This window comes from Hirsutella rhossiliensis (genome assembly GCF_020360975.1).
Source record: "Hirsutella rhossiliensis strain HR02 chromosome Unknown scaffold00002, whole genome shotgun sequence".
NCBI classification, from domain to species: Eukaryota; Fungi; Ascomycota; class Sordariomycetes; order Hypocreales; family Ophiocordycipitaceae; genus Hirsutella; species Hirsutella rhossiliensis.
In genome coordinates, this window is record NW_025408668.1 from 2,741,018 (window position 1) to 2,803,074 (window position 62,057).

The 62,057-nt window shown below is 49.1% G+C and overlaps 8 protein-coding genes across 8 annotated transcripts; 3 read left to right on the forward strand and 5 right to left on the reverse strand.

Annotated features, from left to right (window-relative positions):
- Positions 1 to 26,702: 26,702 nt before the first annotated feature.
- On the reverse strand, positions 26,703 to 27,912 carry HRG_01873 (cysteine-rich secretory protein family domain-containing protein; the record flags this gene model as incomplete). Its single annotated transcript, XM_044860344.1, has 3 exons — positions 26,703 to 26,752; positions 26,808 to 26,952; positions 27,034 to 27,912. 3 exons carry the CDS (start codon positions 27,910 to 27,912, stop codon positions 26,703 to 26,705), a joined length of 1,074 nt encoding a protein of 357 aa, XP_044723977.1.
- Positions 27,913 to 36,644: 8,732 nt separating this feature from the next.
- On the forward strand, positions 36,645 to 37,929 carry HRG_01874 (apc15p protein; the record flags this gene model as incomplete). Its single annotated transcript, XM_044860345.1, has 2 exons — positions 36,645 to 36,680; positions 36,739 to 37,929. 2 exons carry the CDS (start codon positions 36,645 to 36,647, stop codon positions 37,927 to 37,929), a joined length of 1,227 nt encoding a protein of 408 aa, XP_044723978.1.
- A 421-nt stretch (positions 37,930 to 38,350) lies between these two features.
- On the reverse strand, positions 38,351 to 39,167 carry HRG_01875 (SNARE domain-containing protein; the record flags this gene model as incomplete). Its single annotated transcript, XM_044860346.1, has 3 exons — positions 38,351 to 38,557; positions 38,722 to 39,097; positions 39,157 to 39,167. The coding sequence occupies 3 exons, from the start codon at positions 39,165 to 39,167 to the stop codon at positions 38,351 to 38,353; spliced, it is 594 nt and encodes a 197-aa protein (XP_044723979.1).
- A 749-nt stretch (positions 39,168 to 39,916) lies between these two features.
- HRG_01876 (histone chaperone domain-containing protein) lies at positions 39,917 to 40,343 on the reverse strand (the record flags this gene model as incomplete). Its single annotated transcript, XM_044860347.1, has 2 exons — positions 39,917 to 40,098; positions 40,163 to 40,343. The coding sequence occupies 2 exons, from the start codon at positions 40,341 to 40,343 to the stop codon at positions 39,917 to 39,919; spliced, it is 363 nt and encodes a 120-aa protein (XP_044723980.1).
- Positions 40,344 to 42,258: 1,915 nt separating this feature from the next.
- HRG_01877 (cyclin domain-containing protein) lies at positions 42,259 to 43,380 on the reverse strand (the record flags this gene model as incomplete). Its single annotated transcript, XM_044860348.1, has 4 exons — positions 42,259 to 42,700; positions 42,758 to 42,988; positions 43,049 to 43,180; positions 43,226 to 43,380. The coding sequence occupies 4 exons, from the start codon at positions 43,378 to 43,380 to the stop codon at positions 42,259 to 42,261; spliced, it is 960 nt and encodes a 319-aa protein (XP_044723981.1).
- Positions 43,381 to 47,011: 3,631 nt separating this feature from the next.
- On the reverse strand, positions 47,012 to 47,911 carry HRG_01878 (uncharacterized protein; the record flags this gene model as incomplete). The annotated part of the gene is made up of 1 exon (XM_044860349.1): positions 47,012 to 47,911. One exon carries the CDS (start codon positions 47,909 to 47,911, stop codon positions 47,012 to 47,014), a length of 900 nt encoding a protein of 299 aa, XP_044723982.1.
- Positions 47,912 to 50,324: 2,413 nt separating this feature from the next.
- Positions 50,325 to 51,876, forward strand: HRG_01879 (reverse transcriptase (RNA-dependent DNA polymerase) domain-containing protein; the record flags this gene model as incomplete). Its single annotated transcript, XM_044860350.1, has 4 exons — positions 50,325 to 50,341; positions 50,402 to 50,429; positions 50,496 to 50,902; positions 51,000 to 51,876. The coding sequence occupies 4 exons, from the start codon at positions 50,325 to 50,327 to the stop codon at positions 51,874 to 51,876; spliced, it is 1,329 nt and encodes a 442-aa protein (XP_044723983.1).
- Positions 51,877 to 55,280: 3,404 nt separating this feature from the next.
- HRG_01880 (armadillo repeat protein) lies at positions 55,281 to 58,433 on the forward strand (the record flags this gene model as incomplete). The annotated part of the gene is made up of 5 exons (XM_044860351.1): positions 55,281 to 55,575; positions 55,637 to 56,398; positions 56,477 to 57,068; positions 57,120 to 57,369; positions 57,435 to 58,433. The coding sequence occupies 5 exons, from the start codon at positions 55,281 to 55,283 to the stop codon at positions 58,431 to 58,433; spliced, it is 2,898 nt and encodes a 965-aa protein (XP_044723984.1).
- Positions 58,434 to 62,057: the final 3,624 nt, after the last annotated feature.

Below are 62,057 nucleotides of genomic sequence, written 5' to 3' on the forward strand. Positions count from 1 at the left end.
AATCAGCTAAACGTGAGGTGGAAGGATTCGTTCATCGCAATAACACAACAATTCTCGACGAGATTTAATCGGTTTTTCGTTCCCTTCTTCTGCTTTACCGTCGTTCTTTTATTCCATTCACATTAACGAGGAGATCCTCGTGTCCATATTCAACGTGGGACCGATGGAATCAGCTAGCGCATCCGGCGCTCGAAATGCGGCCCATGATGGCGTGTGGCAGAACACACCCAGTGTGGGGAGGAGAGTTACAGTCAGAGCACACTATCCAACATAGTGATGCATCGTGGTAGGAGTTTGTTGGTGTTCTTGTTCGTGTTTTTCCTATCTCATCTTAATTCGCTGTGTTTGGTGTGTTTTGGTGGATTGATTAGTGCGCGATCATCGATTTAGAAAGAGGTTCCAGTGTTGGATCCACCTGTGCACTAGGCACCGATCGCGCACGTATAACTAATCGACCGCGCTAGTCACGTGCGAGTAAGAGGTGAGACACAGGGAGGAAGGTCTTTGCACACAGTTTGTATGGGACACGTTTCCCTAGTTACACAAGATATAACCAATTGAACCAGTTCGAATAACCTCACTGCAGTGAAGAGCCTGTCCACACTCCCCATGTAATACATCATGTGACCTCTAGTGCCCTGCCCTCTACGCCGTTCCGACAACACGTAACAATTTCCTGTCCCTCCGGAGTTAAGTTAATGCACCTATAACCTAACTGTGGAAAAGAGCTCAAAGATGCTATATAGAAAGGAAGCTATGTGCGTATGGGCCGCTCTTGGCCAAGTGGTCTGGTCTAATAGCCTGTGTGGCTGACCCCTGTAAATAAGGGCTAGGGCTGCGCCCAGGGTTTGCGCAGTGAATTAGCTGCGCACCCCTAGCGTGGGTCTGTTGGCACTACCTCCCGAGTATTGCTAATTATATATATACGTATTGCTATCCGTATATTTGCCTTATTTTTAAGATACTATTACTAGTTATTAGGTCTTTATATTAAAGAAAGAGGGTATAGATTAAGTTAGCTTATATACTTAGGGGCATACCTACTTAAGGGCACGTCTTATATAACTAAGATAGTATATTCTAATAGTAATTAAAGCCGCGTTTTGATACTTAATTATAGTGTTTTCCTATTATTCTAGCTGCTAGCTTCTATATAGAGGTTTAAAATCCGCCTTCTAATTAGCTATTACGATAGTAGATAGCTTAAGGGCGCGTTTAAGCTATTTCCTTATCTTAATAACTTATTTAATCCGTATAAACCGGCTATTTAGATCTTAGGCGATTTTTCGATGCTTTTAAGGCTATAGATAATATAATTAATACTTAAGCTATTATATATATAGCTATGCCGTTATAAGCTATATGTTCTAACGATTAAGGCTATAGCTAACTTTACTAAAAAGCACACGGATTATACGGTTAACTTAACCGCGATTTTTAAGCCCCCTAATAAGCCTACGGACTTCCTACGATCGTCTCGGTATTTTAAGGGCATCGCTATTATCTATTAAGCTTAAATTCTTCTTCTTCTTTAGTAATAACGGCGTTAACGGCGTAGGTAAGATAAAGTAGCTTATTAATAGCTTTGCTATATTAACTAGCTAAAGTCCCGTCCCTCGCTACCCCCCTTTAATATTTTTCTTAGTTAGGCCGGCCTACTAGGCCTAATAATAGTAGTAAAGGAAAAGTGCCTTACTAATTAGTACTATATCGTTAAGAGAAGCGATTTTTTAGAGTTAACGACGGTAGGTAGCTTTAATCGGCGAAAAATTTAAGATATCGAGAGGTTAAAGAATATATAAAGCGTATAGAGGTAGGAAAAGGAGATATATACTATATAGGAAGTATTCGTATATAAAACTATTAGTCTAATAGCTTCTATAGCTATCTATAATTAAGAGGACGTTGCTTTATAGCTAGCTTCTTATTTATAGGATAAAGACCTACTTAAGCTATTAAATCGCGATAGAGTCGCTCGTCTAGCCCTTTAGAGAGGCTATAAAGTCCTAATCCTTTAGAAAATCGAGTTCTTTAAGGAACTATTAGTATTAAAGGTCCTAACTTTTAAAGATTATAAAAGGAGTTAAGGCCCGGCTAGTAGTAAAGACGTATTTTACTATTATAGTCTAATAACGCGACCTAAGCCGCTTCTTAAGCGTCTCCTTCTTCTCTAAGCTCCCTAGTATAAGGCCGTTATAGCTAAGGCCTTCGAGGATGCCTATCTCGTCTATATTAAAGCGTGATTCTAAGGGAATAGGCTATAAAGCCGGGAGCTTAAGTAACTAGAACTACTCCTTAATCCGGGCTATAGAAGCGCCGTTAATATAAGTAAAATCGAGAGCTTTACCTTTAATCGTGCTAACCTTTAGATTTTATAAGGAAAGGTATTTTCCTACTATAAATAAAGCAGCTATAATATTCTCTCCCGATTATATAAGCTAATAGTAGTATATTAATTATAGAAAAATTACTATCTAATAGAGCAGGGAAAGCTCGTTACTTTTTATATTATTATATATTAAACGGGTTACTAGTTATCGTTTAATAGGGAATCGAAGAAATAATACTTAGCGTAGAATAAGCTTAAAATATACTAAGATCCCCGATACGATAAGCCTCCTTTAAATATAAATAATATAAGAACTAAGATACCTACGGTTATATAAAAATCATTACTAAATCCGTCGGATAGAGGACTTCCCGGAAGCTAAAGTCTGGTCCTAATAGGTACCCTCGTTTAGCTGCAATTGTCTATAAAAGACTAGACGTCCGCCGATAAATAGATAGAGAATTATTAACTTTAATACCTCTTCTATATACTAATATACTACTAATAAATTCTACTAAAAATCCTACCTTATACTCCTTCTTCCTCTTTATTACGTAGTATTACGTAATTCCTTAATTTTCTAAAATTCCGCTATTGCTTATATACCTTTATAGGTTATAAGCCCGGCTTACTCCTTTTAAGCTAGGAAATTAACTATATACGGGAACCTTTACTCGACGAAAAACCTAACTAAAATTCCTATCGAATTTCCCCCCGATTTCTTTTACCTTCCTACGCTCTTATACTCCCGACTAAATTACTCGATCCCTATAAACGTAATAATACCGAATTTATATAAAATAGGAGGATAAAAAGAATACGAATTCTCTAGACTTAAGGGAAATTTAAATTATACTCTTTAGACTACGAGGATAAGAGCTATCCTTATAAAGGAAAAGCTTATTACTACCTTAGAGTAAGAAAATTATATAAAGACTATAAAAGCTTTATCCTAGATTTTTCTTCGAGTCGAAGATAGCCCTTTAATGCAAATTAAGTATCTAATAAATACTAAAGCTACTTAGGATAAGCTTATAAAGCTATATAATCCGTCGAACTTTTCGTCGAATTATCTACTTATAAAGCAACTCTTTAACCTAAGTTCCTTAGACTCTAAGTTAGAGAAATACCTATATAAGGTAAAGGAAATTTATAAGGATTTAAAATCCTGTAATATAGAAATTCCGGAAGTTATTCTTATAGTATAGATCCTTAATTGCCTTAACGGGGAATTTCGGAGCTATATTATAAATATTACGTAGAGCCTTCGGTATAATTCTATAGCGTTTACCCTCGAATCCCTTATAGCTAGTCTTTTAGACGAAGCTAGAAGAATAAAGGATATAGACGAGACTTTTAAAAATGTTTTCTTTTTAAGAAGGAAGACCTAGAAATCCTATAGAAATTCTATAGATACTCCTTATTATAAGGAATATAAAAAGCTAGGGCATTTTATAGTAAATTGCTTTAAATTATATCCTAATAAAGCTCCTTCTTACTAGGTCTTAAATAAAGGAAAAAAGGATAAAAGAAACCGAATTTCTAAGAAGAGAAAATCTTCTTTTTCTTCTTCTTCTCCTAAGAAGAAATCCTCTTCTTTTAGTAGTAACTCTACTACTAATAAAAGAAAGAATAATTATACTTCCGAATAGGATTTAGAGGAAGAAACCGATAAGGTCTTAAATATAGCTTTATAAGAAGAAAATATAGACCTTAACATCGACCTTATAGACCTATCTAGGGCTCCGACCCCTATATATACGTCTAAGGATTTAGAGGTAATTTTAACCTCTATAATTACCCTTATAGTAGAAGCTAATAAAGACTCTCTTTTAAGACCTTTAGAGGCCTCGATTCCTAGAATAAAAGAACTAGTACTAAAGGTAAGAGAAGGAGGATTTCCTAGTTATAAGAATAAAAGGATCTTTAATTTTATATACGATACTAGAGCTACTAGGTATATAGTATTAAATAAGAATTTCCTTATTAACTATAAAGAGATTAAGTCTAAATTATACTAGGGAAATGCTTCCTTTATATTAGTAAAAGGAAAGGGGGACTTAGTATTTAAGTTCCTATATAGTAGAAAAAGGTATATCCTTAGAGACTGCTTTTATCTCCCTAAATTAAGGGTAAATATACTATCTTAATCTTATTTTAATAATACCTATGCCTTAATAAAAGGAAATAAAGTCCTTTTATTAGATAATAAGGCTAAGGTCCTTACTAAAGGATTTCTTAGAAATAAGTTATATTATATTTCTATAGAACCTTTATTAGAAAGATAATCGATCCTTATTACGTCTTTAAAGGCAAAGGATATAGATTTATATACCTAGCACTTACGCTTAGGGCATATAAATAGTAAGGCTATTTTAGAAATACTAAAAAGATATAATAAGAATATAAAAATGCCTCTAGAAGAGGAAAATAAGATACGGTAGTGTAAAATATATATTAGAGCAAAAGCAACGAATAAGGTAAATAAACAACCTTACTATAAGTCTTATTCTTATCTAGAAAAAATAGTATTAGATATTTAGGGGCCTATTAAAATACCTACCTATAATAAATATTACTATTATATTTCCTTCCTAGACGTAGGAACCTATTATCTAGAAATTTACCTCCTTCGAAGTAAGGGGGAGGCTTTAGATAAGTTCCTAGAATTTAAAAATAGGGTGGAAAATAACCCTAAGAATACTAAAATATGAGAAGCATTTTTAGATAATACTAAAGAATTTATATATAAAATAAAGCTCTATTACGAAAAAGAAGGTATAACCTTTAATTTTAGTCCCCTAAGAACACCGGAATCTAATAGTAGAATAAAAAGAATAAATCGTACTATATTAAAAAAAAGTACGAGCTCTTTTATATACTACTAGGCTTCTTAAATACCTATAAGGAGAAGCTATTTTAACTACTACCTATTTATATAATAGGTTACCGCATTTAGCGATAGGATTTAAAAGTCCTATAAAAAAGAGGGATAATATAATACTACCCTTCGAGACCTTAAATAAAATTAAGACCTTTAGAAGCCTTATATATTATAAAAATAAAGACCTTAAAGATAAGCTAGATAATAGAGCTTTTAAGGGAATAATAGTAAGCTATTTAGAAAACGTATATAAAATCTAGGATTTTTCTAAAAGAAAGATAACTATCTCTAGAGATATTACTATACTCGAAAATAAGTTTATAGAAAATATAGAAAATTCTAGTAGTAATAATAACTTTAATTTTAACTTTATTCTAAATAAAGATAAGCTAGAAAGCTATATCTCTTACGTAGAGAGATATAAGAAGTATATATAAAATGCACGAAGGTGAAATTAAAAGTAAGGGGTCGGATAGGTAGGGCAGAGATGTTTAATTCTTACGGGGGCAGCAATTACGGTAGGGGAGTAATTATTATATTACCTTAATTCTCCTTCTTTCCTCTATCTAAAGCCCCTCTTTATACCCGTCTAGCATCTTAATTAATAAAGAAGATCCTGCTTAAAGAAGCTATTAATATCCTCTTAACTACCGAGCTTTTTACCGGTTTTTCCCCTCCTTTCTAGCCGTTACCGGCATATCCGTCTTATCTCTCGCTACCTCTATAGGAAGCTATCGCTACTTTTGCTTCCCCTCTTACCCCTACCCTCCTCTCTATACCTCCTTTTAGCTCCTTCCTTAAAACCTGTTTTTAGCTTCCTTGGTCCCTCTTACTAAGGGATATCTCTAAGAACTACGAAATTAGCTAGCTACCACACACCTTAGCTATAGCCTGCCCCTTAAGGGCATAGCTAATACGGCTTTAGGCTAGTAAGCGTATAGAGGAGGTTCTTAGCTCTGCACTTATCCCTTTACTCGAGGAAAGTAGGGGCCCTTTCGGGTCCCTAGGCTCTTTTAGACCTACTTAAGGAATAGGGGCCTAAAGAGGGGAAAGTCCTATAAGAAAGGGGGCCTTCTTAGAAGGGAGAAACCTAATTAAAATAGGGGGCCCTCTAAAGGGAAAACCTCTTCCTCTTCTTCGGCTATAAACGTTACCTTCTTATATAGGCTATTAGCTCCTCTCGTAGACTCTTAAGGCGGGCCTCTAAGGACAGCTTCTCTCGAACGTCTTCTAGCCTAACTTACTATAAAAAGACAGCTAGCTTCTACTTCGGCAGGGGCTTCGTAAGACCGTCGGCTTTTATTAATACTGTTAGAACCTAATAGACGGAAATAAGTCCCCTTTAGACCTCTTAGCGTAACTAATGCTAGTAGATATCGATATATAGTAGCCGGGTTAATAGCTTACTATTTTCCTCTATAAGAATTCGTATAGTCTACGTGTTATCGCATTCTATAGCTAATGGGGTCGGAATTTATAGTCGTAAAGATATTAGTAGCCGGCTAAGGAAAATCGCTTCTTTTAACGCTTCTAAAAGAGCTAGTAGCTCTGCCTCCGTACTAGAAGTCGTAATAGTAGCTTGCTTCGAAGCTCTCTAAGTAATAGTTCCTCTAAAAAGGGATATAATATACCCTTATAAGCTCTTTCTATCTAAGGAATTATCTATAAAGGACGAATCGCTCGAATAGAGGAAGATTTCGGCAGCTAATTTCTTCCTTCCCTGCCCTCTTAGGCGCAGACTATATAATCTCGTTAAATAGAGATAAAGGATAGCTTAGTCTACTGCTTCTTAGTGCCTAGGGCTAGGATTCTAGTTATGCCTAGCTAGCCGGGAGACCGTAAAAGAGATATCCGGTCTAGTAGAAATAGCTAAAAAAAGCAGGGAGCCTACCTTCTATTAATATTAGTGTTTCTCTTACTCCCTTACTTAAAAGGACGGATTAAGTAAAAGCTCTTCGTCTAATATAGGCGTAGAGGGAAGCTTCTTATCGAGGGAATTAGGGAGGAATTTATAAGCGACCTTATCGATATAGGCGTCTTAGGTAAGCTAGATAGTCCGTTAGGACCTATTCTAAAGGATTCGAATCCCTAGGAACCACTTTAGCTCCCTTAGCTTAGTTATCTTATACCTTTATTATAGGCCTTTTATAGCCTCCCTTATAGTAGCTTCTTCCTCTTTTAGGTAGGCTTAGATAATATCGTCGACGTAGAAGAAGACCGTGATTTTACCCTTCTATATTATACACGGTTCTTAAGGGACTTTCTTAAAGCCTAGGGCTTTAAGGGAACCGGTTAAATGCTATTACTAAAGAAGGGGTAATCTTCGTAGTCCGTATAGAGCTTTCCTAAGCCGTTGAACCTTTCCTAGCTATTAGAAGCCTAGTAGAAGGCGTATATAGATAACTTCTTCTTCCTTAAGTAGGTAGTTAATAAAGGCGTTAACTATATCTATCTAATCGAGCTCGAGGTCGAATTCTGCTACTATAGCTATAAGGGTCCGAAAAGACATCCCTACTAAAGTAGTTGCCCTAGTAAGTAGATCCCTTTTTTCCTATTAATTCCTATAAATAACTAGCCGGGCCTTATACTTTTAAAGGAAGCTATGTTTATTAGTCTTATAGATAAAGACCTACTTATAGCTAAGGACCTATTTTCCTCTTACTTTTTCCTTAAGGACCTCTTCGAAAGACCCTATCTCTTCGTATAAGGCTAGGTAGTCTTTCTAGGCCTAGAAAAACTAGTCTCTAAAGGGGTGTTTTTCTAGCTACTTCTAGTTTGCTAGTAGGTCCGGGAGGTCTCTTTTATATACCTTCCTTGCTAATAGCTATAGCTTAAAGAGCCGGCCTACTATAAATGTTCCGTAGGAACCGTCTTCTATAGGCGTTAGATAGAAGTTAGAAAAACGATCGAAATAGGGGAGAAATTAGTCTTCTTTTATATCGGGCCCTATACCTTCCTTTGCTTCTTAAAGCAGGGATAAAAAGGCAGCCGGGTAATCCTTTAAGATAGAAAGAGGTGCCTTTCCTACCCCCTTAGGGGTCGAGATAGGAAGACTAATAGAAAAAGCTGCTTCTAGATCTTCTTCTTATTCTATAAGAGGAGGCGTAGGAAGGTAGGCGTATTCTAATTCTACCGCTTTCCTATAGTCTCCTTCTTCGTCTAGATTATCTAATCTAGTAGCTTCCTCTTCTTCTTCTTCTTCGAAGTTAGCGTTATCCTTAACTACTTTAACGTCGGTTTCTTCTTTTATTTCCTCGTCTAGGACCTCTTCTTAAGACTATTAAGAAGGGGGGATTTAGATCTTCTAAATTAGCTAACGTTATAAGAGTAAGAGGGGCTATTAATCCCTCTTTCCGTTAAAGAAGCTAAATTCGTTAAAAATTATATCCCTAGTTAAAATAACCTTCCGTAGAAGAGGAATCTAGATCTAGAAGATATTCGTAGAATTATAGCCGACGAGGTAACTAATAAAGGCTCTAGGATTAAGCTTTCTTTTCTTCTTCCTTTTTAGCTATACATCGGTAGTTATAGCGTATGCCTTATAGCCGTAGGCACGAAGGTAGGCTAGCGAGGCCCTCTTCTTTATAAAGAGCTTAAGGGGGGATTTCTAGTCTATTCCTTAGGTCTTAAAAAGGGTCTCTAGGTCCCTATAGTCCCTTAGGCCCCTAGGGTCCCTTAGGGTCCGGTTCCGAAGGTAATAGGCGGTCTTAACGACTTCCCTCTAAAGGTCGTAGGGAAGCCTCGCAGTAAGTCTTATCGTACGGGCCCTTTCTATTATAGCACCCCCTAATCTTTCTGCTCCTCCGTTCTAGGCCTAGGTATTTAGTGCTAACGGGAGGGGTAAAATATACCTTTTTCGAAGCTAATTTAAGATATCCTTCGTAAATAGCTCTCCGTTAGACCGTATCTTCTTTACCTTATAGCCGAAGTAGGATTTTATCTAGTTAACGAAGTCCTAGAGGGTAGACTAGTTATACTTACTTAGGTAGGTCCGTAAGAAATAAGGGAATACTATCCCTAAAAAGGCGTCTATAAAAAACATTACCTTAACGAAGCTTTCCTAGTCCCTAGAGACGTCGGTCTAGTCGACCTAAATTTCCTTATATAGCTAGTCCGGCCGTAAAGGGGTCCGTCTAGAAATTCGTCTTCTAGTCTTCCCTTAGCCGTAGTATTCGCATTCGACGGTCTTTAGGCCCCTTATTCGTACGCCCTATTATTAGCCTAGCTTATATAAAGCTAGGGGGCCCGGGTAACTAAGTCGTACGTGCTAAAGAAGGCCGTCTTCTTAGGCTACTAAAAGAGGGTCCTTTATAGTAGACCTATTCCTCCTAGTAGGGAAAGCTAACTTCTCGAGTAATTCCTTCCTAAGGATAGGTCGGAATTCGAGAATAAATTAACCGAATTTTTCCTCGATAAGCCTAATAGTCTAATTCTTCTAGACTAGCCTTAAAGGCTTAGACGTCGTATCTTAAAAGATTCCTTCCTCTTAAAGAAGGCGGAAGGAAATTAGGCTCGTTAAAAATCGAGGGCAAAAAGCTACCCTTTTTCGTCGAAGAATTTATATAGACCTATTAGGTAATTTCATCGTAAAATTTACCCTTCTATATCCCTCTATCTATATAGTTAATTCCCTAGCAATAAGATATTCCCTCCGTGCCTTCTTAAAGGACCGGAATCGTAAGAGTATATTATAGATATCGAGGGAAGCACTAGAGTTAAGGATAGCTAATTTTCGTAGGGGATAGTCGGAGGGTCCTAACGGTTAGTCTTAGCCTTATTAATCCGTAGGGAAGATAAAGGCCGGATTTACTATACTAACGATTTTTCCTCGAATTTACGGCTCGAATAAGGGCAGCGGCGTTAGTTACTATTTCTTAGCAACCTAAATCTCGTCTATCTTCTTCTATAACGAGGGGTCCTTCTTAAGAGACTATTATACTATTTCTTATAGCCTCTTTAAAGGGTTAACTCCTTTAGGTCGGTTTTCCTTAAAGACCTACTAGTAGTCTTCTAGCCGATAGGGCCTTTTATATACTCGGTAGGTAGGTCGATTCCTCCTCGTTCGTTTCTTTAAGGAATCCTCGTCCCGGTCCGGAAGGTCTGCTTAAAAACCCCCCCTTTTTACCCCTTATTATTGATTTTAATAAAGAGGTTCGATTTTAACTAGTTCCCTAATTTTTCGACTAATAGACTAAAAGGTCTATTAGGGGACTAGTCGGGCCGGTCTAACTAACGGGACCGGGGCCGGGCCTAGAGTAAGAGGCGGAGCCGGGGCCAGGACTAGGGCAGCCGTTAAAGACGGTATTAAGGCTCTCGAGGGAGGAGGAGCCGGAGGGGCAGCAGCCGTAGCAGTAGTAGCAGCGGGGGCCGTAGTAATAGGGGCTGTAGGTCGAACCGTCTAGGTCGAGTGCTAGCTATAAAGGAATAAGACTGCTTACTATTATACTCTAGTAGCCTCTTTATTTAGTTCCCGGCTAGCTTCTCGAAAGATAGTCGAGTAACCGTTACTAATAGGCTTTATTAGCAGAGATATATCCTATAGCTACTAGCCGGAAAGAGCTTCTATTAGGAAGTATTAGTTAGCTTCCTCGAGGATTTCTTCCTACTTAGCTAGCTATAAAGAAGCTAGTAGGTTCCTAGTAGAAAAGGCTCCTAGGTAGGCCGTATAGGTCTTCCTAATACGGTTAGTTATATATCCCCTTAAGGGAGCTATTAAGGTCTCGAGCTTTAAAAGCTACTACCTAGGGGTCTCTTCCTCTTAAAGAGAGATTAGCTTTACGGTACTAACGGATTCCGTTATTACCGTACGAGCAGCAGTTAGTAGCTTCGTCTTATAAAGGTATTCCTTACGGTAACTCTCGTAGTTACCTAAAGTAGCAGAAAAAGCTCTTTGCTATACGGAGGTTAGCTCGGAGAAAAGGGAAGCTCCCTCTATAAATTCCGTTGCCCTAGGACGAAGAGGGGGCTTAAGAGGGTCCTACTTATTAGAGAAGACTAAATTATAGATAGTTCTATCTATACGAGCCCGTAGCTCCTTTACCTACTTATCCTAATCTTAGGGCTCTATAAGAATCGTCCTACGGACCGTAGGGGCGGTAGAGTCGTTTTTCGATATCGTTGCGGTAGAGGGGGTAGAAAAGTCGGTTAAAATCGGCTTTTCTAGTAAGAGGGGTAAAAGGGAGCTACGAGGGATATAAGAAAGGTGCCTTTTATAGCAGCCGGAAGGTATAGGAATACTATTCCTCCCGGGCTTATAACTCTCGCGTAAAGAGATACGAGAAGTATATATAAAATATATAAAGGTAAAATTAAAGGTAAGGGGTCGGATAGGCAGGGCAGAGATGTTTGATTCTTATAAGGGCAGTAATTACGGTAAGGGAGTAATTGTTATATTGCCTTAATTCTCTTTCTTTCCTCTATCTAACGCCCCTCTTTATACCCGTCTAGCATCTTAATTAATAAAGAAGATCCTACTTAAAGAAGCTACTAATATTCTCTTAACTACTAAGCTTTTTGCCGGTTTTTCCCCTCCTTTCTAGCCGTTGCTAGTATATCCGTCTTATCTCTCGCTACCTCTATAGGAAGCTATCGCTACTTCTACTTCCCCTCTTGCCCCTACCCTCCTCTCTATACCTCCTTTTAGCTCCTTCCTTAAAACCTATTTTTTAGCTTCCTTGGTCCCTCTTACTAAGGGATATTTCCGAGAACTATAAAATTAGGCCACGCTTTGCGATAATATCCCTATAGAGGAAGTAACTAAAGAAGCTAAAAGTCCCTCGCCCTCTATAGAAGAAGAGTCTCTAAATAACGATCCTATTCCTACTACTAGTAAAATAGTAGTAGAATTACCTAAGAAGCTAGAAGGGTTCGATTCTAACTATATCGAATACCTTAATATTAATTTATTTCTAAACTACGATTATAGAGAATTAATTCTAGTAAGCTTAGAAAATTAGGATCTTAAAATTCTAAAGACCTATAAATAGGCAATAAATAGCCCCGAAGTAGCATTCTAGAAAGAAGCTATAATTAAGGAAATATTTTAGCAAATTAAATATAAAACTTAGGAGTTTTCCTACCTCCTTAGAGATAAAGAGGCTATAGGAGGCCGCTAGGTCTATACTATTAAGAAGGATAGTTAAAATAATATAATAAAATATAAAGCCCGTTTCGTAATATTGGGATTTAAGTAAATCTATAGCTTAGATTTCTTAGATACCTTCTCGACTACGGCTAGACCTAAATCTATTAGAATTCTACTTATTTTAGCTATTATCTATAAATTTAAAGCTTTATAAATAGATATAACTAATGCTTTCGTATACGCCGATATAGATAGTAAAGTATATATCGATCTTCTTATAGGCTATAAAGAATACGCTCTTAAAGAATATTATTTAAAATATAGATTAGCTTATAGAGCTAAAAGAATTAATTTAACTAAATTCCTAGACCTATATAAAACCGGTTAAGTTAAAGTAAAGCTAAAGAAAGCACTATATAGCCTAAAACAAAGCCCTAAGCTCTAGTATAATTATTTAAAAATTATACTAAATAAACTTAGAATCCTTCCTCTTTTAGTAAACGAAGGAGAATTTATAAATAAGGATTATAGTATAGCCTTAGTAATTTACGTCGACGACTTTCTTATAGTAGGGCCCTCGAAAGCTATAATAAAAGAAAGATTATTTAATAAATTATTTAATTTCCTAGATTTTGCTATACTAAGAGATATAAAAGACTTCTTAGGTCTAAATATTAATATTAACCGAGAAACTAAAGAGCTATATATATCTTAAGAAATATATACCTTAAATAAACTTAAGGAATTTAATAAGGAAGCTCTAGGGACTTTTAATCTACCTACTATAGTAGGCTTTAAGCTAATAAAAGCAAAGGAATTACCTTTTAAGGAGGATATATTATAATTTTAGAAAGAAATAGGATCTCTATTATACTTAGCCTTATTTACTAGGCTAGATATCTTATATTCTATAATTTCCTACGGGAGATTCGCGGCTAAGCACGACTATACGTATTTTAAGGCTTTAAATATAATTTAGAAATATTTAAATAAATTTCCTAGCCTAAAGATTAAATATAATTATAATATCCCTTTTGCCTATTTATATATAAAAGGTTTTACTAACTTAAGCTAGGCTTTAGATTTAACGGACGGAAAATCCTTTTCCGGTTACTATTTTTATATATATAATAATATAGTAAGCTAGGCTTACTCTAAGCAAAAAGCCGTTGCCCTTTCTACCTACGAAGTAGAGTATATTAGCCTTAAGGAGGTAAATAAGGAAGCTATTTATTTAAATTTACTTTTTAAAAATATTACTAAGGATCTATCTATTAAAATTCCTAATACTATACCTCCTATTTTAACGGATAATACTACTACTATTAAATTAGCAGAAAATCCGGAATTCTATAAAAGGTCTAAGTATATAAGATTAGCCTATTACTATACTAGAACTAGTATAAAAGAAAGGGAAATAAAAGTCTTTTATATTAAATTAAAAGATAATATTACTAATATTTTTACTAAGGAATTAGGACCTAGATTACTCTATAAATTTAGAGACGGTCTATCCTTAAAATAAGTTCCTAAGCAATTAAAAAGGGGTTCTTTAGATATATTTTATACTTTCTATATCTTTACCCTACTAAGTTTTCCCTTTATTAGGTTTCCTAGAAAATTATTTACTAGGTTTTTATCTATTAGAATTTTCCTAGATATTATAGGTCTTACCCTTTAAAAGGCTTTAATTTATATAACTATAGATTTTTCCTACTATAGGTTTTCTATTAGTATATACCTAAGGAGTTTTTTCTTAAAAAAGAATAGGTTTTTATATATCCTACTAAGTATAAGAGGGGTTTACCTATAATAGGTTTTTACCTTATATATATACTACTATAAATAAACTAGTAAAGAGTATATAAATCTACTCTTTAAGGGAGGCTAGAAGGAAAGGTGTTTTCCTACTATAAATAAAGCAGCTATAATATTCTCTCCCGATTATATAAGCTAATAGTAGTATATTAATTATAGAAAAATTACTATCTAATAAAGTAGGGAAAGCTCGTTACTTTTTATATTATTATATATTAAACGGGTTACTAGTTATCGTTTAATCGGGAATCGAAGAAATAATACTTAGCGTAGAATAAGCTTAAAATATACTAAGATCCCCGATATAATAAGCCTCCTTTAAACACGCTTATAATAAAGTATATATTTATTTAAGCGGCTAGCTAGCTAATAAGTATAAAGCTAGGTACTAGCTACTTAGGTTAATAAGTATAAGGATAATAAGGCTAGTAGGACTAGTATAATTAATAAAAAAGGGTAGTATAGAGCTAGTAATATAAAGGACCTAAGGTATAATTATATAGAAGCTATTAATAAGTTAGCGCTACGCTAAGCTAAAAGAGGGTATTATATAAAAGTCTTTAACTATTATTCTTATAAAGAGAGATATAAGAAGTATATAAAAATATATAAAGGTAAAATTAAAAGTAAGGGGTCGGATAGGTAGGGCAAAGATATTTAATTCTTATAGGGGTAGTAATTATAGTAGGGGAGTAATTATTATATTGCCTTAATTTTCCTTCTTTCCTTTATCTAACGCCCCTCTTTATACCTATCTAGTATCTTAATTAATAAAGAAGATCTTACTTAAAGAAGCTACTAATATCCTTTTAACTACCGAGCTTTTTACTAGTTTTTCCCCTCTTTTCTAGCCGTTACCGGTATATCCGTCTTATCTCTCGCTACCTCTATAGGAAGCTATCGCTACTTCTACTTCCCCTTATACCCCTACCTTCCTCTCTATACCTCCTTTTAGCTCCTTCTTTTAAACCGGGTTTTTAGCTTCCTAGGTCTCTTTTACTAAGGGATATCTCCGAGAACTACGAAATTAAGCTACGCTTCGCGATATACCCCCTTAGCTATAGCCTGCCCTTATAGTAAGGGCATAGCTAATACGGCTTCGGGCTAGTAAGCGTATAGAGGAGGTTCTTAGCTCTATACTTATCCCTTTACTTAAGGAAAGCAAGGGCCCTTTTAGGTCCCTAGGCTCTTTTAGACCTACTTAAGGAATAAGGGCCTAAAGAGGGGAAAGTCTTATAAGAAAGGGGGCCTTCTTAAAAGGGAGAAACCTAATTAAAATAAGGGGCCCTTTAAAGGGAAAACCTTTTCCTTTTCTTTAGCTATAGATATTACCTTCTCGTACGGGCTATTAGCTCCTCTTATAGACTCTTAAGGCGGGCCTCTAAGGATAGCTTCTTACGGACGTCTTCTAGCCCTATTTACTATAAAATTATAGCTAGCTTCTACTTTAGTAGGGGCTTCGTAAGACCGTTTGCTTTTATCGATACTATTAGAACCTAATAGACGGAAATAAGTCCCCTTTAGACCTCTTAGCGTAGCTAATACTAATAGATATCGATATACCGTAGCTAGGTCAATAGCTTTACGTTTTCTATTAGAATTCGTATAGTCTACGTTTTATTATATTCTATAAATAACGGGGTCGGAATTTATAGTCGTAGAGATATTAGTAGCCGGCTAAGGAAAATAGCTTCCTTTAAAGCTTCTAAAAGAGCTAGTAGCTCTGCCTCCGTACTTAAAGTTATAACGGTAGCTTACTTTAAAGCTCTCTACGTAATAGATCCTCTATAAAGGGATATAATATACCCTTATAAGCTCTTTCTATCTAAGGAATTATCTATAAAGGACGAATCGCTTAAATAGAGGAAGATTTCGGTAGCTATTTTCTTCCTTCCCTACCCTCCTAGGCGTAGACTATATAATCTCGTTAAATAGAGATAAAGGATAGCTCTATCTACTACTTCTTAGTGCCTAGGGCTAGGATTCTAGTTATGCCTAGCTAGCTAAGAGACCGTAAAAGAGATATCCGGTCTAGTAGAAATAGCTAAAAAAAGGTAGGGAGCCTACCTTCTATTAATATAGGTGTTTCTCTTACTCCCTAGCTTAAAAGGACGGATTAGGTAAAAGCTCTTCGTTTAATATAGGCGTAGAGGGAAGCTTCTTATCGAGGGAATTAGGGAGGAATTTATAAGCGACCTTATCAATATAGGCGTCCTAAGTAAGCTAGATAGTCCGTTAGGACTTATTCTAAAGGATTCGTATCCTTAGGAACTAATTTAGCTCCCCTAGCTTAGTTATCTTATACCTTTATTATAGGCCTTTTATAGCCTCCTTAGTAGTTACTTCTTCCTCTTTTAGGTAGGCCTAGATAATATCGTCGACGTAGAAGAAGACTATGATTTTACCCTTCTATATTATATACGGTTCCTAAGGGACTTTCTCGAAGCCTAGGGCTTTAAGGGAACCTATTAAATACTATTACTAAAGAAGGGGTAATCTTCTTAGTCCGTATAAAGCTTTCCTAAGCTATAGAACCTTTCCTAGCTATTAAAAGCTTAGTAGAAGGCATATATAGATAACTTCTTCTTCCTTAAAGGGGCAGTTAACGAAGGCGTTAACGGTATCTATTTAATTAAGTTCGAGGTCGAATTCTACTACTATAGCTATAAGGGAGTTGCCTTAGTAGGTAGATCCCCTTTTCCCTATTAGTTCCCGTAGACGACTAGCTAGGCTTTATACTTTTAAAGGAAGCCGTGTTTATTAGTCTTATAGATAAAGACCTACTTATAGCTAAGGACCTATTTTCCTCTTGCTTTTTCCTTAAGGACCTCTTCGAAAGACCCTATCTCTTTATATAAGGCTAGGTAGTCTTTCTAGGCCTAGAAAAACTAGTCTTTAAAGAGATAACTTTATAGCTGCTTTTACGTTACTAGTAGGTCCGGGAGGTCTCTTTTATATACCTTCCTTACTAATAGAGGCTTAAAGAGCTAGCCTACTATAAATGCTCTATAGGAACCGTCTTCTATAGGCGTTAGATAGAAATCGGAAAAACGATCGAAATAAGGGAGAAATTAGTCTTCTTTTATATCGGGCCCTATACCTTCCTTTGCTTCTCGAAGTAGGGATAAAAAAGCAGCCGGGTAATCCTTTAAGAGAGGTGCCTTTCCTACCCCCTTAAAGGTTAAAACGGGAAGACTAATAGAAAAAGCTGCTTTTAGATCTTCTTTTTACGTAAGAGGAGGTATAGGAAGGTAGGCGTATTCTAGCTCTACTACTTTCTTATAGTCTCCTTCTTCGTTTAGATTATCTAATCTTATAGCTTCCTCTTCTTCTTTAAAGTCGGCGTTATCCTTAACTACTTTAACGTCGGTTTCTTCTTCTATTTCCTTATCTAGGACCTCTTTTTAAGACTATTAAGAAGGGGGGATTTAGATCTTTTAAATTAGCTAACGTTAAGAGAGTAAGAAGGGCTATTAATCCCTCTTTCCGTCGAAGAAGCTAAATTCATCGAAAATTATATCCTTAGTCGAAATAACCTTCTATAAAAGAAGAATCTAGATCCGGAAGATATTTATAGAATTATAACTAATAAGGTAACTAATAAAGGCTCTAGGATTAAGCTTTCTTTTCTTCTTCCTTTTTAGCTATATATTAGTAGTTATAGTATATGCCTTATAGCCGTAGGCATAAAGGTAGGCTAGCGAGGCCCTCTTCTTTATATAGAGCTTAAGGGGGGATTTCTAGTCTATTCCTTAGGTAGTCCTTCTAAGGGTCCGGTTCTATAAGTAATAGGCGGTCTTAACGACTTCCCTCTAAAGGTCGTAGGGAAGCCTTATAGTAAGTCTTATTATATAGGCCCTTTCTATTATAGCACCCCTTAATCTTTTTACCCCTCCGTTCTAGTCCTAGGTATTCGGTGCTAACGGGAGGGGTAAAATACCCCTTTTTTAAAGCTAGTTTAAGATATCCTTCGTAAATAGCTCTCCGTTAGACCGTATCTTCTTTACCTTATAGCTAAAGTAGGATTTTATCTAGTTAACGAAGTCCTAGAGGGCAGACTAGTTATACTTACTTAGGTAGGTCCGTAAGAAATAGGGGAAAATTATCCCTAAAAAAGCGTCTATAAAAAACATTACCCTAATAAAGCTTTCTTAGTCCTTAGAGACGTCGGTCTAGTCGACCTAAATTTCCTTATACGGCTAGTCCGGCCGTAAAGGGGTTCGTCTAGAAACTCGTCTCTTAGTCTTCCCTTAGCTATAGTATTTATATTCGATAGTCTTAAAGCCCTTAATTCGAATGCCTTATTATTAGCCTAGCTTATATAAAGCTAAGGGACCTAAGTAACTAAGTCGTGTATACTAAAGAAGACCGTCTCCTTAGGCTACTAAAAGAGGGTCCTTTATAGTAGACCTATTCCTCTTAGTAGGGAAAGCTAACTTCTTAAGTAGTTCCTTCCTAAGGATAGGTCGGAATTTAAGAATAAATTAACCGAATTTTTCCTCGATAAGCCTAATCGTCTAATTCTTCTAGACTAGCCTCGTAGGCTTAGAAGTTATATCCTAGAAGATTCCTTCCTCTTAAAGAAAGTAGAAGGAAATTAAGCTCGTTAAAAATCGAGGGCAAAAAGCTACCCTTTTCCGTCGAAGAATTCGTATAGACCTATTAGGTAATTTTATCGTAAAATTTACCCTTCTATATCCTTCTATTTATATAGTTAATTCCCCGGTAATAAGGTATTCCCTCCGTGCCTTTTTAAAGGACCGGAATCGTAAGAGGGTATTATAGATATCGAGGGAAGTACTAGAATCGAGGATAGCTAATTTACGTAGGGGATAATCGGAGGGCTCTAACGGTTAGTCTTAGCCTTATTAATCCGTAGGGAAAATAAAGGCCGGATTTACTATACTAACGATTTTTCCTCGAATTTACGGCTCGAATAAGGGTAGCGGCGTTAGTTACTATTTCTTAGTAACCTAAATCTCGTCTATCTTCTTCTATAACGAGGGGTCCTCCTTAAGAGACTTTTTAATAACGTCTTCTAGTCCCTTAAGAGGCGTAATTCTAAAAGGTCGACGTTCCTTAAAGACCTACTAGTAGTCTTCTAGCCGATAGGGCCTTTTACACGCTTAGTAGGTAGGTCGATTCCTCCTTATTCGTTGTCTTTTCGAGGAGTCCTCGTCCCTATCTAGAAGGTCTACTTAAAAACCCCCCCTTTTTACCCCTTATTACTAATTTTAACGAGGTTCGATTTCGACTAGTTCCTTGATTTTTCGACTAACGGACTAAAAGGTCTATTAGGGGACTAGTCGGACCGGTCGGACTATCGGGACCGGGGCCGGGCCCGGAGCAATAGGCATAGCCGGGGCCGGGGCAGCAGCTATAGTTAAAGACAGCGTTAAGGCTCTCGAGGGAGGAGGAGCTAGAGGGGCAGCTATAGCAGCCGTAGCAGCGGGGGCCGCAGCTATAGGGGCTGCAGTAGCCGTAGGGGCAGTAGGTCGAGCCGTCTAGGTCGATTGCTAGTTATAAAGGAATAAGACTACTTATTATTGCACTCTAGTAGCCTCTTCGTTTAGTTCCTAGCTAGCTTCTTAAATAATAGTTAAGTAACTATTACTAATAGGCTTTATTAGCAGAGATATATTATATAGCTACTAGCTAGAAAGAGCTTTTATTAGGAAGTATTAGTTAGCTTCCTTAAGGATTTCTTCCTACTTAGCTAGCTACGAAGAGGCTAGAAGGTTCCTAGTAGAAAAGGCTCCTAAGTATATCGTATAAGTCTTCCTAATACGGTTAGTTATATAGCCCTTCGAGGGAGCTATTAAGGTCTCGAGCTTTAAGAGCTACTACCTAGGGGTCTCTTCCTCTTAAAGAGAGATTAGCTTTATAGTATTAACGGATTCTATTATCGCCGTGCGTATAGTAGTTAGTAGCTTTATCTCGTAAAGGTATTCCTTATAGTAACTCTCGTAGTTACCTAAGGTAGTAGAAAAAGCTCTCTATTATACGGAGGTTAGCTTAGAGAAGAGGGAAGCTCCTTCTACGAATTCCGTTGCCCTAGGATAAAGAGGGGGCTTAAGAGGGTCCTACTTATTAGAGAAGACTAAATTATAGATAGTTCTATCTATACGAGCTCGTAGCTCCTTTACCTACTTATCCTAATCTTAAGGCTCTATAAGAATCGTCTTATAGACCGTAGGGGCGGTAGAGGAATCGTTTTTCGATATTATTACGGAAAAGGGGGTAGAAAAGTTAGTTAAAAATAGGCTTTTCTAGTAAGAGGGGTAAAAGGAAGCTACGAGGGATATAAGAAAGGTGCCTTTTATAGTAGCCTAAAGGTATAAGAATTTTATTCCTCCTAAGCTTATAACTCTTATAAAGAGAGATACGAGAAGTATATAAAAATATACGAAGGTAAAATTAAAAGTAAGGGGTCGGATAGGTAGGGTAGAGATATTTAATTCTTACGGGGGTAGTAATTATAATAAGGGAGTAATTATTATATTGCCTTAATTATCCTTCTTTCCTCTATCTAACGCCCCTCTTTATACCTATCTAGTATCTTAGTTAATAAAGAAGATCTTACTTAAAGAAGCTACTAATATTCTCTTAACTACCGAGCTTTTTACCGGTTTTTCCCCTCTTTTCTAGCCGTTGCTAGTATATCCGTCTTATCTCTCGCTACCTCTATAGGAAGCTATCGCTACTTCTGCTTCCCCTTATACCCCTACCCTCCTCTCTATAGCTCCTTTTAGCTCCTTCTTTTAAACCGGTTTTTTAGCTTCCTAGGTCCCTTTTACTAAGGGATATCTCCGAGAACTACGAAATCAGGCCACGCTTCGCGATAATTATAGGTTATAAGCTTAAGCTATAGCCTAAGCTATATAATTATATATAGAGGGCTAGATACTATATATATATATATATATATATAGGCTAGCTATATATAAAGAGCTCTATATAGCTTATTAATATTATCTTATAAACGGTACTTATATATACGTATTTACCTACTTTATAATACTTAGTATAAAATTAGTATATCTTTATTTTAATAAGTATCTCTATAATTCTACTTAGTTTAACTTTAAGAGGCTAATATTTAAATAGTTTTTAAGCGATTATTAGTAAAGAAAGAGTATTTAAAGTATAAGTAAAATAATAACTATATTTATAATAAGGAGATAGACCGAGAGCCTCTAATATATACTATCGAATAATTAGTATTATAGGTTTACGTTCTATAAATATTATTATTTTAACCGCCGTATCTTTTTATCTTAAAGAGTATAAAAACTAACGGAGTTAAGACGCGTGCCTTCGTCCTCTGCTTCGGACTTATTCCTGACAGGCTATGTCCTGGTCTACTAAAGGAACAGCAGAAGTTCTTCCCTCGTTTGGAAAGGGGCGATGTGTCGGCATGTCGCTGGACGACGTGACAGAAAATTTTGCTTTTAGTGCAAACGATATCTATCAAGGGCGTAGGTAGGAGAAAATGGCTTGGACGGGGAAGCAAGTCGTTATCGAATGAATAGCCGTGGCCACGTTCGATTCCGCGATAACACCACGACACGTCTACCAGCTAAGCAATGGATAAGTGAATGCCATTTGCTACACTTATAGCCAGTGGCAGGCTATGGATTAATTTGCATTGCCTGTGCGAGAGGTGATCGTCTTGGTGCATACCCTCTGCGAGCCGGAGGCCCCTCTTTGATGCTGTGATAAACAGTGAGGTGCATCCGGCGTGCAGAAGCTATGCACAATAGCCATAACTATATTAAAGACACGGTAACATTCGTCAGCGCTCATATATCAGCGAGAGACCTAGCACCCTGGACCTCTCAACTCCCTCATCTCCAGCTTACAGCCTTTAATATCCCTAACGTCATGTGGAAGCAGAGGCCAAGGTACAAGCATTATGTTCTCCAACGATTACTCTTTAATTGACCAAGAAAGTGACATAGGGCGGAGCTTGTATGAAAGTTGCGATAATGTTGGCCAACAGAATCTACCCTCGTGGCAGCGACGGTGGCGATACGACTATTCAGTCATGAACAAAACCCTTTATGGTGTAGGGGGCCGCCCAACAACCAGACCAACGCCGCCTAGGCGTCACTCATAGATGGTGGGCCACTGGTGCCCTTGTTGCAGTTATGTTTGCTAATCTGTGAATTAGTTGGATTGATCTATCTCAACGAAGATCAAGTTGGCCGCCTAGGATCACCTACAGCAAGACAGTATAACACTCCCCGAGGATCGTACGTAGGCGTCTTGGAGGGTTTTCATCAACTCCATTACCTGGTGAGTGACCCTTACGCGTAGATGCTGGGTGCAAGACCTCATAAGCTTGTGGATTATGAGTCAATATTATCACTTCAAAGCAACGCCTACTAAGCAAAAAGCTCGGTGCTCCACTTTGTACAGTTTTCCAAGTCTGGACCCAGCTTCCCAATCTAGGATTCACATAACTGACAGATCAATGTCCGGCAAGGTGCGTATTTCTATGGACAGAAGACTCCCTGTAGATAGTGGGCCTAGGCTTGGCCGCGTGTGTTTCAAAAACTCGCTTGGCCCATGCTGCCTACTTGGGTTGATCAGCCAATGGTCAAGTGTGTTGTTAAGAAAACCCATAGCCTAAAGTTTTTGAGAGCATAGGCTATTCATATGTCTACCCGTAACACCATGCATACGACCCGCAGTATATAGGGTTAACAACATGGGTCCTTAGAGGGTATAGGCTATGCAAGATGTAACGCGAATTTAACGTTGCCTATAGGTAGAGATAAGGGCAATGGGCTATTTCAGCAGGCACGCAAAGGCCCCAATAATTTAAATACCCAATAATACGACTGTTCAGTTTAGGCGTCAACCACCTACTCACTCTTATCGCAATTCAAGCTTAACCTCTTTTAAATTCCACAAGAACAGCAAACTTAATTATACCTTGCCCAGCTCTGACAAAAGTTCCTCAAGATAAAGCTCTCTACTGCCGTCATCGCTTTTACTACCCTAACAAGGCATCTCAGCCGCTCCCACTAGTTAGCTCTGCGACGAAGGCGGCTGGAATTGTTTCAAGGGTCTCGGTCAAATGACAGACATAGCTTGGAAAGAGGAGGGGCCATTGCGTACGGAGCTGTCTCAAGGGCAAAGAACTGCTACTGGCTGAGTATCATACAGATGCCATGAAGCGTAGGGGCGATGTCGAGAACGGCCTGTACGGCAGTCCTTGGGAGTACGCCAAGCGTTGCCTGATGCGTCACATTTAGCTCAATGGTCATGAAGTGATTTATAGCTACATGCATCGCAGAGACGAGACTCTGCGAGTCTCTGCGAGTCTTTGCTACCTCAGTGATCAGATGATACGATAACTAACTTAGTTGCCATTGGTGGTGTGCTTCACTCCAGGCTGTAAGACTAATTACAAGCTCAGGAGCCCAAAAAGGGAGCCGAGCTATAGGCCACAGCATGGTCGAAGCTAACAGCAACCCTCGCTTCTGACACGTCCCTGTCTCAGAATTGCTGGCTGCCCAGTCCAGTACAACCTAACCATCGGGCAATCTACCTCTAGACCACCCGAACCCCTAACAGTCGACTTATACCCGTTTCGAGATGACGTTTAAGAATGTGACAATTATATAAGAGGATGCACAGAGCTATGCAGCGCTAACTAAAAGGCTTCTGCTGTCAGACGGCCCGGAGGGGTGGCAGTGATGGAGAAGTCACCCGTTATGGAAAAGATCCGCCAATGTCGATACTCTATGTCGGCATTGCCCCTTACACCTGCGTATGAGGCGTCCGCCCGCTGCGGCCCTTGCACCACCTGCCTGCCACGGTTGTTGTAGATAGTCGGTATCGTGACAAAGTAAGTTAGACTGCAGTACTCTTAGCTAGCTGGGCTATGTATAGCGGCTAGCTGTTAATGCAGGACTTAGGGCACAGAAATATAACATCTAATACTTCATTTTACGGGCTGAAAAAGGCGCGGCACCCGATGGGCACCTTTAAAATGATCTTCAAGCTATAGTAAGGTGTCAGAAGTATCTACTCTATAGATAAGACGCTAGTATTAGCCCTTGTTTTCCTTTTCAACCAGGTTTAGAGAGCCAGATAGTTGTGTCTAAACCAGTGAGCCCATAGGATCCCACAACAGCAGGAAAACGGGCTTCTTTTTTAACGCGTCCTTCATCTCCTTGCTATAGAATTGCGTATCGACGACTGCCTAATAGGCAAATTCGCCCATCCAAGCGTCTATCGTAACATACCACCGCCAGAATCCATGCTTGACCCCCAGGTCGTATTTCATAAGGGCGATGCAAAAGATATTTGTTGATGCAAAGAGCCAGCATCTCCTGTTGTTTTATTGATTCGTAATAGACCCGCCCTCGAACGGTCTTTTAATGTTAAAGACTTGCTGGTCCTCGATTTAGGGATCTACAGAGGTGAGGATATCCAGCGGATTGGCCGAGCTCACGGCAGTGATGGTAAGCTTAAAGAGGAAGAAAACGCGCAGTGAGATGTTAGTGAGAAATTGTTCGTTTACGAGCCCCTTCTCATGTATGCTCACCTGCTCCTAGTGTCTCGCATGATGCTCGAAGGTAACGCAGCTACAGTGTCCAGCGACAGCTCTTAGGGATCCCGCTCCTGCTATGTCGGAGGTCGCCTTTCTCATAGACATTGTCAGTATCAATATACTTCTTCTCTCGCACCTCTACAGAGCGGAGTCGTTTCTTCCTCTGCTCAGTCGCCCTTGGTCTATTGGCCGCCCATGTCGGGATGATTTGCGATAGCGTTTTTTATTCGGTTAGGCGAGTCCTTATAAGCGGTGAATAAGAAAGCCAAGAGCAGGCGTAGGATGGTCGAGGTAGCCAGATTTGCTACTAGGAAGAGTCAAGAGAATCAGCGATACCGCTCTACTATACTTTATATAAGCTATCCGTAATAAAATAAGATATACAGTATATACTATAGATCGCTCCGCAGGAGCTCATAGGTTCGACGACACCGCGCAGCTCTTAACTAACGACTAGGCCCCCGCAGCAAGAGCGATAGTCCAGCTACAATGACTTTCGCGTAGTAGAGCCAAAACGCGGCCAAACGTCGACAGGCATCAATCTTTATATGGTCACTCGGTCTCATCCACACCGTATCTCTGATCTTAGGGCTCACATGGCCTATAAATGGCAGAGTTCCGTGCAACCTAGGTCACGAGAAGTTCAGAGCCAAGTAATCTATCTTATCGACAGCAGCGTGTCACTGCCACGGCTGCACTGCCTTAATATTGACATTGCGTCTTATCCTTTTCCCGCAGCCTTCGGCCACATGGCCTCGGCTCGCGCTCGCTTCTACTAGACTCTCAACGTCCCTAGGCTCTCGAAAGCCTCGACGCAGGCTAAGATTGCTGCCAGCCATGGCGCCCCTGTCGATGCAGAGGCCACTAAATTAGACTCCTCTTAGACCTCTGGATCATCTAATAATCAAGGAAGCAAGTGACTCTATGGGCCTCTTATCGCTCTGATAGTTGCTTCGGTATTTCACTTCATGATTGTCAAGATAGGAGTGTCTCTGTTGGCAACACACGCTTAAGGGGGAAGCAAACGTCTAAATTAATGATAAAAGAGTGAGACACCCCCGATCAGATGATCTAAGTGCCTCTGGGTCTTTAAGTACATCTGTAGGTGGCCCTAGTAGGGACGAGGGGGACAGTCTTACGGTCTTACCCGTTAAACTATATACTTTGAGATCTCGTAGCAGGAAGAGACTTCTAATCAGGCCTCGTCGTAGTCTACGAAACCGCCGACCTCCGCGTGCATGCAAAAGGCATGGCTGCCAATAATGGCTCCTTATATGCCAATCCCACCATTTCTGCTCAAACACAGACATAAATGGGCGTCCAGTAAGTGCAGTGACTATGCTCCTAAGAGACCATCATAGACGCCGCTGCGGCTAACATCAACATTTACCTTAGCTCTTAAAGCCTTCGGTGCTCCTCGATGGCCCGGCGCGGCACAGCCCATCAACCTCGCCGCCGTCACATGTCATCATCGTGTCGTCGATCTGCGTCGGCGGGCGTCCAATGCCACGCAGCGGAAGCATCGGTCTCCCCATTATAATGCTTAAGGATCCTTATCTTGTGGATTCGAGGACCGGCCATTGTTCGGAAAAGAATTAGTGAGCCCATTGAATAAGTCTTTGAGGGTCCCCATTTGACGGCGATGATTATCTTCACATTTCTTTAGTCCCCTGAGCTGATATAGACCGCTTTCCTGCCACGATTAAGAGGATTTCGACATAGACATATTTCCTTTTAACCTGACGGAATCAAATTGAGACGGAGTGGTCTGCACTATTAGGAGCGCTGGCTTCTCATGACACGGTCACAAATCTTGACGTCTTGTGGGGAGGCACAGGGAGGAACTGGAGGCGGAAAAAGGTGGTAATAATACAAGAGTCTAAAGAGAAGAATGCCATGTGCGCACACGGCGGCAGTCGGGCGCGGGGGTCGACCCCGTAGGCACTGCTCGTCGTGCGGCCATAGCCTTTCCAAAGTGTCGACGTGTTCAGCGGGCAGCAGAAGGCCTTGTTGGGCTTGCCTAGGAGGCGGGGGCCTTGACGTTTTCCGCGTAACTTTTCTTCTCGTTGCCTGCTCCTGGTGTTGGCATCATGTCCGCCCGTCGACGTGGAGTCCCAAGACTTACCGGGAGGACTGAACCTGCACACAATGAAAGTTGTGATTTTTTGGGTCTTTGGGTTGATCCTGGTGCCATCGGCGCTGGCGCAGCCCATCTGAGTGCTTCCGTTCCAGACCAGCTGCGTAAAGTGTCCCCATATAACCTGCTTCAGCTGTTCGAAAGGAATAGACGCCATGTTTTTCGGGAAGGCCGTTTCAATCTGCTCCTTAGTGGGCTCTTTATACCCGGTCGCTGTGTTATAGATTGGCTCTTCTGAGTACCAGGATTCTATAGCATCAAGGAAGAGATCACCCTCAATGCCGGAGCCGGACCAGAGGTTCTCGGTTTCATTCGGAAGGAGACTGTGTTTCATCTGTTCTCCCGACGCGCATTCTTGGGCCCAGCGCAAAGCGTTACTCGCCAGTTTCTCATCCCAATATATCTCAGCAGAGCCGTGCTTGGCTCGCAGCTCGTTGGTCTTGGCCAGGGCGGCTTTGACTTCCGCTGGGGGTCCGGGGCCTGAAGATCCGGTCTCCCCAGGGGTTCCCGACGACTGGGGCGACTTCGGGGCCAGAGGGGTCTCGGAGGCTTGGGGGATCAAGTCGTCGTTGAAACTTCTGGGAGGTTCAACCGACTCGTCAAACGGCCCGTCGACGGTATTATCAGGCGGGGGGGAAGCGGCATCGTCCACGTTTTGACCATCATGATCATTCCCATCGTCTCCGAGGAACCGGTTCCCAATCTCGACGCTCTGGGGCGGGGGCACTTGAGGCGGAGAGCTCTGTGGCGGAGGGGTCTTGGGGCCACCCTTGTTGGCCCCCTTGTTGGCCCCCTTGTTCCATTTGCGGCCGGTCCTGGCGTCTTCATCCTCGTCCCAGAGGGTCCAATCTCTGTTGCTCTTGGCGGACTCTGGCCACCCTTCCTTGGCCCACGCGGATCCATCCTTGTGGCCTTTCGGAGAGGCCCATTTATCACCGCTCATGGCGGCAGCATCCTCGTCCCACTGCGTCCAGGCGCTTTTGTCCTTGGTGGGCTTCTCCTGCCTCTTGTCTATGTGACTAGAGGCTGCCTCGTCCAGCGGGAAGGCCGCAATGATTGGTAGAGCCAAGCTAAGGAGAGTGGTGAAATGCATGTTTGCGAGGTGAAAAGAAAGTGGTTGAGTAGGGATCGAGTGGTTAAGATGGATAAAAGAAAGGAGCTTGTTGATTCGAAGATGAAACCAGAAAGAAGCAAAGAAGGAATGGAATTTAGCACCCAGGTCGTTGTTGATACAGTAGGATACCTTTAGGGAAAGGGGAGGCAAGCCGCCTTATATATCCCCCCGTGGTGTTGCTGCTGTCCATCTAGTCCCGCGCGTGCAGGCGAGGGCTCGGCGCAACGTTCGGCTTCTCATGGGATGATTTTGATTATTGCATGGAAATTTGGCCATGCAATGCAGCAGCTTCTGGATGCTCTCCACTTCATCTAGAGTCGCCAGGCTTTAGGAGCAAGCCGGTGGCAGCGGGCCTAGCAGGCTTGGGAACCCATTGTGGGCGGATACAACGAACCCGTATGGATTCTGGGCTCCTCCTCATACCTAAGGCTGTCATGCTGCCTTGGAAGAACAAATGTCGCAGTGGGCTGCATCCGTGTCATGGGATCCGAGCGGCTGCTTGGTTGCGGGCTCCATGGAGCGGGACTGGGGCATTTGTTCTCCGGCGGGAAGAGTTGAGATGGCAGGACGTTGCCGGGTTGTAGATGGTCTTCGATCGGGCTCCACGCCGCATAACCGTGCGAAATCGTGATTCGTTGCTCAGTTGGGGTCTGACTTGCAACTTGTCACGACCCAACAAGGGTTCCAGTGGGCCACAGACCAATGTATAGCTATTGAAGGTTGGGGCTCACGCCCACACGTACTAATAGGCACGCCCCTTTTCCTTAGAAGCGGAGACGATACTATTGCTGTATCCGGAGGCACCGAATATAGTAGTTAACCTAAGGGATACTAAGGAAGTTACTTAATAGATCCGGGTAACCGTAAGCTGCCGGATTAGTAGGGAAACCTATTCCCCCCTATACTTTATATATATATATATATAGTCACGCCCGCGGACTCCCACTTTTAGGCAGGATAGCGCAATCTATACCCTCTTTCTTTAATGCAAAGACCTAATAACTAGTGATATAACTTTTAGTTAAGGAATAGCAGGTCCGGTTTTAAGACCTATAGGACTACGCGACGTCCTAACTAAAGAACCTGGCAGAGAAGCTGAATTTGTGGATTTGGAAGATGCTTGTCCTATCAATCAGCAACAGGGGGAAGTAGAAAGAGACTGCCGCCCGGGATCAGCCTCGATACGCAAAGTACGTTGTGCGTGGTATCTTTGGACGACTCACTATCGCGCACCTATTCTTTCGGCTGAACTATTAGACCGGCCAACACGTAGTCGAAGAGACGGCTCGTGAGCAGCTTTGATCAGCGAGTCAGCGCTCCAGCAACTGACTATGCGGCGTCATCGACGTGTTGAAGACGGGATTTCCGAACAGTCTTTAATTTTTTTCTACACCGAGATTAGATGGAGCAACATTTTCCAATGACGAGGACACCTGACCTGACACGCAGAAGCTGAAAAGCGGCAACCGTTGGGAGATGAGATGAATAGGGGATTAGGGGCCGGTGGGTGGACTCCGAGTGGAGGAGGTTGGAGGTTTCAGAGGCGAGGTCGACACACAAACGGTTCGTCTCGAGGAGAAGAAGTCGTGGATCCAAGAACGCCGTCTCCACTTGCACGCATGTTCGTTTCAAGCGGATGATTGACAATGCATCCGGGTCCATAGATAGATCATAGCGCGTTCGCTTCGAAAACGTCCGGTCATGCGCATCTCCAGCTTGGCCTCAACTCAGGACCGGACTCCCTCGACGACGAGTGGGGAGGCAGCAAATGATGGAGCCCGAGTCCTCGGAGAGCAAGAGTATTACTAGTTGTTGGAATCTTGCATTGAGAGAGAGTGTGTGGATTGCGGCTGTCCTTCCTGAAAGAGAGGTGCGTGGGCGCACCTTATGGTGTTGACTGTTGAGCCCGCACTACACATGAGCCGGTGACGCATAAGATTGAGGGTAATAATTAATTACTTAAGCAGCCGAGGGGAGCGGGGCCGAGAGGTCAGAGTCATGCGAGCCGGCCAAGGTCTCCCGGACCAATCTGACGCTCCTGGCAGAAGGACGTGCGGCAGGCGTGACTCGTGTATAACTAAGGAGCATCTCAATACGTACCCTCTTTTGGCTACGTACGTACCTTAGTTGTTTGTGGTCTAGACCTATATAAAGTCCCGACCTCGTCCCGATAGATAGACCAAGACATGCATCAGGCCCCCTTTCCGCTCCCTGTGCCCGATTTTTAGTCTCCCTGTGCACCTTACCGTATTAGGTAGAAGCATCGCGAATCGGCCAAGACATGCATTTGTGTGTGCAACACACCAATTAGAAGGTAGTCACGGATTGTAGAGTCTTGCGTTGAACATTATGAACTTGAAGCTATTCGCACATTTCCTCCATATCTTCTAGCCGCATTACAAGCTCATACGGCTGCCGCATTGCGTGGCCTCTTTTCCGCCGTGGCGAGCGTTCCCCTTTCCTCTAACTGTAGCGTTACTTATCTGCGAAGCCGGGAGCGGCATGAATCCTCCTTCCACTGATGTAAGGGTGCTAGAAAGAGGGTCGAGGACCCAAGGGTAAAGAGACGAGGGCGCTCGCGATGCCCCGTTGAGAACCTCCTTGACGCGGCGGCCGCGGCGGCTCGTGATATTCGAAGGCGGAGGGTAGCCGCCGCATGTTGGGTGGCAGACTCTGAGCGCCGGAAAGTCTGCGGCTGCTGGTATGAGGTCGGTTGTGTAGGCGTTTGACGGATCACGATGTCGGCTTGTGGTGTTGACACCGACCACGAAGCTATAGCCGGCCCAATGCCAAGATAGTTGCCAATAGCCTCAAGCCGCGAAAGCACTGTCTGCAAGACTGGCTGCCGCTGTTGCTGTTGCCCGCGAGGCTGTGACTGTTGCGAAGCTGGTGGGGTAGCTGCTGCTGCCGCTGCTGACGAGGCCACAGGTGCAGTTACAGCGGCTGTTGCAACGGCTGCAGTCGTGGCCACAGGTGCAAAGGCTATGGCTCTGGCTGGTCTGCGGCGCCGGGCAATGACTCGAGGATCGCGAATTCGTCTGTATGGGTCTGTGACGGCAAGATCCTGCCGTAGAAGCCAGTGGCTGTCCCACAAGTTCAAGGGCAAGGGTCTTGTAGCTATAACTTTGCGGCTAGTCCTCCCTTGGACCTGGAGGTACGAGGCGATAATATGCTTGCAGGGCAGCCCGTATTGGGCAGTGAAGCTATTCCCACATTCCCAAGTGGCCGCTCTTGTGGTTTGAGGAGGCCGGCCGAGGCGGCTAGTGCCTGTTTCTGTACAAGCTCGAGAGACCGATATGACGCCTTCTCGACGGCATCCTCATATAATGGTAGCCGGAACGGGTCGCGAGTCCGTCGTGATTCGCGCTCAACGGTCCGATCATGGTGTTCTCGTGAGGTTGAGGCTTGTAGTTGCAAGGCATGATATAATTCAAGCAGGTTCGACTGGCCGTTGCGAAGGAAGGTGCGAGAGCTTGAGTGAAGGGATTCACAAGGCGAGGTCGTTGTGTGGCCCCAGTTGCGGTAACGGCAGACCCAAGCGCGCGCCCATTGTGTTCGTACAGGCATCCAGATCTCTTCTACATACCTAAGAATAATGTGCTGGTCTGAGAAGGCGCCTTTGACGATGCCCCAGCGGCTGTTGAACTCGTCCTCGGTCGGGGCATACACTACGGACCGGAAGGCTGTTGTGAAGGCACAGGGCCTCTTTTTCCGGCAGTGGCTCCGGTAGCTGCAGAGCGCCCGGGGTCTTCATCGTCTTGGGGCTCTTGCGGCGGGTCAAATGGGTCATCATCGTCATAGTCGCCAAGCCAGCGCTTCTTCGCGTTTGTAGTGATGTTCTTCATGATATGCCACGTACAGACCTGTAGCTGCGAGTCCGGGAAGGTAGCCGACAATGCAGCGCGCGCCGCGGCGTCATAGTCCGTGATGATAACGTGTGGGATAAAGGCATTGCCGTCAGCCTCGCCTCTTAGCCTTGCCTTTGACTGTAACCACTCGCGAAGCTGTATAAAACACCAGGTAAATGCGTTCGTGTCTTCGGAAGGGATTAAACAGAAAGCCACAGGGAAGATAGAGCCCAAGGCAGTGATTCCATTGATCTCTAGCAGCTTGAGGCCATATCTATTCGTGTTGTTCGTTACGTCGGCCATCATGAGGTGTGAATGTTGTGCCCAAAGCCGCAAGGCAGGGTCAAGGCCCACAATCTGGTAGAAGAAGCGATCCTCATCGTCAAGTAGCTCTTTATGGAAGGCACCTTCCTCGTCGAGCCTGGCAATAAGCGCTTGTGTGGATGTATGTGCCCCAAGCTCCCGGAGACGAAGCCGGGCACAGATATTCGCGATGTCCTGCTCTGTTGCAAGTAGCCGCGGGTTCTTAGCCCGAAGAGCAAGAAGGATCTGCCGCGCCGTTAAGCCAGCATCGCGAGATAAATCTTTAACCTGCTGGAGTTGATGTGGATGAAGGCGCCGGTATTCTGGGAAGGCGCCGGCCCTATTGGCCTCATGGTTGTGCCTTGGGCACATCACAGAGACTCGCCAGAGGCCTCCTCTAGCTTCAGGCGCACAACCTTGACTCTAAACGGGCAGGAAGTCCGCCTAGTGCCAGTCTTCCGGAGTCCTAACGAGGCTGACTTGTATTCACGGCCGCCGCATGCGCATACGATGTCGTAACGGCGTGGGAGCCCATGTTCGTAGTTGCTTGGCTTGAACTTAACTATGGCGTAGCCTTGGCAGCGCGCATGCCGCTGGAGCTCGTCAAACGCATCGTCAAAGGTCTCAAAGAGTGGCATATTGTTTGGCGGGGCTGGAGAAGCATCTTGACAAAAGAACGGTTTGATTAGCTGCTTTGTGGCGGTTGTGTGCCTCTGGAAACTTAGCTGCGCAGACGCGATGTGGTATTGCGAGGTGGGTGGTTATCACGAGTTATTTTGGCTTGTGGTGTTGTACCAGGAGGCTGCTTGCCGCGACGCCAATTGTGTGTATTATGGTGTGTTACGCGTCTACGTGTGGAGTCTTGCCAAGTACGGTAAGGTGCACAGGGAGACTAAAAATCGGGCACAGGGAGCGGAAAGGGGGCCCATGCATCACTAAACTCACCTTTCTGAGTATAATATAAGCTACTTTGTAACTTAATGGCCCCCTTTCCGCTCCCTGTGCCCGATTTTTAGTCTCCCTGTGCACCTTACCGTATTAGGTAGAAGCATCGCGAATCGGCCAAGACTTGCATTTGTGTGTGCAACACACCAATTACTGTAGAAGGTGGTCACGGATTGTAGAGTCTTTGCGTTGAACATTATGAATTTGAAGCTATTCGCACATTTCCTCCATATCTTCTAGCCGCATTACAAGCTCATACGGCTGCCGCATTGCGTGGCCTCTTTTCCGCCGTGGTGAGCGTTCCCCCTTTCCTCTAACTGTAGCGTTACTTATCTGCGAAGCCGGGAGCGGCATAAATCCTCCTTCCACTGATGTAAGGGTGCTAGAAAGAGGGTCGAGGACCCAAGGGTAAAGAGACGAGGGCGCTCGCGATGCCCCGTTGAGACCCTCCTTGACGCGGCGGCCGCGGCGGCTCGTGATATTCGAAGGCCGAGGGTAGCCGCCGCATAAGTTGGGTGGCAGACTCTGAGCGCCGGAAAGTCTGCGGTTGCTGGTATGAGGTCGGCTGTGTAGGCGTTTGACGGATCACGATGTCGGCTTGTGGTGTTGACGCTGCTTGTGGTGTTGACACCGACCACGAAGCTATAGCCGGCCCAATGCCAAGGTAGTTGCCAATAGCCTCAAGCCGCGCAAGCACTGTCTGCAAGACTGGCTGCCGCTGTTGCTGTTGCCCGCGAGGCTGTGACTGTTGCGAAGCTGGTGAGGTAGCTGCTGCTGCCGCTGCTGACGAGGCCACAGGTGCAGTTACAGCGGCTGTTGCAACGGCTGCAGTCGTGGCCACAGGTGCGAAGGCTATGGCTCTGGCTGGTCTGCGGCGCCGGGCAATGACTCGAGGATCGCGAATTCGTCTGTATGGGTCTGTGACAGCAAGATCCTGCCGTAGAAGCCAGTGGTTGTCCCACAAGTTCAAGGGCAAGGGTCTTGTAGCTATAACTTTGCGGCTAGTCCCTCCCTTGGACCTGGAGGTACGAGGCGATAATATGCTTGCAGGGCAGCCCGTATTGGGCAGTGAAGCTATTCCCACATTCCCAAGTGGCCGCTCTTGTGGTTTGAGGAGGCCGGCCGAGGCGGCTAGTGCCTGTTTCTGTACAAGCTCGAGAGACGGATATGACGCCTTCTCGACGGCTTCCTCATATAATGGTAGCCGGAACAGGTCGCGAGTCCGTCGTGATTCGCGCTCAACGGTCCGATCATGGTGTTCTCGTGAGGTTGAGGCTTGTAGTTGCAAGGCATGATATAATTCAAGCAGGTTCGACTGGCCGTTGCGAAGGAAGGTGCGAGAGCTTGAGTGAAGGGATTCACAAGGCGAGGTCGTTGTGTGGCCCCAGTTGCGGTAACGGCAGACCCAAGCGCGCGCCCATTGCGTTCGTACAGGCATCCAGACCTCTTCCACATACCTAAGAATAATGTGCTGGTCTGAGAAGGCGCCTTGACGATGCCCCAGCGGCTGTTGAACTCGTCCTCGGTCGGGGCATACACTACGGACCGGAAGGCTGTTGTGAAGGCACAGGGCCTCTTTCCGGCAGTGGCTCCGGTAGCTGCAGAGCGCCCGGGGTCTTCATCGTCTTGGGGCTCTTGCGGCGGGTCAAATGGGTCGTCATCGTCATAGTCGCCAAGCCAGCGCTTCTTCGCGTTTGTAGTGATGTTCTTCATGATATGCCACGTACAGACCTGTAGCTGTGAGTCCGGGAAGGTAGCCGTCAATGCAGCGCGCGCAGCAGCGTCATAGTCAGTGATGATAACGTGTGGGATAAAGGCATTGCCGTCAGCCTCGCCTCTTAGCCTTGCCTTTGACTGTAACCACTCGCGAAGCTGTATAAAACACCAGGTAAATGCGTTTGTGTCTTCGGAAGGGACTAAACAGAAAGCCACAGGAAGATAGAGCCCAAGGCAGTGATTCCATTGATCTCTAGCAGCTTGAGGCCATATCTATTCGTGTTGTTCGTTACGTCGGCCATCATAAGGTGTGAATGTTGTGCCCAAAGCCGCAAGGCAGGGTCAAGGCCCACAATCTGGTAGAAGAAGCGATCCTCATCGTCAAGTAGCTCTTTATGGAAGGCACCTTCCTCGTCGAGCCTGGCAATAAGCGCTTGTGTGGATGTATGTGCCCCAAGCTCCCGGAGACGAAGCCGGGCACAGATATTCGCGATGTCTTGCTCTGTTGCAAGTAGCCGCGGGCTCTTAGCCCGAAGAGCAAGAAGGATCTGCCGCGCCGTTAAGCCAGCATCGCGAGATAAGTCTTTAACCTGCTGGAGTTGATGTGGATGAAGGCGCCGGTATTCTGGGAAGGCGCCGGCCCTATTGGCCTCATGGTTGTGCCTTGGGCACATCACAGAGATCCGCCAGAGGTCTCCCTCTAGCTTCAGGCGCACAACCTTGACTCTAAACGGGCAGGAAGTCCGCCTGGTGCCAGTCTTCCGGAGTCCTAACGAGGCTGACTTGTATTCACGGCCGCCGCATGCGCATACGATGTCGTAACGGCGTGGGAGCCCATGTTCGTAGTTGCTTGGCTTGAACTTAACTATGGCGTAGCCTTGGCAGCGCGCATGCCGCTGGAGCTCGTCAAACGCATCGTCAAAGGTCTCAAAGAGTGGCATATTGTTTGGCGGGGGCTGGAGAAGCATCTTGGAGAAAGAACGGGTTGATTAGCTGCTTTGTGGCGGTTGTGTGCCTCTGAAACTTAGCTACGCAGACGCGATGTGGTATTGCGAGGTGGGTGGTTATCACGAGTTATTTTGGCTTGCGGTGTTGTACCAGGAGGCACTGCTTGCCGCGACGCCAATTGTGTGTATTATGTGTGTTACGCGTCTACGTGTGGAGTCTTGCCAAGTACGGTAAGGTGCACAGGGAGACTAAAAATCGGGCACAGGGAGCGGAAAGGGGGCCTAACTTAATAGGCCTTTCCGTTTTAGGTGCACTTGCCACAGTCCCCCCATTATTTGTATGCTGGATAGTCAGAGCTGTGTGCTGGGCAGTCAGGGCCTTAATTAGTTTCTCCAGCACTTTTGGAGCGCGGCCTGGCGCGATGAGGTACTTTTTGCTAATATCGGTCGGGCTGGAAATGGGAGGGAGAGGGAGACGAAGAAGTGTACGGTACATCAAGTAATAGCGGCGAGTATTGAGAGATGGTGCCTGCTTAGGCCATTTGTACCAGTCACCCATTCGGAGGTGGCCTCCACTCTTGGTGACTGGTATTGTTAAACCAGTCATATTATCCTCTAACAAAATTGGAGGCACCTCCGTTAGAGATGACTGGTTGGTATTGTGGTATATATTTCTCTACAGGTATCCGTACAACAGCGAGGAACTGTAGGATATACCTAGGTATGTACCATGTACCCACTTGGCAGTCGTAGTGGGGTCGGCAAAACGTCTCGGCATCGTACGTGACTGGCCGCGATCGGCCGGCCCGCTTGGGCGAATTTGAAATATTACACACGCTACCCCGTAACTACGTAGTAGAGCAACGACTCGTTCCTCGGTCCATTCATTTTTTAAACACCGACCCGCAATCCCTGCAGGCAACCAGCTCTCCCTCAAGCTGAGCAGCTCCCCATGTTCACGATACTGCCAGACTTTACGCCGCGAGATGTACCACCTCCCCAAGGCCTTGCCCACGTCTGGGGCCCAACGCTGATGACGGTCGCAGTCGCATTCTCTGTGGTACACGTCCTCGAGAACGCCCTTCCCCTCGGCCGCGTCTCGCGACGCGCACCACGCCGACGGCGGCGGCGGCCCAAACACCACCACCGCCCATGCCTCCCATCCCTCGCGCTCCCGCGGCCAGGTCGTGGAGCGCACGGCGCTGGCCCGCCTCGCCGCCGACGAGCAGCACCTGAACCGGCGGCGCGTCAACGTGCAGAACTTTGGCAGCGCCTGGCTCAAGCCCCCCGGCGTGCCCAAGACGCTGCACCAGATGCGCGAGGAGAAGCGCGAGCAGGAGGAGCACCAGGAGGCCCTTCGTCGCGAGCAGCTGGCCCAGGAGCTCGCCGAGGCCGAGGCCGGTGGGATGCCCGACGACGGCCTGATGGATGATGTCCAGCTGGACGGCGCGCAGGACCTGGACGATGAGATACCCGATGCCGATGACCCCTTTGGAATGGATGACGATGACGACGACGACGACGACGACGATGACGACGATGACGAGGAAAATGAGCAAGAGGATGGGGAAGCAGCGGCCGACGGGACCGAGGTCGACGACGCGGCGCTGCGAGAGGAGCGTCAAAACGACCTCATGGCAGCCCGCATGCGCATGACGGACGATGCATTCCGCGAGGCCCTCGTCCGCGGCGACCCAGACGGCGACGCCATGTACGGTGGCGAGGAGGAGCTTGAGCAGGAGAGCCAGGGCCAGATGCTCGACGAGGACGACTTTGCCCACAGCCTCGACGGCGACGACGATGACGCCACGGGGCTCGACATGGACGCCAACCTCGACGACGACATTCCCGAAGCCGGGAGCGGCGGCGGCTACGAGCACACCGACTCCGAGGCCGAGCTCAGCAGCAGCAGTCACGACGACGACGATGGTGGTGGTGGTGGTGGTGGTGGTGATGGTGGTGGCAACCAGGAGGTGGAACGTGGCGCCTACGACAGCAGCAGCGACGACGACGACGGCCACGACGACGCAGACGACCTCGCAGGCCACGAAGTTGGCTTCGCCCCGCGCATCGCTCCCCTCGGCCCTCCGCAGTCGCCCACCACCATGGTCGGCCGGACGAGCGCATCGGGCCCGCGCAGCAGCATGGACCTGAGCAACCTTGTTTCCCACGACGTCGACGAGAGCAGCTTTGCCGAGAGCAGCCCCGCGCAGAGCCGGCAGGCTCGATACGGGTGACGCCCGTCAACTCGGAAGCACAGTCATCTTGGTGCAGGGGAAAGAAGGAGGGGGGTGGGCGAGAGGGAGAAAAGGAATCATGGAGAGTGCCCATTGTCACCGTTGCATGGATAACATACTGTGGCATTGATCGTACGGGGTGCGCGTGTCCTCCCGAGACCCATGCCCGTGAGGAACAATGCTCTTTTCCGACCTGTCCGTAGAAAACGACATCCAAGAAACAGCCGCAAACCAGACGCCCGCCAAAATGCATAGGAACAAGACACGTCAACAGCCGCTGCTCCCGCAACGAGGCTCCGACGATCCCCCTTCCCCCCGTATAACCGATCCTCCTTCCCCGTTTATTGCGCCTCTCAAATTATCAAACGTGATTTGGTCGTCCGGACGTCCGTTCCACGAGGAAGAGAGAGAAAGAGCCGCATCAGAAGAGCCAGACATAAACAAAGAGCAGGGCGACGGCGGCGAAAAACGCCAGCCAGACCCTCCAGCCGACGCCGGTGCGCTGGGCCATGATGAGCATGCGGTTCATGGTGCCGCGCAGGCGCAGGCGCGTCGAATCGAAGCTGTTGTTCATCTTTTCCGCCAGGGCCGACGAGTCGCGGATCTCGTCGCCAATGGCAATCGTCATCTGCGCAAACGTCCGTAGGCGTCAGTTCCATCCCACGCATTTTTTTGGTCCATCGGCTTGTCCCCCCCTTGCCTTCATTCCCCCACGAACTCGACGTGTACATGTGGGTGGGTGCCCTGCCCAAAGGGGGGGGGCAAAGGGCAGTAGTAAATGGCAAGACTCACGTTCTTGAGCGTCTTGACCTTGCCCAGAATCCCCTCGACCTGGGCATCGTTCTGGCTCTCGAGCTCGTTGAGCACCGCGTCGCTGTACTGGCCCTTGCGGTTGGGCGTCGCCGGCCGGAAGCCCGGTCTCTCGTGGCCCATGTGCTGCTGCTGCTGCTGCTGCGACGGGTAGCCGCCGCTGCTCGGGTATCCGTAGCCGCCGGCGGCGGGGCTGGCCGTCGTCGTGCGCCGCGTCGTCGTCGGGTCGCCCGTGTAGCCCGCAAACAGGGCGCTGCGCGAGTCGCGCTGGTGCAGCGACGAGGCGCCGAATCTGCGCGTTGCCGCCGTCGTCAGCTGCGTCGCCTTGCTCCCCGTGTCGTTTCGGCTCTGCGGCGTCCTTTGGTTTTTCGACGGACTCGCTTTGGGGAGGGTAGGCAGGAAGCATCGGGCACTCACCTTTGCGACATGGTATGGTGATGATGTTGGCCCCCAGAGCCCGAAGCAGAGAAGGAAGCAAACACGCGCGGGCGTTCCGAGACTGGAGCAAAGGAGAAGGAGACTGGGGTCGATGGCTGGTGGCAAGACTCCTCCGCCCCCTTTTGCTTTTATTTGTTGGTTATGCTTCGTTCGGTCTTCCCTGTTGTCGACATTTGCATGGATAGTAGTAGGTAGCTGGTTGGCGGATTAAACGTGGTCTGTCTGATGCACACACAAGGGGCCCGAAATACGTTCTTTTTCCACCTCCAGTCAAAAGTACCTAATCTCTCCGCCGAGGTACGTACCTTTGTCTTTTTTGGCTTTGCCCTCAATCATCAGGCCAAACTCCGTCATCTCTGCTTCGCTTGAGAGAAGAGTCGAACAGGGATGTATTTGTTGATTCTTATGAATGGAAGCCACCCTCAAGCACCACGACAGCTAGGCCTACCACCGAGCTCTGCGAAAGAACCTCATTCATATTCACGTTCGTATTCCTCATGCCTCAACGTATCCATTGTGAGCTGCGCCGCCAAGTTCAAAGCATGGCGCCGAGTAAACATGTACCAGGGTCAAGGAGCCAACGAGTTCGGCCAATCCGCGTGCGCTGTGTACAGATCCAATGCTGGGGTCTATTTCAAAGCCCGAGCAGCCCGCCTCAACGCGTGACCACGGCTCACAACAGCCCCAAGCCCCTCGTCGGCAGGTATGAGGAGACAAAGGAGAGCCGCCGGACGATACCTTAACCCGTCATTTCAGTGTCATCGGCCGTCGGCTCAAAGTCCTCGTCATCCTCTTCGTCCTCGTCCTCGGCGGGATGCTGCTCGGCTGCCTTGGCAAAGTCGATCTTGGTGCCGCGAGTGCGACGACCGCCTTCGAGAATGTTGTTGAGATCAATCTCCTCCATGCCATCCTCCTCGGCGTCTTGCGTGCATGGTTAGCAACACAACCATACTCACGGGAGCAAGGGTGGACGGGGTGCAGTCACCTTCATCGCCCTCGTTGGCGTCTTCCTCATCGTCTTCGTCGTCGTCGTCGTCGTCTACCACGGGCTCACTCTTGGGAGCCTCTTCCTCGACGGCCTTTCCCTTGCCTTTTGCATCAACGACGTGCTCCTCGGCCGTGGGAGACTTGGTGCTGGCAGGGAGAGTGCTGCCGTTTTCCGCCATGGCTGCTTGACAGAGGTGCGAGTAGATGAGAGCGGGGAGCAGAGATCAGAGTCGGCGCAGCAAGCTCGAGGCTAGTGGATGAGAGATTGGTATGAGCCAAGTTGTTGTTTGGTTGTGTTTTCAATTGATCCTCTGGTGAATGGTTTGCGGTATGAGAATGGGTCAGTGAGGGCAGGCAGAAAGAGAGAGAGAGTGGATGAGAGGCCAAGAAAAGCATTGCGCTGCTGGTTGCCCAGCGCTCGCGGGACGTAACTGCCGCTCCAGGCCCGATCTGGACTAGCGGGAGAGCGCCAACCGGACGCGATTACCTAATTCACCAGCCACTTGAGGGCGAATACGGCGTAGGTGCAGGATAAGGAGTAGTAACTTAGTAGCTATGCCAATAAAGAAGACTGGAAGGATGCAAACAGCACTGGTACGGAGCTATGATACGATGCAACAGAGTCGTGAATCGGGTAACTAGTAACAACAGGGAACCATGCACGTGCAAGGACAGTAGGCACTGAGTGATTTGGGCAAGACTCGGCAGAGACGGAAACATGATCAACGCATCACATATCGGCAGACTCGAGGACTATTCCTCCGGTATGATACAGACGCATAAGAAAAACATGTGTCTTTTGCGACCTACCACCCTCTATTTTTCACCCCCCCCTCCGCTCAGTGCTATAAAGACGGCAATGGCAATCATCCACCAGTATCTGCAAGGAAAAGGAGGTTAGCATCTCGGCATTCGCCCAAGCAGGCGAGACAAAGGACAACCTACTTTTGCAAAAACGACTTTTCCGGCTCGGGCTCGACCTTCTTGCCCTCGGGCGACAGGACGACGGGCTTGTTGAGCATGGGCTGCTTACCCCTTGCCTCGGGCAGCACCACCACCTTGGGCCCAAAGTCCCTCGTGTGTCCGGCATCGATGCCCACGCCCTTGCACGACGCGCTGACGACGCGGCCATCGGCGTCGACAGCCAGCAGCACGTGCGGCGAGTAGCCCTTGCTGAAGTTGTCGGCCGCCGCCACCGTGGTGCCCGCCGCCCAGCGCTTCGAGGCCGCGTCGTACAGACCGATGCGCACGAGCCGCGCCGTCTCGGGCATTTCGGGGGCTTCGAAGGAGACGATTGACGACAGGGAGAGGGCTGCCATGTCGTACGTCACCTCGGCTAACTGGCTGGGCGGTGGTGGTGATGGCGTCGCGGACGAGCTGTCGATGGGTTGGATGTAGACTTGGGCCGTTTGTGCTTGGGCGCCGACGAGAGCCGCGGCGCAGAGCGCAGACAGCAGAGGCGCGAGCAGCATCTTGTTTGTCTCTCGCGCGTGACCGCCAAGAATCGACGTAGTCTCGGGGTGGTGGAGAAGGAAAGGCGCGGTGGGATGGAACGCTGAGGTTAGCAGCAAATTCATGTGTCGCATCCAGTCACTACAAGCGCCGCCGCAGCACACGGGCCGCACGTGCCGAGGTCGCATTACAGTACACACTGTAAATCCATCCACCAAAGTCCGGGCTACAAACGCATCCATTCAACGGAGATTTTGTTCCTCCCTTCTCCAAGTACGAGAGACATGCTTTTGTCTCGGCTCCGGACAAATATGCTCCCTGCTGAATCGCGCAGGCCGTAACTTATGGTACGGCAGAGAAATCCTCCTGTCTTGTGCTCTAGTCGCCCTGCCTCCCTCCCATATATGCATCCCAAAATGTCGAACAAGAGACCCAGAGAGAAGACAAGATAAAAAGACATTGTGCCTTTGACACCGGTGTGTGCTTTCACCCCACCCCTCCAAGCGAAGCCGGATTCCGGTGCCAAGCGCATGCCTCGTGACTCCAAATGCAGCGTCAATACCAATGCAGCGCATCAAGCTCATCACCATCCTCAGTCCCGCAGACAGCGCCCTCTTCCAAGGGTCCACGCGCGCGATGAAGCTAACCATCTGACAATCCCACTGGCTTCTCGTCGTCGTCGTCCATGTCATCCTCGGAGAGCCCGTCCGTGTCAAGCGCGTACCCGGGCGTTCGCTCCACTAACCCCCTATAATAGGCCACGAGAACCTCAGGATTGGGCACAATCTTCCAGTCTACCCGGTAGAGAAACTCGAGCTCCAGCAACTTCAGCTCTGCCACCCGCACGCCGCCCACCCGGGCATACGTTGTGTTATTCCAAAACGAGTCGGACAGGCCCTTGGCCGCCACCGTGGCCGCCGTGATGAGGAACCGGTGGACTGTCAGCGTGTTGATGGTGAATTCCTGGTAGAGCGCGCACAGGCGGTCGATGTAGTAGACCATGGCCAGCAGCAGCGGCGGGGTCAGCGTGGCGTGCCTCGCCAATCGATGGAGGTAGTCGCGCACCGAGATGCCGGGGGGGGTTCTGACGTGGCACCATGGTCAGCCATCGGGGCACAGGGCCGTCGGGAGCGCGGCCTACCTCGAATGAAAGCGCGTGAGCCCGCCACTCGATATTCGGATGGCGTCATTTGTGGCAATCAATTCCGCCAGCATGTGCGCTATTAGCTCCACCATGTCTTCTACAGCGCACTGCTCGTAGCGCCGGGGCAGCATCTTGGGAGGCTGCTCGTTGGCCCTCGGTCTCTTAGACGAGGCGGCCCCGGGCGCCGGAGAAGCATGCTCCGGGTCGGCTATCTCAGATCCAGACGCTCTGGCGTAGCGGGTGCCCTGGCTGGGCGAGCCCCTTCTCTTGTTGGGTGACAGCGCTCGCGGCGCTGCTTCCGAGGGCGCGGGCGCGGGGGCGGTCGGCAACGGTTGAGGCCGAGGCGGAGGTGGAGGCGGCGGCGGCGTCGTCGTGTCTCGCGGACCTCGGGTTGGGGGCGACCTTTGGGCGTCGGCCGGTCTTGGACAAGGTCGGGAGGCCGATCTTGGCGTCGGGGCGCCGGACGACGAGGCCGTCGACGAGGCGGTTCGGGGTATGCGCACAGACGGGGCGCGCGGCGACCCGGGCGGCGGAGGGGACAGGGCGGGGGCGTGGCCTCGGCAAAAACCGGTAGGCGAGGCATTGGCAGAGCTGGCGAGGATAGGCGATGTCTTCAACATGGTCTGCGGCGTATCGTCGGGGTCGCGGGGGAGGAGAAGCTGGTCGTTTGAACAGATGGGCGCTGCCGGAGAGATTCGCTCGCGTTCTCGCCTGGGGGTCGCGACAGCCGAGGGTACGGCTGGTGCAATGCCAGGTCGAGAGATGCGTCGAGTCTTTCGGCTTGTTGCGCTCGTTGTTTTCGGATTTCACAGGCCCGGGGGCCAAGAGGGGTGGAGGCGGGGGCTGAGGGCTGGCCCGAGTCCAATTAGCGGCGGTGAGAGAAGAAGGAAGTTGACATATTTACAAAGAAGGAAAAAAAGAAGAGGCTCGCAGTAGCGTGTCATGGAGCACGTCCCAGGGCCGTTGAGGGCGGGGAGGGCAGAGCAGGAGGATGAGGGGGAAAGGAATTGGCGCGCGAAAGATGGACGGTGATGTCGTGCCGGACGCGCTGGGGCTTCAGGCCTGGTTTGATCGAATCGGCCCCCTAAAAGGTCGTCATGGGGTCTCCTAGAGAGCCTACAGCTTGGAGAGAGGGTGGAGCTGCGCGTCTTGTGCCTGCCGCATGTTACAGGCTACTTGACTTGCTCGCGCTCATCTCATAGCTTGCCGTCTGCTTCTTGCGCTGTATTTCAGCGCTTGTCCTTGGCCGCCCCGTTGCTCGTGTCAGGGGGGGGAATCGTCAACGACAGCGTGCAAGGAGGCCAAGATTCGACACCTTCTCCTGTCCCCCTTTCCCCTGCCTTGGCGTCTGCCACTACCCGGCCCATGGCATCATGAGATGCAGGTCCGTATGTTCTAGGCCAGGAACCATGCTGACGGGTAGGATTCTCCATGGGCAATCCGGCTCGGCGAGAGTCTCACGGGTTCCAGCCCCCACGCGGTCCCTGAGAGGGCGCTGTGCTCCAAGCGGGCATTGATGGCCGGCCCTTGTTTAGCCCCAGCGTGCATCGTCTGCTCTTGGACGGACGCTGATGCAGCAAAGACGAGAGAGGAGACGCAATATTACGTACCCGCGGCTAATTATTCGTAAGCCTGGTCTCGGAGACTGGCGGGATGCCGGTGGACCGCGGTGCCGGGCAACCGGGCAGTCTGCGGGCGGTCTCTCTGCTACTACTGGCACTACGTAGTTAGTGTACAGTAGAGTCGGCGCGGGGCAGCCCGTGTCGTGGCTTCGCACCTGCTCCGCGACGACGCGCATTTCGGTCAATGTCGCATAGTTAGCACGGCGACCAGAAACGTCATGCCCGGCTACTGCTATTGCTGCGCCGCAAAGGCAGTGATCAAGGTACATCCTGTGGTACGAAGGTGCGCGCGCACTCGATCCCTTCTCTTTTGTCCTGCTCATCATTCTCGTCATTCATTATCTAGTTTGCTCTGCACGACTGCCGTCGTCATCGCACAGGGAGTGTCGGTTGCGCAGGACGGGGGCTAATTAACCAAATAATGGAAAGGACAACGATGACGGGCCAACAGTAGCTGATGCAATGGTCACGCACTTCCTTTTGTGTGAGTTGAGCCAAGTCTATCGGCCGTTCGAGTATATGGTCTTTCAACGGAATCTACTGCAAGTCTCGACACAACCGCCTCGCGGCGGTCGATTTCCAGCATTGCTTTCCGGAGCATGGGGCAGGTTGTCTCAATACTGTAGCCTGATGGGGCTGATGCCTGCGGTGCCCCGCTCGTGGCCGACTGATGAGTCACTGACCGCAGCGCCAGTCATGTCAACGGTCCTTATTTGATCCTCGCCTTCGACCGCACAGCGTGACAGCGTCGATGCCGCGTCAACAAACGCAGACCCATGGAACGGACATCGCCCTCACCAAGCTTTGATCCCTCGGCGCCTCTGTCAATACTCCAGCTCACCCGCCGTCATTGTAGAGAGCGCCTCCTTGTTCCTCCCATCCGCTGGACCGACCGCCATCTCGAGCTGCTGCGATGCTCCTTCGGCGACCCATCCTTCGCATCCTCGACAGTAACGCCCCCAGTTTTACCCGGGAAGCAAGGTGTCCGTTGTATGCGCCGCGCCTTTGAGCAATACAGATGGGAATTGCCGTCCCGAGACAATGGTATATGCTGTCTTCTTGTCTTGGACGGCCATTTCAGAGACCGGTTCGTCCTCCCCTGCCTCGCCCTCCATGGCTGCGGCTGACAATGCCGTCTCGATAGAGAAAATTTGCGCTTCTTCTTCAACCGGCGCCATGTCCAAACCCTTCAATGCAATGTTTTCTTCGAGGCCGAACATGATCCCGGCGCGTTGCCACCTATCATTGCAGCATATGCTGACCACGAACGCATTGACGATTTACGAAAAGACTTACTCAGGCCTCCCATCAGAGTACCATGGCGTGCATCTTCTTCAGCATTGTTTACGCTCAAGTTGAGGAAAATCACTCCTAAAGACTGCCTGCATGATCCATATATTGTGGCACTCCTCATCGCCGTAGCACAGGAAAACAGGCTACGGGCTGGCATTGAAACGGAACCTGATTCGTCCGTCTTTCAGGTATTTCCACCTAGCTGCGTTTAATATTCTTCTGCTAACTTGTTTTCTCATTAGCCCCAAGTGCTAGTCTCGTCCCGCGACAAGGAGTATATGCATCTCTACAGGGCGCGCATTTCATCTTCTTTCCTGCGCAGCCTTGACGACCCTGCCGTTGCGCCATCGGAGCCGATTGCCATCTCGGTTCAGATCACTACTGTTCCGTACAAGCCGTACCAATCTCTCCTCGGTCGTCTGACCGCGCTTTTGCTTCCAGAGGAAAATGTTGAGAGGATGCGAGAAAGGGGAGCTGTGGACTCAGCGCCGGCCCACGCAATATAGTGTCGGGCAATCAATAACATGTCCCTAGCCCTACGTCAGGGAGACTTGACGACCCTATTAGCTCCTGCAGCCATTGTTAGAAGAGCACAAGGATTTTCATATTCTCCATTCCCCAAGTTCCAACTATGACGGACTACCTATGTTTAATATGAAACGACATAAAATGAGTTGTACATTACTTTCATGGTGCTTCCATAGAGTAAAGAGGATAGCCTCCTCAAGCCGCAGCATCACCTGAAAAATTGGGCCACCTTTCCCTTCTTCGTTATTAAGCTGTGATCGGCATTGATACTAACAACTTTCCAGTGTCTCTCTGGTGCACTCTCTTTCCAGCACTTGATCGCAATTGCATTGCTTAAATGCCTAAAGAGATAGCTCATCAGTGCACAGTCGCAACCTTTCTGATCCAATGCCTTTGCAGCTAGCACCAGATCACTAAGTACCAGATCAAGGGATCAGTCAAGGTTCAGCTCGATTATTACTTAGAAAAGACAAAATAAGAGTTAAGTAGTCGATTCAGTCATCCATGGCATGGTCATCTCTATCCCCGTCTCTTTTCTCATTCGCCCAAGCCACCAAGGCTAAGACATGTGAAATAATCTGCTTTCGATGGTCCCGCATGTTGATGTCAAACCAGTCTGTGGAATTAACGTGTAGAAAAGAAGTAGCGTCATGGTGATCTGTCGTAGGGAGGATTTTTTCGTACTCGTCTATATAATCGTATGTGATTTCGAAGTGGAAAAACTTTATATAGTGTGTAACGGCGAGGATGGTTACAAGACTAGGGCTGTTAATTGAAAGGAACAAGATGAGAGCCCAGATGGGTACACTTACTCGACTTTGGAGATGACTTCGGCCTTCCCGGTACGTCGAAGGGCGAGTGCCTCTCCCACTAGCTGGCCGAAAGTCCGATCCGAGACCGTCGGATGACCATCACCGGAGAAGGTCTGGAACCATCGCTTTCCTTCTAGACTTGCCACTTGAATCATACGTCGATCAGCATAACACTGCAAGCCGCCATCGTCGGTTGCTTGAACCACTCTCTTTGCAACCATTGTTTCGTAGGTGCTTGTGAGTCTCTGGTCCCGGAAGTGAATAGGAGGGGACAGCGTATTTTCTGGCTGGGCGTAGTTGACGACAAAACGAACAAAACTGCTTGCTAGACGCACAGTAAGATCCTCTGGTGGGGGTGGTGATGAATCATCTATGAACCCAACGCTTGATTCAGACGAGGCTGACGCTGATTCTAGCCTAGTTGGCGGGCTGCTGCCAACCTGAATGCTTGCAGACGATACGTAGTCTCCATATTGGCTCGTTTCCACTCGCTGTCGTGTAGGTCTGTCTGACATTGCAGGGCTGTCCTGCTGTTTTCGCAATAGCTGGGCTAAAGCAGCCCAAACATGGCCGAGAGAGTCTGGCTGACATTTTTGAACAATCTGGGGCTCCCACATGGTCATGAAGGCGGGTTCTGGACCATTAATCAATCGATCGATGTAAGGATGTGCCCCCTTGGGAGATGATGGGAAAACCCCGCCATCGACGAATAGAGAGAGGCGCCTTTGGGGTATGCTGCAGAGCACTCGACTTGCAAACAGGTGTTTGCGGCCCCAGCGACTGACTCCAGAGTCAAAATCGTCAGACTTGTACAGGGACTCGAAGCTCTCCATTTCCTCGGCCGATGCTTGCTTAGAAAAGGTGGCTTGGGTTCTGATAGTATCGTAGTAGGCCATGATGAGGGAGCAATGGATGTAATGCCGAGGTTCCCTGGTGAAAGCGCAGCGGAGGCGTCGGCAAATTGACTTGGGGCGAGAGAGAGATGGACGCAATGCCGCCGTGGCTAAGACGTCGGTGGCGGGCGTCGAGGCTGCGAGCTGTCGTTGTCGTCGTCGTCGTCGTCGTCGTCGTCCCCGTCGCCGCTGACGATGGAGCGGGAGTCTGATCCTGTGAGGAAACCACTGGGTTGTTGTCACGGGCTGTGCCCGGCTGGTGGACCCGGTTGTACCGGGTCCGGTGGGTCGTGCTCCGGTGGCAACACCGGCCCCGCTCCGCGGACCCAGAAGCTGCGAGAACATTCCGAGAAGGGTAATATAAGCTCGCACTCGAGGCTACGCCTCGAGTTCAGCTTCTTTACTCCTTAGCTCTAGATAGACAACATCTAGGCACCTGCTTGTTGAATAAACTCCGGGCCAGCCTTTCACATATCTAGAGCTCCTTCTAAATACCGCAAGCTGCAGACTGCTCGTCAGGATGGACCAGCAGAGTGAGAGCCCAAGTCTCCAGCAGCAATGGATTGACCAACGCATTCAAGAAGCGGTCAATGCGACTCTCAGCCCTCTACAGGACCAACTTTCCTTGCTGATGGAGCAACTCGGGCGAGCGCAGCCGCAGAGCGCCGACTTGCAATCGCCGCCAGTGGCACGAGGATTGGGCGAGAGCACGCCTGGCTTGGGCACGCCCTCCCAAAACCTGCGGTACTGGAATGCGGAAACCGTTGCCCAACCCACCCAAGTATGACGGCTCACGGAAGAGCTACTCCTCCTGGGCCAGGCAGATGCGAGACAAGCTGGACCTTGATGCACACTACTACAGTGGAAATCGCGAACTTTGGTACCTCATCAACTCATGTTTGGACGAGCGACCACAGCAAGTGGTCGCTACCTTTACGCCGCGGGAGGCCCTGGGGTAGCTACGACCCCAAGAGTTCATGCGATACCTCGACCGAACCTACCAGGACAGCAACATCCATCCCGCGCTGCTGCCACGCTGAGAACTATGCGGCAGCGCGAAGACCAACCTCTCGCGTCCTTCCTTCCCCGATTCGAACAGGCATTAGCTGAAGCCGGGGGAGCAGACTGGCCGGACAGTGCAAAGATCGTATTTCTAGAGAACGCAATAAATGCACGCCTCCAAGAGAGTTTGGTCACAGCCGTCCTACCCGACGACTACCAGGGATGGCTTGCGAGAGTTCAGGAAATTGCGGGCAGATTGGAGAGACTGAAACCCGGTAGGCAGCCGACGTCGACTGAGCGGACGCCTCAACAGCTACCAAGGCAACGACCCAAGGAGGAACCGGAGGACCCCGACGGAGATGTTAAGATGACGGACATCAACCGTATTGGCCACGAGTCGAAGGGTCGTCGACATGTCGATAAGAAGCCGAAGGATGAGCGCCGCTGCTATCGCTGTGGTCGGACGGATCATCTTATCGTGGACTGCCCAGCCCAGGTGGTCTTTCCTGGCGAAGGGAAGCAACAGCGACCTAAAGCTGCGCGCATGAAGAAGCCCGATGCCGCAGATGATTCGGAATCAACCGCAGCATCCAGTGAGGACGAGTCGGCGGGAAAAGACTAGCCCCGGGCGAAAGCGGGCGCCGGGGCCTGCAAAGGCAGACATCCGGGACTGGGAAGCGTTCAAGCCACGAATGAATAGTCGGACTGTATTAGTCAACGCGCGGGTAAACCGAGGCTATCGAATACGCGCCCTTGTCGACTGTGGATGTGACTGCTATGCCGTGATCGACGAAGCCCTTGTTCGGAAGCTGCGGATACCCTTCGTCGACTCGAAACCACGAGAAATTGGGGGATTCTCAGAGTCAGCGAAGAGTGTCATATCCCCAGGGTCGTGGCTGTTGTGGTCGAGACAGCTGGATTTGACGAACGTGTCTTTGCATACGTGATCCCAAGCCTGGGCCAGGACATGTTCCTCGGCCGGCCTTGGATGGAGAGAAATCACGTCGTGTACGATGCTGCCAAGCAGCGAATGTACCATGGGAGGGCAGGTGTGACGATACGCCTCATTGGGCAGGAAGAGCCCGCCAAGATACGCGCGATTCGAAGCGCAAGACTCGTGTCGGCAGCCGTATTCACGGCGGAGTGTCGACGCGCAAAGAGACGCAAGAAGTGCAACGCGATCTCGATTCATGCAATCAGTTTGTCGGATATAGAGAGGGCGCTTCAGCCGAAGCCGCCAGTCGATCCGAGCGAGAAGGTCCCGGCAGAAGTGCTGAAAGAATTCCGCGACCTATTCTCACCAGGAGAGGCAATGAAGCTGCCGCCACATCGACCGGGTGTGGATCATGAAGTCAACCTGCAGCCTGACAAGAACGGCAACGAGCCACCCCTTCCGTGGGGCCCACTCTACAACATGTCACGAGAAGAGCTGTTGGTCTTGCGAAAGACCCTGAAAGACCTGCTGGACAGAGGATTCATCCGAGCGAGTAGCTCAGCGGCTGCCGCGCCGGTGCTGTTCGTGCGGAAGCCGAATGGAGGGCTGCGATTTTGTTGCGACTACCGAGCGCTGAATGCAATCACCAAGCGCGACCGATACCCACTGCCCCTCATCGCGGAGACCCTGCAGAATCTGGCCAAGGCTAAGTGGTTCACCAAGTTGGACGTGGTGGCCGCTTTCCATAAGATCCGCATGGCTCCGGGACATGAGGAAAGACTGCATTTCGCACGAGGTTTGGGCTCTACGAGGCTCGTGTGCCCTTTCGGCCTGAGCGGCGCCCCGGCATCATTCCAACGATACATGAACAGTGTATTGCGCGAATGGCTGGACGACTTTGTCACAGCGTACCTGGATGATGTACTGATCTACTCGAGCGGTTCGAAGGCGGATCATGAGGCTAAGGTGCGACGAGTTCTCCAAGCACTCGCCGACGCTGGGCTGCACCTAGACCCAGCGAAGTGCGAGTTTTCGGTACAAGAGGTCAAATACCTTGGGTTCATCGTCAACGAGGAAAGGAATCGCCTGCGACCCCGAAAAGCAGCGCGCCATCCGCGAATGGGAGGCCCCGACCACGGTGAAGGGTGTCAGAAGCTTTCTGGGCTTCGCCAACTATTACCGGATCTTCATCCCCGACTATGCCAAGATCACGCAGTCTCTGGATGCCCTGCTTAAGAAAGGAACTGCCTTTCATTGGGGACGAGCGGAGAACGAGGCGTTTCAGGAGCTGAAGCGACGATTTTGCGAGTCACCGGTGCTCAAGCAGTGGGACCCGAGCCTCCCGACCTTTTTGGAGACGGATTGCTCAGGCTACGCATTGGGAGGCGTCCTGTCGCAGGAAGGCCCAGATGGACGTCGACACGCATGCGCCTTCTTCTCGAAGCGACTTTCGCCAGCGGAGTACAACTATCCCATTCACGACAAGGAGATGCTTGCCATCATGAGATGTCTCGACAACTGGAACGCCGAACTTAGGAGCTGCGGCCCATTTACAATCCTTACCGATCACCGCAACCTGGAGTATTTCATGACACGCCAGAAGCTCACGGAACGGCAGAGCCGTTGGGCAGCCGAATTGTCCCAGTTCGACTTCAAGCTCGAGTATCGACCGGGAAGCGAGGCTGTCGTGCCTGATGCGTTGTCCCGCCGTGAACAAGACAAGCCACAGGGCATTGACGACGAGCGGGAACAAGGAAGAATGATACAGTTGATACCGGATAGTGCCATTCCATCATCGACAAGAGCATGTATCAACGCGATGAGTTCTGACTGTTCAGAGGCATCCACCCTGCCGAAGATGAAGGTCTTCGAGGTAGCGGACCTGCAGCAACTCTGGGACGAAACGGTGGCGAAGGACTCGATATTCCGGGCAGCCTATAAGGCAGTCCGCGATCGCGAGCGTGCCTTCCCGCCCTCGCTGGGCCTGAAGATCCAGATTTCAGAATGTGCGATCGACGCAGGCAAAGGCTGACATTCAGAGACCGTATTTGGGTGCCGGGTGGATCCGGAGAGGAGGGTAACCAGGAGGAAGCTGAGAAAGACCAGTTGAGAACCCGCATTGTGCAGCAGTCGCATGACTCTGTTGCGACCGGTCATCCCGGCAGGGAAGGTACGCTGGCTATTGTGGCTCGGCGATTCTACTGGCCTGGGCAGTCCCAGCTGGTTCGCCGGTACGTAGCCAATTGCGACACCTGCGGCAGAGCACACATCTGGCGCCAGTCGAAAGGGATTTCTCAAGCCTCTGCCGATTCCAGATCGACCCCGAAGCCATTTGTCCATGGACTTCATCACAGATCTGCCGCCTACTGGACCGAGCAAGGCAAGGTACCTGTGGGTGATTGTGGACAGACTGACAAAGGCTGTGACCCTCGAGGTGATGGACAACATGGAAGCTGAGCCGTGTGCAAACCGTTTTCTCCAGTGTCATTACCGATTTCACGGAATGCCACGGTCCATCGTCAGCGACCGCGGGAGCAACTGGCTAAGTAGGTTCTGGAAGAGGTTCTGCCGTCTTGCAGGTGTCACGCAGAAATTGAGCACGGCCTATCATCCTCAGACGGACGGAGGGCCAGAGAGAATGAACCAGGAGATCGAGGCCTACCTGAGAGCCTACGTGTCGTACGTGCAGGACGACTGGGGAGAACTGCTCCCTGCCGCGCAGCTGGCACTCAACAATCGTGAATCCGCAGCGACCAAGATCAGCCCTTTTTCGCTGAGCATGGTTACCACGTCGATCCCATCAGCGTCGAGGAATCGGAAGAGCCACCGAGGCATAGAGAGGAAAGCAGAGCTGATAGCCTACTCAGTCGCCTGCAGGAGGTCAATGAGTACATGCAAGCAGTGATGGCCTCCTCACAGCAACAACAAGAAGAGGCTGCCAACGCAAAGCGACAGCCTGCGGAGCGATTTGAAGTTGGTGACAAGGTGTGGCTCTCGATGGCAAACTACAGATCGCCACGACCGTGCAAGAAGCTCGACTGGCTGCATCACAAGTACACAGTCACGAAGGTAATTAGTTCGCACGTTGTTGAGCTCGATGTTCGTGGCTCAATTTACCCGCGATTTCATGTTGACCTTTGCGGCGGGCGCATCAAGATCCGGCTCCTGGCCAAAAGGTAGATGACGCACAGCCACCACCGGTACAAGATGAGTCCGGCACGAATCTGTGGGATGTCGACGAGATTCTCTGCGCGAGATGGAAGAAGCGGGGACGAGGGGAATTCAGGCAAGCACTAGTGCGATGGACGGGCTACGCAGAGCCGACTTGGGAGCCAGTTGAGTGGTTGCAAGGAACAATTGCGATGAAGGCATTCGAGGACAAGTACGGGCCAATCAAGACCAATGATGGCCCTAGGGAGAGGTACGAGACGCTGGCAGGAACGCAAGAACCCGCAGACGCCGACCTGGTCGGAGGGGACAAGGGGGTAATGTCACGGGCTGTGCCCGGCTGGTGGACCCGGTTGTACCGGGTCCGGTGGGTCGTGCTCCGGTGGCAACACCGGCCCCGCTCCGCGGACCCAGAAGCTGCGAGAACATTCCGAGAAGGGTAATATAAGCTCGCACTCGAGGCTACGCCTCGAGTTCAGCTTCTTTTCCTCCTTAGCTCTAGATAGACAACATCTAGGCACCTGCTTGTTGAATAAACTCCGGGCCAGCCTTTCACAGTTGTGCAGGCAAAAGTGAAGTGACACTCCAACAGATGACCTGGTAGTGGACCCTATAACTATGCCATGGAGGTGCTGGTGGCAGCTGACAGATCCCTTTGAATATGGAGGAGCAGGAGTGGCCCTCTGGTCACAGCCTCCACAAAGGGAGCAGCCTCCACTCATATTTGTAGGTGGTAGTTGCTTAAGTGCTCCATTATGCCTCTGCAGGTTCAGCGGTCTTGTGATGTGCCTTGAGAGTTGAGAGGAGCGTAGACGACATGCAAAATTCTACTGGCCGCAGAATTTTGGTAGCATGAAATCCTGCATATATACGCCCGACTTGCATACATTCTGCCTTGATGCGACATTGACGGGCCCCGTCGAGCGGTCAAGCGCCCCCTGAATCACGGTCGCCCGTCTTGGTACAGTGAGAGTGTGTGAATGGAGAGCAAGCGGCTACTTGCCGTTGACTCCAGGCAGCAGCTTGACGCTGGCTCCATGCGGCATGCAGCACAAGGATGACGCATATGGCAGGATGTCATAAAACCTTTACATAGCTATTGATTCTTGATTTCTTATCAAGGCCGAACCTAAGCGCTCTCACATCGTCTTGTCCAACAAAGCCGGGACGTGGAAAAATAAGGCCCTGGAAAGCACGAGGTTTGCATCAAAAATACAGTGAGCTATCGTTTGCAGCCGCTTTGTGGTTGAGGATGAAGCCGGCAATGATCTCAAATTTACTGTAGCCACGTTAGCATTGGCACAGATCTTTGTGGCCGGCGATCTTGTTGAGGAAAACGAGGCTGTTGTTAGTTGTTACACATCGTGGTGAGGAACTAAAGATGACAACAGCCCCTCTCGAGCTTCTCATCTGTCTCAAATGCAGCGGACAAGGACGCGAGACGATACAAGCAAATTCTCGCATTACATAGACATATTTCATTCTGCTATAAACTTACCCCCAGTCGCCCGTATGCTCGGCAACCAAGGGGATGAGAACAACTTGGTTCAGTTGTACTGGTTTGTGTGTGTGGTTGACAACTTGAAGCTCGGCAACTTGTTCGCAGCTCCGGCTCATCACCCATCATCACTTACCACGCTCGAACCCATATTATTAGACCACGTACAATTCATGGAATCGTTTATTCTTTCGTTCTGTATGTCCCTTACTCCCTTGCCGATGCTTGTAGTGCACTCTTCCGTGTCCTTTGTAGCGTATACCTAAGACTCAAGAGAGGCAGCACAGCCGACTGCTTCCAGTGATGTACTCGGTACTCGCCCCCTATCGGGCAAAGCTGCCTCTTTTACCCGATGCTACCCTACCCCAGAGGCCAGGCAGGGCCCAAGCTCGCCCAAGCCGGAGACGACGGGCCTGATAAGATAACAGAGATAGGCAGAACACGTGCCCTCCCTTCAAGTATCACCACAACCCTCTTTGGCATGACGACTCGTCGCCAGCTGCCGCCCTCTCCCCACGACCAGTCGTGACGCCAAGGCCCATCATCAGCGTTGCCTAGTCGAAACGGACTTCCGGATCACCCCCTTGGCGCCTCCTCACATCGCCCTGCCCGCGCCGTCTACCTCGTCGGCCGCGCGTCTCCTCCCTCTTGCGCCTGGGACGACGGCCTGGCCTACGTCTTGGGCACGCAGTCCATGGTCCCCTGTAGGTGATGCCGATTCGTTGCCCCCCCCCGACTGAACCGCATCTGCAATCGCCCGAGTCGGCTTCATGGCGCGTCCCCAGAACTCCCCCATCCTAGCCCAGCTGCGAAGCGCAAAGACGTATCCCGAGCAGGCCGCCGCCTTGCAGGTACTCAAGAATGAAGTTGTCGGCCACATCCAGAAGAAGGAGGCCTGGATCAGCCTCGGCGTCCTCGAACCCATTGTCCTGACTCTCTGCTCCTCCCGTTCGCCGTCCAAGCCGAATGGAAAGGATGCTCGCACCCAGCTCGCCTGGCGTCCTCTTGCCGACGAGGACAGCGTCAGGCAGCAGGCTCTGCAGCTGATTGCAAGCTTTGCCAGCGGTACGTCTACGCCCCAGCAGGCCCTCCACTGAAGCCTCCCTTGCTGATGGGGCCTTTACAGGAGGACCGGCTTTCCTTGCGCCGCTTCACGCCGCCCGGGCTGTACCCGCACTGCTCGGCAGCAACTTCTCGCCGCTCTCGAACCCGCCTCAGATCGTCGTGGCTGCGCTCAAAGCCTTGACCGACATCGCAGACGCCGCCGCGCTGGCCACCCTCTCGTCGTGCATCGACATCCAGCTCCTCGCCGACAGCCTCTTCGTACCCCACCACATAGAATCCCTCAATGTGATGCTCTCCATCACCTCGACCAAGCACCTCCTGCAGTCGCAAGTGATGCTAGCAGCTGGCCTGATATGCCGTTTGTGTCGAGAAGAGCGCCATCAGCATGCGCTAGCTGCCGGCGGCGTCCTCGACTCTCTTGCCACGCAGCTCGCCCGCTTCGCTGTGCGTGACGGCCTGGTCGTGCCTGGCGCCGAGGAGCTGGCCTACAGCGATGGTCTCTACGAGGTGTTTCCCGAGCCTGCCTGCGCCGGTGCCAAAATTGGCCCTATTCTCGAGGCCATCGCCGCCATCCTTGGCGACTCCAAATATCGCGCGAACCGACTGGCCAACTCGCCGACCCTCCTAGCTATATTCCCCTCCGTCAAGTTCGATTTGCACAAGGGGCCGCAGAGCCAGCCGCACGCCATGACCGCCATGGAATTCATTCTCCCTGCCATGCCTATCAACCTCTCGCGAAGCCATTCAGCAGCCCACTCGTCCCTGCCCACGCCCGATAGGGTCGAATCCCGGACTTCGAGCCGAACGTCTCTGAGCAAATTCGGTTCTGCCGCCATATGGGATTCCCCGCGCGCCCAAGTTCTTGGTAACAACGGCGATGGTGGCGCCATGGAAAACGTAGAAAGTCCGCTCATCCCCTGGCTCATCCACCTGGTGCGGACACTGGGCGAATACGATCGCCTGATGGCGGTGGCTGTTCTCGCAGCCCTGTTCAAGGCAGGCTTGGGACGGAAATCCGTCAGGGAGACGAGCATTGGCCTGCTTGTGGTTCCCATTCTCATCGGCATGGTGGGTAAGAACGACAAGGATGCCCCAGACTCAGAGGGCCCGGCCCTTGCAACGCAGCGATTCATTCTCGAGAAAGCCCCGGCTGTCTTGGCACGGTTGATCACGGACAGCGAATACCTCCAGAAATCGGCATACGATTGCGACGCTGTCAAGATCCTGACCAAACTACTGAAGCGCGCCTACCAGCCTGTGCCGTCGTTCGACCAGCCCAAGTATTGGTCGCCACAGCCCGACACGACAGTGGATGCCGGGAGCACCTCGGCATCGGCGCAGCTCGGCGGGAGGGGCCAGAACCCCGTGCTCGCTCACCGCATCAAGCTCCGAGAAGCTTCGCTCAAAGCGATTGGCGCCTTATCCGCGGGCAAAGAGGACTACAGGAAGGCGCTGGTGGCCGAGGACTTGGTCCCTTACGTCGTCGAGTCGCTGTGCGAGTGGCCGAGGAAACCTCGACAGGCCAAGGAGCGCTCCAAGGACAGGCCCGGCGGCGAACCTGCCCGGAAGGGCCCCTCGCCCGCGTACGGCACCAATCCTGTGTCCGTCATCATTGCCGGCTGCCACGTGGTCAGAATGCTGGCTCGCTCGGTGAGCATCTTGCGCACTTCCATGGTTGACTACGCCGTTTCCCTGCCGGTACTCCACTTCATGACCCACCGCGATGTCAACGTCCAAATTGCCGCTACGGCCACCGTCATCAACCTGGTCGTGGAAGTCAGTCCCGTGCGAGAGGTAAGAGATGCCCTCCCCCAGGCGGGCCACGCGGCGCAAGCGTGGCAAAGCTAATATTTGGGCAGTTCTTAACCGAAAAGGGCGTGATGAGGGTCCTCTGCGAGCACGCGCACTCCGACAACCCGGCGCTCCGTCTCAACGCGCTGTGGGCGCTCAAGCACTTTGTCGATGCGGTCGGACCGGAGCTCAAGAAAGCCAGCCTCCACCAGCTGGAGCCGGGTTGGCTGGTGCAGCTAATATGTGACGACAGCCAAAACACGGCGTTCCACGACTCGAGATTCAAGGACACAGCCGACGACGACCTAGACGAGGACATGGACATGCAGCCTTCAGATCAGCCTTTCCGGTGGTTGTACGGCAGCAACGGGTCAATACGCGAACTGGATGCCTCGCGGTCGTCGCGGCTGCGTCAGGCCGAGGACAGGCTGTTTGCCATCCGCGAGACGGAGCTCAACCCGGTGCGGCGGGCTCGCAACGACGACATTGCCATCCAGGAGCAGGGCCTCGACTTCATCAGGAATCTCATTGGGCGGCCGGAGTCAGGAGCCTCGTCGGAGACGCCCAGTGAGACTACGGAGATGATAGACTTTTTACTCCGCGAGCTCGGAGAAGACCGCCTGTTTGAGATTATGGAAGCCAAGCTGCGTACCAAGCCACTGCATCCATTTTCGCGACGGACATCGGCGCCCGGCCGGGAGCCGCTGCGGGTCCTCCACCCGCAGGCGAGAATCATCGTGGCCGTCATCTACATCCTCGTCCACATGGCCGCGAGCATCCCGCGCCACCGACAGCTCGTCGTTTCCCAGACGGACCTCCTAAAGCTCCTGGCTCAACAGGCCGGCAGCAAGGACAGGGAAGTCCGGGTCGCGCTCTGCCACCTCGTCATCAACCTGACGTGTCAGGAGGACGACGGCGAAGCGCAGCAGTGCGCCGCGCGGGCGTCGGAGCTCAAGCGGCTGGGCTTCCACACCAAGATGGAGACGCTCAGGCACCAGGACCGTGACCTGGACGTCAGGGAGCGGGCCAAGACGGCGGCGTGGCAGATTGATCACGCGACGTATTAGCAGAATTACCGCGTCGGCCATACACCGCCGAATCTCAAGCCCTCCCAAACGGTGCGTCGTTGATGAGGTTCTTCGCCTGGGTGAGGATAGGGAAACACGAATGGGTGGCGAAAGGGAGAGGAAGATATCCAGCAGAAGTGTCAGGTTGTCCATGGACCAAGATGCGAGCAAGCTGATGCCTGCCCCGCCCTCTTCCTCTCTCCCGCCCTATCCGCTCATGTAATAAGCCTGGCCTTGGAAGAAAACAAGCCCCCGCGAACTCATCTTCCCCCTGCACCATCCGACGCGAGGCAGACGCTCTGGACCCTTGGCTTGTCGCCATTTCTCGGCAGCAGCAGGCTAGGGGGAGAAGCACAAGATCATGGAGTAGCAGATGAACGGAGCAGAAGTTTATGGTGCTGGCTGGGCGAGGGGAGGGTGGCTTCATGTCGTCTTGATGCCCTTGGGATGGCCACGTCACTGCGGCCGCCAGGCGATGGTGGCTTTTGACTTGTTTTTATTCCTTCGTTTCCCCAACCACCCCATCCTTGTCTGGTGGGCCATTGGGGAATTGCAGCGCGAGCGTACCACAACGCCGAATTGAGTAGATGTGTATGAGGGTATACGAGATACACTGCAGCAGTACAGACACGAACACTCGCTACCAAGCATCATCCAGCACCAACATGGTATATTGTCCTTCGTACAGAGTACCTTGTCCCGTGTGATTGAGTGTGCGTGCGTAGATGGATACAGTACTTTTCTCCTTCCCCTCTTCTCTTCTCATTTTTGCTTTCCCAGAGAACAAATAGATCCCCCCTGTCCGCCTTCTGCGGCAGGGCACATCAGCCCCTCGTGGAGGGACAGATGCAAGGATGCAAGACATGGAACAGATGAACCGGATTGGCACATAGAGGGCTGACCTTCCACGAGCCCTACCAGGTTGTATGGCCCCCGTTTACTCGGAGAAAGGGGGAATAAACACTGGCGGGCGTGCTCAAGAGAAGAGTGAGTCAAGGCATAGACGGAAAGAGGGGTGGCGTCCGCGGCGGCGACCCAAGGCATGGCACGCCTTGTCCACGAACAGACAAGACAAGACGAGCTCGTCAGTCAGGCCAAAGCCGTACCTGGGCGGCGGCGAGCCTGCCCTACGTCACGTCAAGAACAGTTCCAGTCTTCTAGCCGCCATACGCCGACCCCCCTTTAATCATCCTGTGCGCCGTTTTTATTCCCCCTGTGTATAAAATCCACCATACTAAATTCTTAGCGCGCTAAGTACTGATAACGATTTTGTCCTTACGTTCGCATCTTAACAGTCTTGCTGCCATAGAGCTATAATACGCTACCGAAATTCGCGATGCATAGGACGGTAGGGTTTTTATAGTGATTATAGCACTTTAAAGAGTAGATAAGCTAATTTAAAAGCTTAGAAAAATTCTTTTAGAAATATAACCAAGGTAGAAAAATGTCCTCTTGATAGAGTACTATGTGTAGAATAAGTAGGTCTACGTAGGGCAGTCGGTACTTTTAAGTCCTAGCAATTAACGTGGTATATAAGGTCACTAGCTTTAAGGAGCCAATTAGAGCTCTTGACTGCATAGGGAGAATAAAATGATTAAAGGGGGTCCCATACGCCGGCTCCGACCCGGATTGCCCACCGTTAGACTTGCAGATCGAGCTCACAAAAGGGCAGGTTGGACGGGAGCGGCCGAGGCACCGTCATCGTGTTTCCCGCGTCGTCGCCGGTGAAACCTCGCCAAAGGGCCGCCCGAAACGGGGAAGCGCCATCTGGCCTTGATCCAAATGTGGCATGCGTTTGTCTCGCGCTAGCTCACCGAGAAAAGCCAACGCGTGACTGGACGGCCCTGACGTCTCACCAAGGCGCCGAGACGCCCGCCAAAGACCGGCGTCCTTTATAGACAAGAGGTGCGTTTCTGTGGCTTGAGACGGTCTGAGGGATGTGGTCTCATAAAGGAAACACAACCATCAGTTTATCAAACTCGTTGCACGACCTTGATTCGTCGGCGTGTATCTGCTCTCGCACTGTTCCAGCGACAACGATTAGGAGCAACTCTGACTGGTACGGGAGTTAAAGTCTCACGGCGGACGAGACACCAGTCGAAAAACTAACAGGGTGGGCGATCTGGTTCCTGGGGTCAGGGTCGGTGTCTCGCCGTGGCGTGCCATAGGCCGCCGCAGACAATGCAGAGGAACACAGCAGGCAACGAAAATGATGTCTTGTCGCAGCATGTCTGAGTTTGCCCGCATATTTGTGCACGCAGCCGAGCATGAGCGTGCCGCATAGCTTCGAGTTTCATTCCCCTGGCTCAAGACCGACCGCCCGGAACGGACTCGTCAGCTACAGTCGCGGACGGTTGGTACGTCGAGGCGTCTCGACGTCGACACGCGGCCGGGTGGAGGACAAGACGAGGGGAAAGTGTCTGGACTGAAACAGGACGGATGAAGGACCGCGAGGTTTGAGACATTGCCTGCAGCCATTATGCTCATCTGAAGCTGTGACGGAAACGCAGAGAGCATCGACGTGCCGCGCCACGAGCGCCAAAACGTGACATCAGGCCCAGGGTACAACGTGCGGCGTTGGAGAGCGAGGACCAGCATGCTTGCTGATTGCCACACCGGGAATCTCTTTCTTTTTCTTGCACGGGAGGCGATGTTCTGTTGGGAGCAGCGGCCATGACGCAATATGATGATGGCTGGTTACCGCCCTCGTGCGATGAAGTGACAGAAGGAAGTCGTCGTGTCCAACGGTTCATGATGCGGAGCTAATCGTCTCAGCCCCTGCATCTGGCACATGTCTGCCAGAACCTCTCTGTGAGGCATGATTGGACGTATGCTGTGAGCGCACATATTGGCTGTTGGGCCAATGCAGATGTTGGATTGAAAAGACGGGACTTTCCGGGATGCTCGTGTCGGTTGGCCAGTGTCCCGGCAATTCGACGGAAAACGTATTTGATTGACGATGGCAGGCTGGTAAATGTCAGAGGCGAAGGGCCAACGACACGAGGAGGTGCACGAGGTTGTGTGGACCAGAGCTGCAGGCTTGGGCCAATGCTTCCCCTTGACCACCCTGGACGCAGCATGGGGCAGACTGGAATCTTTGGGGGACGCAGGGCGAGGCAGCATCTGAAGCCGCGAGGTCACACAGCCCTGCACCGTGCCGGCTTTCTGTAGCACACCCTCGCCCCATCTGGGCGTACAGAGAACCGTGTCCCCGTCGATCGGTCAAACCCGTGCTGAGCGTGCAGCATGTTTGACGGATGCTCCGCGGGAAGGGCGCCTGTTTGCCTCGTGCAGGTTGCGTGAGCAGAAGTTTCTTGGATCGGGGCTGGTTTCTCAGAACGGTTGGCTTGATCGCTGCGTCAGGCTGCAATGGCACGGAAGCAAACATGGATGCTGTCTAGTCGTGGGATCAAAGGCCCCGTCGCACTGTAGAGATGCCCTTGGATCGGTCGGCGAGGTAGGGAGAAGACCTTGATGACTTGCATGGCTTTGCTTGGCCCAATGCCGGTGCGGGTGGGCGATGTCGGCCGTGGGCGATGGTTTGAGCGTGGCAGGGAACACAGCCAGGACGACGACGGTTTCCATTTATTGGGACAATGGACGAGACGGTGGAGCAATGCGTTG